This window comes from Elaeis guineensis, chromosome 13 (assembly GCF_000442705.2).
Source record: "Elaeis guineensis isolate ETL-2024a chromosome 13, EG11, whole genome shotgun sequence".
Classification (NCBI taxonomy): Eukaryota; Viridiplantae; Streptophyta; class Magnoliopsida; order Arecales; family Arecaceae; genus Elaeis; species Elaeis guineensis.
The window spans coordinates 15,082,913-15,155,001 of NC_026005.2; the positions used below are offsets into that span (position 1 = coordinate 15,082,913).

Genomic DNA, 72,089 nt, shown 5'->3' on the forward strand with positions numbered 1-72,089 from the left:
TTGCGAAAGATAATGGAGCAGACACGTGGCCATCATCATGGCCCGCCACATAGGGCCTGTTGCAGGTAGTGGAGCGGCGTCCGTTACTACTAGTTGTCAGCGAGTAGTGGGATCGTGCAGCACCTGCCGCAGGGAGCGGAGCAGCATCATAGCTGTTGACACAGCCTGTCAGAAGGTAGTGGGATCGTGCAGCACCTGTCGCAGGGGGAGGTGGAGCCGCGTGGAATCCGCTACAAGAAGTGGAACAGGATCATGGCAGTTATTGTTATCTGCCAAAGGACATGGATTTGTTGATCATGGCTCGACAGTAGTCGGAGTTCGGCCTTTGTAGGAGTCCGGGAGGGGTCCCCCTTTCGGACGAGGTCGTGGGTGGAGTCCGGCTCCAGCAGCTGATACTGAGGTCGGAGACTGAGGACGGAGCTTGGCTCCCATAGGGATCCGGATGTAGCCACCCTGCTGTCGATGGCAGAGCCCGGCTCCCGTAGGAGTCCGGGCAGAGCCGTTCTGCTGTTGATGGAGGAGCCCGGCTTCCGTAGGGGTCCGGGCGGAGCCGTTCTGCTGTTGAAGGAGGAGCCCGGCTCCCGTAGGAGTCCGGGCGGAGCCGTTCTGCTGTCGAAGGAGGAGCCCGGCTCCCGTAGGAGTCCGGGCGGAGCCGTTCTGCTGTCGAAGGAGGAGCCCGGCTCCCGTAGGAGTCCGGGCGGAGCCGTTCTGCTGTCGATTTCGGCTGCGGGTAATTTATACCCAACAGATTGCATAATAATCACTTGAGATTTGTACAACAAATGAATGAGAGAATTCAGAGTGATTTGAGATTTATGCGAGATACGATTTAATGATTAATATCACGAAAGAAGGTCAATTATTCTTAACCCCAATCCATTAACGAAATACATATATCGAACCTTTTAGATTTAGATGCTCTCCGATGATACTTTATTTTTCATAATGAGCCAATATTATTTCATGACTCCATGGACAAATTATCAGTGAGAATCATTCTGCTATGTGGACATTAGGCTATTCAATAAAAAACTACCACATCATCCATTTTGATTAAAAAATTCAATAAAAATTATCATTTAGTTAGCTAATCATGATTAATAGTTAACTTTTTCATTTAAAATTTTCTGCCAAACTTGAATAGCAATTTTTTTTTCTAATAATGAACAAGATGATAATTATTTATTAAATAAATAAAATAATAATTATTTATTAAATGATCCAAAATCCATATGATAGAATGGTTTTGACCAATAATTTCTCTCCTCAATGCCCGTTATTTTGGAGCAACTACTTTCTTTGTTTTTACGTCACGGTGTAACTTGGGCCGGGTTAACCTGAGTTCCAAACCCAACGCGCGGATTTGGCCCCAAATCTCTCTCTCCTCCTCACGGCCACCAGGACTGCAGCCACCGTCTTCCGCCGTCCCAGCCTTTTCCTTCTCTTCTTTCTTGGTGGCGCTTCGATCTCCTTCTTTATCTCCAGATCCTCTCCCTTTACCGTTTGATCGATCTCCATCGCCTCCTCCTCCGGTTGGGGAGGGATTTATCGGCGTCGGCGATGGGATCGGCCGGCTCCCGGTGATGTGATGTCTCTTTCTTGGATCATTCTTGGTCAGTTAGATTCGATCGAATCCATGGTAATCTCTCTGCCTTCCTTTCTTTACTGGTTCACGACTGTTGGATGATCAACGGTTCTGGGGATCCAGTGAGGCTTGTTGAACTTTTTCCCAACCCTTCTATTAGTTCATTGTTTTTCCTGCATTGCCAGTGATTCTTCATATAGATTTTAGTCTTATAGTGGAAAAATGTTGGAGTGGGATCGAGTTCGTTGGGGTTTTGCTTCTACTTTGACGTCAATTTGGGATATTTGGGAAATATGTGCATTTTTTAATGTCGATCCGTTCCCACATGGCGCAGTCGACGTCAAAGAAGGTAATTACGAGAGATGAATGGGAAAGAAAGCTCAAAGATGTGAAGATTAGGAAGGAGGACATGAATAAGCTGGTAATGAACTTTCTTGTAACGGAAGGTTATGTTGAGGCTGCAGAGAAATTCCGAATTGAATCTGGGACTGAACGTATCCTTTGCTTGTTTGGATTTGTTCTGGGTCCTGTTGATGCATTCCTCTTTAGTGTTGAATCTTGATGTAATATTGTTATATTTAATGTGGTTCCTTATCGATGATTAGCGGACATAGATCTTGCAACGATGACCGATCGCATGGCTGTTAAGAAAGCTGTGCAGTCTGGCAATGTGAAGGATGCGATCGAGAAAGTCAATGATTTGAACCCTATGGTATGTTTCCTTTCTTGCTGACAATATCCAATATAATATTTGTGCTCCGTCACTGGATGAGGAATGGGCTTGTTGTGCTTCTTTCACCCTTGACGCAACCAGTTGCTTTTACATCAGTAAGGGAAACACGACAGCTCAAGGCTGCTAGTGCACTTCTTCATGCACAATATTTTTTTGCCTCACATTGTTCTTACCATATTTAAGCATGTGATTGTTGTGGAATATACTGATGTGTTAGATTAGCATAATTCTTGTAGGCATTTTAAATTCCTTTAAGAGTAATCACTGCAAAGTGTATAGCTTTCTGAGCCAATGAAGGATGTAATTGTGAACATGTTGCACATATGTCAACATAAAAATCGTGTCTTATGTTGAGCTAAATTTAGTTGTTCCAATCTAATCCAAGGATTCAAAATGGCTAAGAGAAGGGATTATTTATCTTTTAGAGATATTTTGTTAAAAGTTGGTCTTCCTTCTTTTTTTTTGGGTTTTTATTTTAATGTTACATGTGTTATAAGACAAAGTTGCATGAGTTATTAGTTGGTCCCTAGCTTTACATGGGAAACTTTCTTATAAAGAGAGACTAGTCATTTTAAATCATGCCTAGGCTTGATAATGCCCTAGCCAATAGTTAGAATTAGGTGTGACTCTGGTCCATTTTGAGTAGGAGTTCTTTTGGGTTAGATTGTAATTTGGATTCAGTTCTAGTGCTATTTAGCTTGGGTTTGATTTAGGCAACTCAGACTTTGACCTAAGCCAGATATCATTGTGAAAGTTCTTGGTTAGTGTCAAGGTTTTAAATCCCATGGGATGAAGGTGTCTCGATATCTCCATGGAACGGGATACCCCATTGCCGTCCCTGTCATGTATCCCGATAGATATCCTCCACCATTCTCCCTTATTTTTTGTCTTGTTTTCTTTCTTTCCTTCTTTTCTTTGTTTTTCTTCTACGTTCCTTTCTTTTCCTTTTTTCTTTCTTTCTATCATTCCTTCTTTTCTTTCTTTCCTTCTTCTTCTTCTTTCTCTTTCCTTTCTTCCTTCTTACTTTCTTTCTTTTTCTTCTCTCTTCCATTCTTTCTTTCATTTTTCTTCTTCTTCTTTTCTTTCACTTTTTTCTTTTTTCATCTTCTTTTCTTTCTTTCCTCTTTTTTCTTCTTTCTGTGCATAGATGGGTTTCGGTATTCCGATCCTGTCCCGATCCTGTTTTCTCACAAGAACGGGATGGCATAGTTGGAATGCCCCCCATCTTGTCGGGACATAAAATTTTGGTTAGTGTGCCTGAGGCCCAACTTGTTCATAGGTTTCCATGACACTCGGTGTTAGTTTGAAGCCTAATCACTGGTGCTTGTAGGTTGATCACTTGTAATACTTGTCCCTAGGTTCAATTGCTTGTTTTCTTATAGAACATAAAAAGGCATAAGATTGAGAAAACCCCACATATGAGAGTATCCCAAACATAAGCAGCACCAATTGCTAGTGCACAAAAATACATGTAATCCATGTTATTTATCATGATCTATACATTTTATAGATTAGAATTCAATAGGTTTTGATGCTTAGATTGTAGCAAAACATCATCTTTTTTCCCCCTTTTTGTTGGCAGAGATTGTATCATATTACAAAAGCCATCAACTTTTGGGTCCACTTGATCCATAGATTAGGGACTTCAAAATATATTATTTTTGGTTTCTAGGTAATTTTATGTGGTTTAAATAATGATAAACAGTGTGAGTATCTAATTTGAATAACCCATCATTTATTTTAGAATCATTACATGTTTTATTGAAAATGTACGTTTACTGTGTAGTCCACCTTATTTACATATACAAATATATACATTTACAGATGCACAAATGCATGTGCATCTACATCCACATGTGCATGCAAGCATGCATTGGCAATATACTTAGGAGGCTTAGAGGCTTTTGTATCTGGAAAAGAATGTGGTCAGTGCCTTTCTAGCCAGGTTTACTAGAAATGAAACTGTTCACTATGACTTTTAGAATGAGCATGTTCCTTCTTTTAGTCCTAATGGCTTCTTATAGTCCTATTATACCAAGAGCCCTTGGACTTTCTACTTGGAATGAGTACTAGCTTCTGCAACAGCGTTCTTTCTTTCTTTTCTTTTTCTGATTTTTCTTCCCGAAGAAGGGTGAATGGTAGGAAACCAAATTGGCAATAAGTCTCCACTTATCAAAATACGTACTTCCATATCCACTTTTTGTAGCTTTATTGTTACCCGTACTTTAATGAGTAACACACTCATCAGATTCAAATTTTGTTCTTTCTATAAATGAGGAAAGCTACATAATTGCAAGTTACATTGGTCACATCTAGGTTTCGATGACCATCTTGAATCCGGCTGCTTGGGGCATACGGAACTGTAGTGGTCCCGAACCATGATGGTTCGCCTCATTGAAACGGTTTAAGATGTGTTCGAGGGTTTCCGCTTTTGTAGTCTTGTTCGCTCTCGTTTCTTCATCTTTGGCATCCCCTCACACTCTTCTCACTCTCACCAACTAGCATTGACACAAATTGCTCTTAGGTAAGCCTCCTTTTCTCCCTCCCTCTCTTTTCCTCCTCCCTCTTCCTTGGTGCGATCTAGCAAGGGATCGTCGACACTGCCATCTGCCACATCTTCTTGGCATTCCTTGTTCTGCCAAAGCCCACATCTCCGCACTCCTGATCTGAAGGCTTCTTCTCACCGGCATCCTGAGCCCTCCCTCTCCCTCTACTTGTTTCGGTACACTCTAGCACTGCACGATATGAGCATGTATCTTACCATGCTGGTTGGCTAGTACTAGTTTGGCAAACCTTGGTCACATCAATCCTCTATTACAGGCTGTCTTATGCATCTATTATGTCTTGTAGGATTAAGAAATGAAAGTGCATACTGCAGAATTTCTCCTACCCATGGCCCTTAAGATGCTTTTGTGTAACATTATAGATGTTGTAATCCTAGTCCTAGACAAGCATCATTGATTCAATAAGTTTGTTAAGGACACTGTTGTTAAATTATATGTTAACTTTTTCCTCAGGGTTGGCTTTTGACTCATTTTGTTGCTTGGTTTCCATATTATTTAGTAATCCTTAAGCTTTATTGGTTGCCGTGGTCTGAGCCACAAGCTATAACAAGTATATATTGAAGGGAACTATGCATTGATGCTCAGATTCATAAATGAACCTAAATCTCCTTTGGATGCAAGGTATTTGCAGAAGCATGACCAGTGCAGGCCTAGCATTCTTTTGGGGTTGATGAAAACAGGGATTGGCCGCTTGGTGATTTTTAAGGATTGGATAGGGCTCTTGATACAGTCATGGAGCAGTTTATTGGAGAAATAATAACAGTTAAAAAAAAAAAAAGAAAAGCATGACAATCAATATTTTTTATGCTACAAATGTCAGTTCTACAGGTTATACTGTTATTCGGTGCTACAATCTCATGGTGGGATGACCCATGTGTTACTGGATATCAAGAGTGCAGCGACAAAGCAGGACAAGTTACTGGAGGCTTCAGCTTAATAAAAATGTAAAACATTAGGTTAATAAAAGGGGATAACTAGAGGTATGACCATAGGAAATTCAACACCCCTAGGGTTCTTGCTCCAAATATAATAATAAAAAGTTAGTCCTTTGGGCACAAAATCAAATATATTTCTTAAACTCTTTATTTGTAATGTTTAGTCTAGGAAACAGGCAAAGCAGCAAAATTTTATAGGAGTTGACATGGAAGGCCCAGGGTTCCTAAACATTATTTCATAAGACAAGTTGTCAGTAATCTCCTAGTTTGTATTACTTTTTGCATTATTGCACATTGCTGCTTTGACCTGAACTATGTTGGAGTCAAAAACTTGTCCTCTGTACTTTGTCAAGAATGTCAATGTCATTCCTATTCTTAATTCTGCAATTTCATATGATGACCTGCCCTATAGTTAAAAAAAAAAAAAAAAGATGCATAAAGCTACCAACTTTTCTTATGTTTGATTGAAAAATCAGTCTGCTTGCATTTGTATACTTTGCTGCTCGATGAGAAATGGATCAAATTCTACTGGATCAACTAACCTGTGGGACTTGCGATCAGTTTAATGATTTTATCCAGTTTGCTAGTTGACTTTACATGCATTTCAATCTGAATATATGGATGATGTGGATTTTTCTTGTCTTGGGCTTTCTTTAGAAATTTGATAGCCTTCAAATATATAATGCTATCAGCAGTATGAAAGCGACAAAAATTGTGTGTACCCGGGGAATTTCACCGTACCCCAGACTTGATGTAATTTTGCAGATTCTGGATACAAATCCCCGGCTATATTTCCATCTACAACAACAGAGATTGATTGAGTTGATTCGCAGTGGAAAAGTAGAAGAGGCTTTGGAGTTCGCTCAGGAGGAGCTTGCACCCAGAGGCGAAGAAAATGTAATTCTCTTTTCAAAATTTTTCTATGCAGGTTTATTATGATCCACAGCATTCTGAAGTTGATTGGCCTCATATAGGAGGATGCTTTTATTATCTTGTTTTCTTGTCTCACTCTATTTCAGAAACATTATATGGGAATTCTTATTCTTTGTCAACTAGTTGCATGGTCTTTTCCCTATGCATGATTGTAGTGGAAAATCATATAATGGTGTGGACTACATAAAATACCAGGATGGAGGGAAATTGAAGCTACAGACATGTTGTCAAGATAAAAATATATTTATTCCATATTTATCAAATAGAAATTTGGTCTGTGCAGCAAAGTTTTTTGGAGGAATTGGAGAGGACGGTAGCTCTTTTGGCATTCGAAGATGTAAAGAACTGCCCTTACGGAGAGCTTTTAGACGTGTCACAACGTTTGAAAACTGCAAGTGAGGTGAATGCTGCCATACTTACAAGCCAAAGTCATGAAAAAGGTTGGTGACATTTTCTATCATCTCCAGTTTCCCTAAATTGTTAGAGGAACCGAAGTGTTGGGGTGGGGTTAGCATGGTATAATATTAACAAGTTGTATATTTCCTATGATAGACATCATTAAATTAAAGGGGAAACCTATCATAGAACACTCCTTGAAGCTGTATGCAATTGAAGAACATGAGTTGCACATATTTGAACTGAAGCACCTTTACGAAATCTTGTCACAATTCTCTCATACCAGCCTCTCCATAACCATGCATTGTATTCGAGGTGCCTTTTCTTTTATAATGTGTGTCGGAATCAGCAATTACAGTTTTTTATGGCAGAATAGTATCAACAATGTGAACAAGTAATATATCCTTGAAAACCGTATGAAAGCCTGTCCACCACAGTATATATGCATTTAGCAAGACATGCTTGAATTGGATTGTTCCCGGATCTGGATTATTATCAATTGTTTTGCTATTTGGCAGACCCAAAGCTTCCAAGGTTGCTGAAAATGTTGGTATGGGCTCAAAACCAGTTGGATGAGAAGGCTGCTTATCCACGAATCAACGACTTATCCACAGCCATGATTGAAGACCCAGCGATATGAGTATATAGAAATTCCTTTGTTTGTAACTAGATTAGTTTCTCCAGTACCGTGTATCATGTATCAAAATAATGCTTGGAGGCTCGAGCATCGTGTGAATAGCTTCATACAGGCCATGTTTGTTGCTTTCTAGAATTTAGCTTCTTGATGCTACACAGTGCAGTGTTTGAGAAATCGTTGTACGCACATATTATGAGCTAGTTTCCTATCATACCTAGAATGGATTTAGTCTTGGCATCCAAATTATGTGTTTTATGATGATTTTGCATATTGTGGTGCCTATCTGACACCAATAGAAAGGAAACATGTCTTGTACGTCGGATCATTTTAGTTGATGATGATACCCAGTGCGGCGCCCGGGAAGGGCACAGAGAATCATTCTGGTGGTTGCAGTATTTGGTTGTATTTGGAAGAATCTGTTCATCAGTCAGGTGGCCCGCGATTCATCCGAGCCAATATCACACCCCCCCTTTCTTATTTGTTTAAATTAGAGAGCTGTCTGAGAGGTGATGAAAATGTCTTGAAAGTCCATTATCTACATGGGTTGGACATGGAAAAGATGAAAGACAACTTCATGATTGGGGTGGTGATATTACCTCCCTTCTATGCAAAAAAGGGAAAAAAAAAGAAAAAACACTCCATGATTGAGGTTCATGCGAAGGTCAGTTTTCTTGGGGCTGATAAATAAGGCCACGATAGCTCATGGAGGATTCACGTTCGAGAGTACAAGTGATACAGCCATTACGGGGGGGTGAGAACAATACGTCAGCATCCAGATATGTACAGGTGGGAAACATAAGAAATTATGGGAGTACGAGTGATACAGCCATTACGGCGGGGGGTGGGGGTGGGGGTGAGAACAATACGTCAGCATCCAGATATGCACAGGTGGGAAACATAAGAAATTATGGGCAGACCATGGACAAAACCATATACTTTCCTCAACAGACCAAAGACTCATTTGATTCTCCTGAAATGTAGAAAAAAAACTCCTCTTATTCGGTTAGAATTTTCAAAGAAGATATTTAAAAAAAAAATTTCTCACGAAAATACAATTCTCATATTTCATAGAAAAAAAAATCCATAAGAGAAGTAGGTGTTTGAAATTCCCATGAGATGAAAATCACTCCTTTTTTTTCAAAAATACTATTTTAATGCTGTTCTTTTTATATTATACTAATATAAATATAAATACAAACATTATATTAATATTTTATTAATATAAAATATAATAAATTATTATTATTAGTATTAATATTTATATTAATATAGTATTTATAATATATCAATACGACATTAATATATATTAGTATTATATTAATATAATAAATTTTTTTATGATCTAATATTATATTATAATATATTAATATAAATATTATATTAATATATATATAAAGTTTGAAAGTAAAAAAATATGATCTTATATCTATTAAAGATATAATAGATATTTCATATAGCTTTTTCAGAGAAGTTGATGTTCAACTAGACAAAATACTTTGTAATAAAATATTTTTTCATGATCAATCAAATATGTCAAAATTATTTTTTAAAACATCATAGTCTCAGAAATCAACTTTTTAGAAAAAACATTCTATGAAAAAAAAAATTTCCTCATAAACCAAACAAGTCTCAAGTTGTATGGCATGCCCATATCTAACCATATACAATGAGATAACATGAAAGCAATGTATCAATGTGATGAAGAGAGAACTTCTCAGCAGCACTTTCCCTAAAACAACAATAATGTCAAAAACTACCACTCACGCAATCATCACGTTAACAACTTAAATGAAAACTAGAGACTTACAGCTCCACTAATTGTCATTAGGCAAGGCATAATCAAGAATAGGAGTTCTTTCTAAGATTAGAAGATCAAATGGTTGATCTCTTTGAATCAAAATAAAGTTAGTGGCAAGCTGCTCATATTGGCGACTAGGAAGGTGCATTTGAACTTTATAATTACCAAAGGCTTTAAATGTTACTGCTCTTTTCAATTTGTGATTCATCCATCATTAGTTCAGATGTTGAAACAATTATGAACTCCCAGAGAATCTATATATTCTGCTTGAGCCCGCAAACAAAAGACCATTAAACTGACAGGTCAATCATATCTGTCACACTCTCCAAAGCAGACCCTCTGCTCCCAAACAGATGTATGCATATGACCTGTTAACCATACATGTACAGTTGTTTTGCAGAATCTGCTTCCTGCTTTTGAGTGGCGCCAGGGCTAGAATGAGAGGAGTCACTCATGGAACTTGCTTTCTTTTTCAGACGCCTTTGTCTGTATCTCCACACAACTTGAATCTGGATTGCAGCCTTATTCCTCCAGTAGGGTGATTCATATCTGTTACCAAATGGGCAAAATACATCACCCTCAAGATTTCAAAGAACTACACAATCATTATTAGCACTAGTTATAGTATTCTGATGACAGCCTACAGCACATCTTACCTAATGAAGAAAAGGACATGAAGAAAATGAATGAAAACTGTACTATGATGCTGGCATTGCACAAAAACATGATTAATAACATTTTGCCAAAGTTGAATGTGAAAAAGAGTCCACTGATAGACTCATGCAAGTCTATTATTAAGTAGAAATGTATGGCATGTGGCGCAATGTAAAAAAATACGAGCAGCAATCCTCTCCTTCTCTCACTCTCAAAAAAGAGAAAAGAAAAAGAGAGAAGAAAAAGAAATCAGGCAGCAAGATGGAAATCTTGGAAGTTTGATTCAATAGTCTATAGGAAGACAATATTAAACCAATCATGAGAGAACTGAACTTGTAACATGCTCCACCTGCAGCTCCATCCCGAGCTGCAATATGGGCATAGAATTGGCAGTGTGATGTCACTGGAAAACTCTTGGCCACCAGGAGCTACACTATGCATAAGCTGTCGAAACAAGCTTAAGTTGGCCATGATGGAAATTAAAATCTATTCATCATGGGATAACGTTAGCAATAGCATGAGCACAACAATAAATTTGTGAAGGCCGACAAGAACCTAGATAATGACTTGAAACTGAGACAATGCTTCCATGTAGTGAGAAACATATACATAAAATAAATTTGCAAAGACAAACTGAAAAGTTGAACATGACCTAAAATGTTTGACCTTCTCATGTAAACTCTTTCCACACTACCTTGATGCAAGCATATATCAGAGTTAGATCAACATAAGGAAAGAATTCCATTGTCTCAAGGACAATGCTAATGAAATCTGTTGTCTTTTTTCTGAAATAAACTTGATCAAAAAATGAGACATTAAGGATGGATGGTAACGGACATCTTTGATCTCAAACTACAAATAGATATCTTATTGGATACTTTCCTCGTAAACGAAGATGATGATGAAAAGAAATGAATCATATCACTGTTCTCAAAAATGAATATGAAATAGGAAATGAAATCTATTGCATATCCTCCAAAAGCAATTCGAACAAAAGATGAAACTCCTAAGGATCAAAGTTCGCCATCTCGGTACCGGACCCCGTACCGGTAAAATCCTAGTATAGTGTCAAAATGCAGTTAGGTATGGTACAATAGTATTGGTAAGGGGTGGCATGGCATACCAATATAGTATCGTACGCTCCATGCTGCCTCATGCAGGGCGGTATAATAAACCATGCTAGGGATGGATGGTAATAGGCATCTTTAATGTTGAACAATTGAGAGGATGTATATATAGAGGTTCCTGTAAAAACTTCTTTTCTAAAAGAAGGAAGATGATGACAAAATAGCAATGCTTTTATCAACAATGGACGTATGATGTATCTTTTTCTGAAAAACAATGAAATAGTGAATCTTTTAATGCATGTATTTCAATTGTATTGAAAAAGTATCTCATAAGTTGATTGTTAAAGACAATTTTGAAGTACATTGCATCTTTGCCAAGGATATGAAGGCCCTTAAAGAAAAATATCATCAAGGAAAACAATACATTATCAAATATCAACACAAGATGATGAAAATTATCACCAGCGAAATAGATACAAAAGTGACAAAGGATACTAATATACTCTCTCAAGTAGAAGGAAATAGATCCAAAAGAGATGGTTACTACTATGTTATTACTGAAAGACAAATGGCAGAAGGATTGCTCATGGTGTTCAGCCATTCTTTGGATCACAACTAAAAGAAAAGCTTCACAAGGCCTTCAAAGGAACTGTCAACTTAAGATCATGTTTTCTTTGGCTTTGGCAGATTGATTGATCAGTATCATCAAAATATGTCCATAAATGGACAAGATGTGCAGGCCAAAAAAAATATCTAGAACAGGATATCTAGGAATTGGTTAGGGACAGCACTATCTTCCAGAACAATGCAAGCGTGCCCATTAAATTCATGCATCCACTTCTTCCCATGTCAAGCAAGCTGTTTACTCATTCATGAGCAGCCAGCAAATATGACAGGGAAAACAGCCAGGTGGATTACACCTGCTGCTTGTGCCCCATCCATAAAACAGTATTCCCACAGGGGGATCATGTCATTAGCTTTTGACCGGAACTAGTTCAATGGAGTCCTTAAGAAGAGGCATATCAAATCAAGAAAACTTAAAAGTTATTTCAATTCAAACACTGAATTTTGAACTGAAATAAGTGCCACAACCATAATAACAACAATTGTCTTCCAACTACCAGGTGTCTTCTTTATGATCCTTAGTTGCAAATCATTTACATTGAGGGCTATATCTAGTGTTATTGAAAGTCTTTCTAAATCATTTTTCACAACTTCCATCCATATGGATTAGAATCTTCCCCACCACTTTCATCCTTTGCCACAATCTGGGATGGTCTGTTTAACTGCAATGTCAAAAATTGATAGACCATATAGTAATTATGTTTTGGATCCCAACATTTAGTATGTTATAAAGCAGCAGTATCGCATTATTCCATTTCTTCTATAATTCATTCCTGTTATTATTAGAATTCCGCAAATCCCACTGCTATTTACTTTTTCAGATTCTCAGCATACTAGAGACACAAACCTGCATGCGCGTGTGCGCACGCACAGAGAGAGAGAGAGAGAGAATACATAATCAAAAATTGGACAAAAAAGGAATTGGTTATGAATGCCAACATGCACACATAATTTGCGCTGTTAAGAATTAAAGATGATATTATAACAGGTTTTATCTACCTTATTGCTCGTTGAACATGAGGATGCCGCAGGAGTCGTGGAAACATGGTAGCAACTTCTTCAAGATCAGCAGTACGGAGTGCAAAGGTTTCAACATTTGTCAAACATTTAACTGTCCTGGTAGAAAATAAATGCTGTCCAGGGAACCTAATTTTACCCCCATCTGCAAAATAAAACAATTGCAAACAGACTTATGACGAATTATAATTTTATGGCTGGTTTGATAACCAAAAAGCTGTTTCAGAAGTTAAGAACCTAATTATCTTTGCAAACTGGCCAAACACTCATTTGCAGCCACATTATGCAATCAGATTTTCCTAAGATGGAGAATATTATACAAATTAAGATCATTGCTAGGTTTATTAAAATCATACCATTTTTATCATCGAGATTATTAAGACTTGCTAATCATCACTTCATCAATGAAAATGGGAAACAAATTTGCTAAATAACTAACAGTTCATGATACAAATAGTGATTGAAAAGCAAGAAATATCAGTTTTTATTTATTTATTTATTTATTTATTTTTATAACTTTTGGTTCTGTAGAAATTGAGCTATCAGTCACTAACATAATGTTAATCATCTACCCCTGTCCAACTGTTTAGGAACTGTTTTAGAATCCTCATCATGCTATTAATCACTATAATTGTGAAATTTAAAATAACAACAGTAATCAGAGGCACAAATTGAAGAGAATATCATGTTTAGAATATTTGAATTCAAACTTTGTTATAAGTAAAGAAATTTCCAAATATATTTTAGCAAAAGAAGTGGCTGTGTGGAATGAAATGTGCAATGCTGTTTAAATCAATGGAGACCACAATTCTAAGTTACCTTTATACACCGAAGAGTGTTCAAGATACCATGTGAGGAGCTCCTCACCACAAACATCTCCTTCTGACAAGGGAGCGATATTTCCATCTACTCCAATGCTCTCGACTTTGCCCCGCACTATGACAACCATTTTTTCAACAGGACCTCCTTGATATAGAATATCGCTTCCTTGTATGTAAAACTTTTGCCTTAATCTTTTATATATAGCATCTAAGATCGGTTCATCCATTAGGGTGAAAATCCAAACCTGCCAATCATTAACTTTTAGATTACTAACAGACAGACTGAGTGATATTACAATGGCATGCATTGCTTCTCATAACTTGCTTGCTGGGTTGCACAGTATTGCGCATTGTCTATATCTTTGCTCCAAATTGTGCTATATCCATTCATGCGCAGTATTAGTTTTTCTGGGCAATCCCACAAGCCTTGCATGCATGTCAGATATTGGAAGAGGGAATTAAGATGATAAACCCGTGATTGAAAATACAAAATATAGCCCATATGTTCTGTATTCAACTTGAGAACAACATTTGACGTTGGTGATAGCTGGCAAAAAGTCCTTTACATTTTCTAATTACTTTGCCTACTATATATTATAATGCAGTCACCTTGGTCAGACCTTGAGATTTGTAGAGGCCATGAGGTTAGCATGAGTACCATTTGTTTACACATAATATGTAATGCAGCCTCCAAAAGTATACACCCTTTTTCAGTAAAAGTGCCCTTGATTCTCTCTGAGAACATTCTTGGAAAAATTGGACTAATTGAGTGCCATTAAGAATTTAATTGAGATATACTGGTGCAACTAAAGCTTAGGATAAATCCAACTTTAACTGACATGATTCATCATAGATATCACATATTTCTATCTTGCCATAAAATTAAACAAACTAAAAGAATCCCTAATGATAAGTCGTCTGTCACTAACAGAAGTATTCACTATTTGTAGAGTTGAAAAATACTTGATATGATTCAAAATTGAAAAACATTATGGTAAAGTTTGACAAAATCATAATAGATATTCTAGAACATAAACCATTCTACCTGACCCTATTTTCATTTTAATGGTTAAAGAGAACGGATTAATGACTATATTAAATAACATACAATCTACAGCATGATTCTACTAGCGCACAGGATCAAATTGCCCTTAAAATTCAAATTGCTTTTCTTTCAAATAATAATTGATTGAGTATTTATGATCTCTTGGTAATTAAATTTGGCCTGAACCCTTAATGAATCATGAATAAGTGAAAAATAGGTACTGCAACCCATAGTACTTTCATTATGTAAAAACATAGATGATGTTTCAATGGTCTGTTAAAAGGAAAAATTGGATTAAAAAACTAAAAGAAAAGAGAATTTTTCAACATTATATTTCTGCTTCAACTACTATAACAGGCATGCAACCTCATGTTTAAAAACTCACCTTTCTGAGAAATTTAAAGAAATGGCGGCGTATGTCTCTCTGTATATCTTCTGGTAGATTCTCAAGTAGTTGTTCTTCATTTATGCCTCGTGTAGCAGCCCAACTAAATCTTTCTGCTTGTCTCACTTGCCTAATATTTCAAAATTCAAAAGGTATTGATGAGAAAACTAGCAATATGATTTGTACAACAAATGGAGGAAAGAAAACTACCATGATGGGTAAGTTGGGTTTAAACCACAATACAGGTGACAATGGGCGCTATGTCAACCATATACCATATGATCATAAAATAGAAAAAAAAAATCCAAAACGTTTACAATATAAAAAATAAAATATGAAACTGAAAGTACACAGTGAAACTGCAAACGCATACTCATTTTTTGAGTATTTTGTCCTTTTCATATGCATTTCTCATAAGAATTTAAAGTGATTATGACAGTGACCCAATAGCTTGACATGTTTATAATTTCCAAAATCTAGAATATTAGGATTTGTTTGAGGGACAAATGATATGACGGCTTGGTATTATTGGAACCCTAGGAGCTCAAGCACAAGAAAAAGAAAATATTAGGATAGAGTAGAAGAAAGTAGGGAAGGTAGAAATAAAATGGAATCCACTACTAAATCAACTATACATAAATATACAAAGTCTTCATTCTAAGGATTCGAGTTTTGATGAGACATCCCATGGGACATTTGAAAAGAGGTATCATCCCATATGTCGGGATAGGATTGTCTTGCCATCATCCCAACATCCTGATCGAGGCATCTCGGGATATCCTCTGTCCCAAGTGTTGAGATGGGGCAGCACGGCAGCGTGTCCCGTTCCATAAAAAAATTGGGATAGTGAAAACCTTGCTTCATTAATTGCTTTCTCTTGCCAAAAGAATGCTTAGACAATGCATAATTCTTCACATCCTTTCAGTAAGACAAGAAAACTTTCTAAAAGAATAAGTACTTCCATAAACCTGAAGAGATATATGCATGCAGTATAGTTAACAAAGCCTTGAAATCTAAAAAGCCAAATTCCATGTTCATGAACAAATATTTAAAGCTTAACAACTAGCTATTAACTATCTAATACATATAGTTTGACTTAAAACAAGAATATGGTTACTCCAACATGGGCTGAGGCAAAATGGTTGGTTGATTGCTCCTTTTTGTCACTTGGGAGAATTAGCTATTCTTTATAGTCTAGATGCAACTTAGTAAGGACAGCAATTATCAGCGTTGAGATTACTTTTGAAAGGCAAATTCCCCTAAAACATGAAGGTGATAGACAATGGAAAATTATTAGGATTAAATTATATATAATTTCCTATGCTTGTATTTTTAAAGAGCATAGTTAAAATACTAAATTACCACTAATCAATTAAAAATAGAATACTGAAAGCAGAATAAGCAAATTGAAATTCACTAACCTTTTTTTAGTCATATAATGTCATCCTTTGAAAAATAACCAAACCAAAGCCATACTGATCCAAGTTGGGAAACCCCTAACTTTTGGCTACATAACCCAAGTCCCTCGTATGTCAAACTATGTGACCAAAGGCTTCGAAGGACCAAAATAATGGGGCAAAAACAACCAAGGCTAAGAATATGTCAAGGATGCATTAGAAAATGTGCTAGAATAAAATCAAAGATCACTTCTTCAAGATTTGTGAAAGGGAAAGCAAGTAGCTAAAGCACCACCCTTAAAGAGCCTCAATTGATGCCCAAGCACAACCACATAGCATGACTTGACTCTAGGTGCCTGAAGAGCTCAAAATTTTGCAATATTAGCATAAATGTAAGTACTGGCAAATTCAAATATTCACCAAGTAAAATTTGAGAACGAAACTACGTCCATCCTATCTATTATCAAATAAACTTTCTAATGCATCTTGAACCGCATCAATCAAAGGTCAAGCAAGGAAGTTATGGCCAATTGAGTGGATTCCTTTTTTTTTTCTTTTTTTTTTTTTTTTGCTTGTTGAGAAATAAGGAGGGAAACACAAGAATTTAATTGCCTAGCACATCCACAAGTGCACCACTTGGGACTCGAACCGGGAACCTTTGCCTTAAAGCTAGGGGTGCTACCATCAAGCCACTAATTGAGGGGATGATGAAGCACCAAATGTTTAATTATTGGAAGTGGAAAACAATGGTCAAACAGCTTTAGCATTCCTACATTTATTTCCTAGCACCAAACTTGATTTATTACCCAACACATATTTGGTGCCATTAAGAATGAGAGAACAGAAAAGGAAGCAAGGGCATAGGGGGAGAGGGGCATCCAACGAAAGGGAAAGAAGGCAACTACTCAAGCCAGCAAGAAAGCAAAGGAAAGGCAAATAAAGATTATTTTCATTCAGATTCAGAGACCAGTGAGCTCTTAGATGACCGATTGTCTAGATCATCCGACGATACCAGCACGATGGCAGTTTAAGCAATGATGCATCTAGTAGCCAAAGAGGTAGCAGTGGACATGGCACCATAGTTTATGGCTAACAATTCTAGGGTGGTCTTCGATTCACACAGTAATAGAGTAGTATCAGCAGGGGACCCGGTATCAAGACGACATACCTTGGATTCATTAGTTAGTTCTCAATACATTTATGCCACACAAGATAGGGATCACAATGCATGACTTGGCGGTACCGTGAAGATACGATTGCTTATAAAAGATAGGTCCCTGGAGATCGTTTGGGACATGATGTTACTATTGTAGATGATATCGCGGGTGGAATAAGGTCCTTGGACATATCCGGATCCGAGTCATATGCTGGATTCTATTCCATACAGCCAGACTACAACCTACACGGACATCCTTCCTTTGAGGTGTCGTGTTCAAGTAGGCACTAACCTCTACGAACTCAAGTAGCTTAAGGGATGGATTTCATTACAGCAATCTTCCGATGGCCAACCTAGTATCAAAAAAAGGATCAGTATGAAGATGGCTATCCAATGCATGAGTATTATAGGGTGAAGAAATATGTAGCAGTCCTCATAGAATCTTAGAGTGCTGTCCCAGGCTCGGAGTACGATCGCAATCCCAACATCTATAAGGGACATCAACACCCCACAAAAAATTTTAGATGCTAGTATGTATTTTGCACTTTAATTATATTAAATCAACTTCATTAGCTATATTTTATGTATATCACCCTTTTCCCAATCTGTATCTTGTTGGAATAATACATAACATACAGCAAAAAATTACATGCTACCTATATTGGTATCTTGTCGATAATATACAGGTTGGTGCAATATATTGCCATATTGAGACACCATATACAAGGCCAATTGAAGTGATACTAAAACCCATGATGGTCAGGTACCAGGTGGGTATGGGACCTTACCATATTAACACACAATATGTAGCAACATATAGTTCAGCTAAACAAGGTCACTAGCACCTTTTGGAGGAGAGCTCCTCTTTTTGCTCTTATGTGAGCTTGACCACTATGAGCATGATGGTGGCAAATGGTCGTAAGGTTTTCTACAAGGTTGGAGGATTGAACAACAATGAAGGTTAGGAGAGAAGGGCAAATATTGTTAGTGTTGTGCTGGTCATGATAGTAAGGCTGAAGACAAGTTGGGTGTCAATGACGATGCGACACAAAGGAGATTAGTGAGGTTAAGGAGGTCGAGAGGAAGTAGATGTCTAGCAATGATGAGATGGATGTAGAGGATGCAGTCATCGATAAGAGGGGTGGCGATATCAATGCAGTGGGCATTGAAGTGAAGGAGGTGGCAAAGAGGGGGATAGAGTTTCAAGAAGAAGAGTCAGTATTGGGATAGGGATGTCTAATGGCATCAACCTTTCCTTTTACAAAGAGGGATGATACAATTTGGTAAATTAGGCCAAAAAAGCCACTCAAAATCAAGCACAATTAGTTGACTCCACTCGGTTCGTCTAATTCTAACTAGATTTGATCACAGGCTAGGTGGCCGGCCCAGTCCAAAAATTAATAGGATTGGGCATAAAAAATAGGCCTATAGGATGGGCCTGGGCAAAAAAGTAGGCCCCATCTAAAAATTAGACTACGCTTAGAAAAATAAAAAAAATGACCTGGCCTAGCCCAAAATTATATATACACACATATAATCTTTATTTATTAATTATATTAACTAATTATATATTATAATAAAATAATTATATATTATATTTCACTTAGCCTATAATAGTGGGGGGAAGAGGAAATCAGGCATGGTGGGTGGGCTTGGGATTGCCTCTTCAAGATTGGGCAGAGCCTAGACAAAAATGCAAGCCTAATATTCAAATGGAGCTGGGTCTAGGCATAAGCATCAGGCATAGCTTCTACTGTAGAGCCCAGTCTAGTCCGATGTTTGATTAACCCTAATTCTAACTAGCAAGGCTTTAAATTCTGTGAGATAGAGCTGCCCATTTTTTCCATGGAATAAGACGTGCCGCCATCCCGCTGCATCCTGACATTTAGGATAGGGGATGTTCCAAGACATGCCGATTCGATCTGGGATGTTGGTGGAATGGTCTTGTCCTAACACACATAGGATAGTACCCCATCTCAATGTCCCATGGGATATCTACTGGGACTTGAATCCTTGTTAAGTGGTTCAAACCTGGTGCCAATTTGAGACATCGAACCATCCCGATTTCTAGCCGGTTCAATTACTACACCCCAACAACGGTTCGACAATCCTCGTGTATACCTTTTGGTATCACCATACTAAATAAGATATGTTCTATGTGTTGGGATCGGTCCTTATCAATACAATATATAATATATTGATATAGACCAGTATGTACCAGTATTTGAATCCTTCACAAGATACTTTAACCCATAGAATGATGAGACTAGATGGGCGACCAATATGGTGATATAGCAATGAATCAAAATTGATAGATGTAAAGGAGTGAAGAGGATAGGATGGGAAAAAGGAACTACAAGAAAGTTGAGGTAGAGAAAGGAGAGAAAAGGCAATAGGTATATAGGAGGGGATTATAGTCCATATCGATATTTAGTTCAGCCTAAAGCACTAGCATCCCACACTTAAACATGCATATTGGTAATGACACTTGGAAAAGAAATTCTTAGATACTGAAACAATTTGATGCTCAGATACAAATCCACAACTGACTCCGTGTAACATAGTTTATGGTATGAGCCTATGAAGGTTATGCAATTGACTTACGATAAAGCAAGGTTTGTTGTACTAGTGTTATCACTCCATACCAGTGCATATTGCTTTGTAGCGGGTGTACCATACCATACCGCTACCAATCGATGGCACGAGGGGCTTAGAGTGTGTCGATATACCGAGCCTACTCATATTGACACTGCACCAACATGATATTGCTATGGGCATCGAAACCGATATTGCAAACCTTGCTATAAATATTTACGTTAACCTTGATCGATAAGCATCACATTATTTATGGTGGCTAATTCTGAAATAAATTTACATTGAAGGTCCAAGTGTTGTCCATCCTCTATGAGAAGGTGAAGGTGAACTAAAGAATTCCCATCTATTTGTCATTAAAGTGTAGAGAATAAATAACCAAAGAGCTATTAAACAATAAAAAACATTATAATGCACAATGGAGCACGGTCAAGAGCCAAAACACAATTATGGCACTAGAAAAATATTATTTGAACTTAGAAGAACGTTCACAAACTATTTAGCTCAAAAACAGACATGTTTCATGTTGCTTTATCCTTGTGAGCTTATGAATGTACTGAGCATGAACTATGGTGTAAAACGTCATTAATGAATTTTGATAATGAAGATCTGTCAAAACCATTTTCTGACATTATGGACACTATAGTTCATTTTCCAAATAAATCATTCCCATGTTTATGAGTACAATATAGGCATTAGTTCAGTCCTAAGACTAATCTCCAAGACAAAGAAAATTTTCACTACAAAGGAGTTACTTCTAAACCATCCAACCAATCTATAGTTAGATAAAATATGAAAATATAAATTATATATCTAGATTATGCAAACAAATTTATGTATTTCAATATATGAAGATACAAGAAAAAAATTTCGAACCATCTGCAACAGCAGAACTAAGACCTAGCACTCCTCAAACCTAACAAGGGTTGACATCTACCTCCTTAGATAATCCTAGGCTCTAACTCTAAAAAGCCTAAAACTTCTATGCCATGATTGACAAATACTAGCCATTGGTGCTGACATGCACATTCTGCTATACAGTTTGTTCCCACATCTTTTTACTTTTCTTTACATAACTGTATGCTTCTCCATATTCATCTCCATAGATTGATGTAAATGTAGATGACATGTTTGCAGGCTTGCAGGCTAACACAATCAGGCTAAGGAGAGTTTGAATGATGAACTGTAAAGTAAGTTAGGCAACACACTTGAAAAGAATGGAGTTCATAAAAACAATCATGCCATCAAGGACTTGACCTAGATTCTTGTGTTAGCCAAGCATTAATAATAAAAGCTATATTTGATGTTTTAAGTAAAGGATAGAAATACTTGAAACAAAAAGGACAATGACAGAGATCTTATAAGAAACCATTTTTGTTCCAAAATATAAATAGCTCATGAAAGTTGATCTTTAGTGGTAAAAATCAAGAAATATTAATCAAAAGTGCTTGATAAAAATGCACTAAAGAGCAACGTGCACTTTATGCTTCTGGGAGGTACATTAATCTATATCATTTGTATCCCTCTATTCCCCTACAAGTTAAAGGATGAGGTTAAAATTTATCAGATACTTATGTGGTCCACAAGAATTCTTGTTTTTCTTACCATATAATTAGTGCAAGGTTATTAAGTACATGAGTTTTTGTGTTTGCTTTACTATTAATTATGTAATGTCTTGCAACAACTTATTTTTACTTCCATGAATGTATGAGAATATTAAATCTTAGCACTTTTATCAGATGAATTCTACCACAATGGATCAAGCTGCTAGAATTAGTAATCTAATTTTTAAGAAAGAGTCAACAACACAGCAAGCATCAGAGAGAAGTATGAATTGCATAGAGAAACACAGAAAAAAAAAACAAGAAGTATTTAGAAACTGGCTGCTAGTGTAAAATAGATCATAATGCACTGCATGATCAATCTTGACATACATAAAACCAAGCCAAAAGAAAATTAAATAATATACAAGGTAAGAAATTAAAAAGAAAAAAAGACTGCAAAAGGATACATCAAGAATATGATATTAGATAACTAAGATCCAAATCAAGCATTCAAAGGTCTGTTAGTCCACCAAACCTCTGCAGTTCTTCTGGCAAGTGTCGACGGCTCAGCCATTGTTCAAAATCACGTTGTCTTATTTGCATTTCGAATCTCCTAAAAGTGAGATACATAAATACCATTACATGGTAGGCTCAAGGTATAATAAACATGGTTATGTGGAATAGCATACAGCTATTTCCGAATGAATAAAAAAACACAACTGGACTTCTCAGTATTACCTGCATAAACAATCAATTCATGGCACCTTTCAAGAACATCAGTGGATTAGCTACTGTATATTAATCCCATGAAAAAATGGAGGCATTGGGTAAAAATAGATAACCTTAGTATTTACAATATACATTGAGAAACAACTTTTAAGTCTTCAGAGGATCATGCACCCTGACTAGGCCATCCAACTTCGTACCATTGGATCATCTAACCCACAAGATTTATCCATGCATTTGGATCAGATTCATGTCATTGTCTCAACAACAAAAATATAGCTCTATATAAATATACGTGCGGACGTATGTTTTCTGTTTCTGTGATTCCATACATATATATACACAATTGATCATATTAAGGAATTGATGTTACAAATTAATACATTCACAGCAACTACTAGCTCAAATACCTTTTTACAGTGTTGTGTAACAACCATATGGCCTGTTCTGGACTCAAGTGTACATGTGATTATGTTATGGATTTTGGCAATGTCCGTATTGAGGCACTTCTTGAGAGCAAAACAGCTCAAGTTCAGAATCATACTCAAATATGGAGATAACCCAGCAGTTTAATCAAAATCTAACCTATAATTTGGTAAGTCAAACATCATATCACATAAAAATCACAACAGAATTTGTTTTTACTATAGAAATGGATCTGTAGCAGCAACAAGATTAATTCAGAGGGCAACATTAGATCTGGTCCCATCTGTCTCTGTACTTATCAAAAACAAGGGATAGAAATATGCCAACAAATTAATATCTTGATCAAGAAAATTTCCTCAAGGCAATCCTATGGACATTGGTAACCTTCATATATTTGGAATCCTTGTTTTATGAGCATATTTGAATGCATAAATATATCATCAGCACAGAACTACCCAGTACCAACACACATGTGATGGGAAATTGCAAATGTTGCCCCCTCTATTCTCCTGGTATTGAATTCCATCTAATTAGAGAATCAGAGAAAAGAAAAAAAAAGAGAATATGAAAGATAGAACAAAGAATGCAGTAAAAGGATAGCGTGTCCCCATAAAAGATACGATTTTAGATACTTCATATAGATAGTTTAAATCTTCATTGGTCCATATAATGTTGTGCTTCGAGGCCTCGAAAAACTGTAATGTGATTCTCAGTGGTAGTTTAGTGGCTAAATAATAGAGAAATGATGGCAAAAAAAAAAAAAAGAAAAGAAGTTAGAAATGCAATGGAATGTGGAGAGGCCAAGGTCCACAATCTCGATAGTGGGTATTGTATTGGTACCTTATTGGTACGTTATGGTATGGTACTCCCCAGTACTGAAATAGCTCTCTGACTATTTTTCTAAATTTCTCTCGGTACACTTTTGTATGCCTCAATACAAGTCGATATATCTCGATATGGGGTGACACACCTTGGTTGGTATGGGGCTTGTACCAACTTGATGTTGAGTTCCATACTGGTTCCCTCCTAGGATGGCATGCCCTACCGGCAGTATGGGCTGGAATAGCAGACCATGGGAGAGAGTTGTGCGGCATAGCTCTAATGATGATTAAGGGATCAGAACTGAGGGGACTAGTGTACCCCTATTTTGAAGATGGCCACTTATAGCATCAATGATCATTATACAAATATAAGTAGGAAAATAGCCATGTGACGCATGTAACCCAGGCCTAAATGACAGACAAGCCAACAACACTTTTACATCTGAAGCATACAGATTTCTTAAATAAAAGTTTCAAAAAGTACAGCATGTCATTTGCCTCTTCATTTTCTAAAAATGGTTTCTAAAGCTATAATAATGCCTGAGAATGCAATAATATTTTCATGGATCATAAAAGAGCATAAGCAATAACCAAAGGTAAATAATGGAAAAATATTTAACATTTTAAATGTCCACCCAGACAAAAGCATGCATTTGACCAAAGCAATGATTTCGTACCCATCAAAGGCAGTCAACAGTTTTTTTGTCAAGAACTAACATGAAAAAGAATCTGGCATAATTTGTGAGCAGTATGTAATTTGCATACCTCCTTCCAAGAGCCGAGAGGAAGTTCTGCATATTTCCAAGTAGCCAAGCAAAAAGCAACAGTCCCAATCCAATAAGAAAAGTAGCGAACAGATTCTCCCACACATTATAACTTGGAATTTGGTTACCAACTAGTGTAGCCATTTGCTAAGACAGAAAAACAAATTAACATTTAAAACATCAAAATACAGTTCATGTTATGTTAGCATACAACATTACAACTATAATATTTTCATTTTTAAAAAACTTCAGCACATATTGTATAAGATGATTGGGGTCCTTAAATTGACATGTCTACCATATCTTTTGGGAAACATAATGTTAAGAAACAAGAAACAAGAAAAATACAAAAATGCATTTGGAGGCCCAAACAGGCTAGGCATGCCAAACATGTCAAAGTGCATGGTTGATATCCTTTATCAGTAGGAGGGCGATATGGTGGATACCAAAGTTTGTCGTGCTGTACCGAACCGAGTGGTATGGATATCATACCGATTCGGTACCAGCATGCCATATAGGGGGTGTACTGGCACATGGTATGCCGAACCAACTCCATATTAACATAATAATAGGTGGGCACTGGTATGGGGCCCAGCACCGAGATGGCATTTCTTGGATTATATCGGTATAAGTTTGATATGATATTTTAGACCTTGATACAAAAGGCAACAAAATCATTTCCGTATCTTTCAAGCTTGAATATCTCAAAATAATACAAAAATAATTCATAAAAGTTTTACATTTATATATAATAGTAACTGCTTGGAGTCAAAATCACACACAACATACATTGTAGTATGAAAGACCACACTACATCAAAATTCGCTTTGTGATCCAAATCTCACGCAAAACAAAATGATATCAGTTTTAGGACCAAAAGCAAAAACATTTAAAGGGAAGTTGAAAGGATAACATACCAAGAAACCCCAACACATCGCATAAATAAGTCGTGTGATGATACTAGGTTGCGTAGTTAAGAGAACAGCTTGATTATAAATTCCATATGCGTAACCACCATCTGTAGTCAAGCAGCCTCCAGATGCTGAATCATTTAACCACTGTTGCCAGGCTGATATTGAATTATTGTTTCCATGTCCACATTCAATGAATGATTCACAACGCAAGATATAAGAATCAGAGCAGGCAGCATGTAGACAATCATTAACCCTCTGAAACAGAAAAATGTAAAGTTAAAGATATGCAGAGTCATGGACAGGTTAATGTTGCATTATACTTTTCCTATAAGGATTGGGATCGGGATTAAAATATATGCATGGTGCAGGTTAGACCAGCAGCAAATAAGGCTTCTAATTCAGGGATGAGACATAGGTAATTTTAAAACTAGTGATCATAGTATGATGTCCATAGAGTAGTTGACAGGGATATTTGAATCTGATCCTCCTCCAAACACAGTATAGAAGTCCCTTGTGAACAGCAGAAAGCATGAAGCAGACATAATAAAGATTCTACTTCGGCTAAACTTGACCCTACACAATCTCCATTATGGAAGTGGATTATATCAAGCAAGCATGTCTGTCAGAAAGGTTTTTAGTTTTTACCAACCTGTAGCCCAAACATGTACCAGATTGTGCCCACAACATGCCCAGACAACAAATACATAAACATATTCATAACAAAACTTGTCCATGCTGACTCAAATACGAAGCCACCTGTTGACCAACCAGCTAGCAATTGGAAAAATTTAATCATTCTTGGTATATACTGAATTATAACTGTTAAGCATAAGACATCTCTTGCATAGACCGCTTCTGTTGGTCCCACAGCTTCTGGTATGACGAACAATAACATGATCTTCATCAGAAACAGGAGAGAAGATTTTTGGTAAGTACGAAGGACAAAAAGAACTATAGCTAGAAAATATGCTTTGTATCCTAGTTTTTTACAGCATGAGTATGCTACTGAAAGAAAACTGTATGTCCATAAGTACTGTTTCATAGAATTAACACGGCAGCAGCAGTTTAATGATTTGGAGCAAAAACAACATCAACCAGCTGCATTTTTTAAATACATATCAAGGATTTACAAGCTGACCACAAGCCAATGAAACTATTTGTTTTAGGTTTTATTCTCAGAAGCGATATGGTATAAGTAGTTTTTTATGTTTCAAGCACAAATAGCATCTACTAGCTCTTTGATTAAAATCAGTGGTTCAAGATTTCAAGTGTTGCAGCCTTGCAGGCACTGGCACATTGTATTCCAGCTAGTAGCTAGCATAGCATGTGCTATGTAGTGTCTCATGCCATGCTGGATGTGTCAACCATGGTCCAACCAGCATTCATCTGCCATGTAGATGGGGGAAGGGGGCAGTTTAAAGATAGCAACTTAACATGCAACAAAGGCCTAATAATAATCCTTATTAAATACCAAAAACATATATATATATATTCATATGACATTTTTCGAGAAAAAGGAACATGTGAGGTACAATTGGAGGAACAAGTGTTCCTTGTGTTCATGAAAAAGAGGAATTTTGTGACACAAGCTGGAACCAAAGTCAAGGCTCCTAAGAAATGTGACAACCATGGAGTCTCCATGTGCAAAAAAGCGGCCTATTTCCAGTAAGTTCATTCTTTCCTAGGCCTAAAGCAGTTAGGATAGTCGATAGACAAGTCCAGCTTGTCTAAGAAGCTCGGAAGGATGCGGATCCTTACCAGATGGATGGTCTTGTAAAGCAATGTAGAGGGAAACACAGGATCATAACCTTCCACCTTAATTTTCTAAACAAGAAAAAGGCCAGATGGAGTGGGTTGGGGGACCAAAGCATTCCACTAGTAATGGGTATTCTAGGATTTTTTTTTCTTCCCTAAATCTTCAGAGGAGGATGCAACCCTCCATCCCCCAAGAAAACCTCCATGTAGCTTCATTCCTGCAGGTCAATATGTGCTAGCAGGCTTGGCACCTAGTATTGGTACAGTGTTGAGTGGCAATGGTAGCCCAGTATAGTACATGCCAACACATGGATTGGCACAGGCTGACACTCAAATCCTTGATACAAATACAAAATATACTATACCAAATTACCAATGCATGGTAATGCCAATGCATGGAATGGCAGAGTACAAGCTGACACCAAAATCCTTGATAAAGATATGTATAATAGATCCTACAAAATGAAAAAAATAAGCAACTTTACACTCAAGTTTATTATGCATAACAGACAAAAGAATGAGTTCATTTACATCAAAACCTTGAGTTTCTCTAGTCATAAAATATTTTCTTATTATTAAGGTAATGGCAGAAACTGTAGTCTGACTTTTGATGACAGGGATGTTATTTCATGTCTTAACACACCTAATTCACCCATTCATGTAATGCAAGAGAAATAGGATTCCACATGTAAGAAAAATAAATCATAAAACTAAATAACTCTAAACTCATTCTCGGTTAAGCAGAGTTTATTCTAAGTTCACACTAGACTACATGTAAAATTGATAAGAAGAGAGAGAAAAGAGGTTAGGGGTGGGGTGAAGAAAATACCAAAAGAAAGGAGGTGTGATTGATGGAGCCAATACTCCAATATTCATTAATCCTCTTTGACCTAATTGTTAAATTAAACTCAATGTAAATCCGGATTCCTAAAAATTACCTTTGAAAGTCCATAAAAATTGAAAGACTTAGGATCCATAGGTTGAATCATGCATTTTCCACTTCTGAAAGACTCTTCAGGTCGTATGTGCAATCACGGCAGAAAGCACACAAACAAATCCATCATTCAAATGCTTAGATGCAAGAATAAAATGAAAACAAATAGAGAGTTATCTTTTCTAGGAACTTTTCTTTTTTTTAATGTCTAACACTCTCGGAGAAGAAATCATATAATATGAGGGAGGGAGACGGAGAAACTACCCGATAGTTTTTCTCTCCTCTAACTAATCCCTCTAATATTTGAATTTTGATCTTGATCGGGCTAGCCCATCATGAATGGCCCAACTAGATCAAAAATACAACATCTCTCACTCGCACATGATGGGCTTAATAAGATCCGAAAAAAAATCAGCAAAAGAACAACTCTCAATTTTCATTCAAATTCAATGCCATTCATACTCAGCAAATGAACCGTGTGACCCGCGAGTACACCTGCACTTGGGAGCTCAATACTATGTGCCTATTAGAGAAAAAAACATAGTGGCTACTACCCCAAAAAAAAATGATTGTTCGAATAATTGTGTCTCGCCGTGCCTCAGACACATTTTGTTACATCAGTCAAAGCATATCCAATCCCTCTAAGAGCATGCTTAACTTTGTTTTCCTCACTATATATCCATAATTATGTTTAAGCTATATAAAGGCGACATAATTGGTCGATTGGTGAATACATGTGATAAATGTAATCATCAATGGTCTTCCTTTCACACTTATGCATCTTAGTTTTGGACCAACTGCTTTTCTAGACTTGTCCCATTAGGCTAAATTATTTTCTCACCATTGGAAACATTCTAAAGTAGCAAACATTGGCCCGTCACTTTGAAACATAGTTGAAAATCACATAGGACACTAATTCAAGCTACCATTGAATGTTATGTCTCAAAAAGGAACTCACATAGTGAGGATGCAGGGATTATTATATTTGATCACTCACTTCCCATATGGGTCGAAGCAAGCACATGTAGTACGAATTACATGCTATGGTGGTTTCTCTAAAAGAGCGTACGTTTATCTACTAATTATTACCACCATACAGATCTTGATCCAATTGCAACTTTATATTACACATTCACATGCAACTAGTCCGAGTTCTTTATTAGCTCACTATCTACAGCGTCTAATCGAGCACTCATATTTGGCTTTCACCCAGACTGACATGATTATGGGACTATCATATTTGGTCCGTGAACTGCATATTCATATATTAAATGTAGACCTCATCTTGACTCAGGTCAAGACGACACTTTTGATCCATAAAGTACTTTTGTATATTTTGACTTATTCTTTCAATGTCGAATAAGTATACTAGTAATGTCGCATTGACAGCATCCAATATCATAGTGTCTCATCTCATCTCGCTCTTCCAGCGCTTGAGATGGTCGCTTGTGTGAGAAAACCGACCTATGCTTGGTGACGTACATATAATGTATGTGTGTCTATGCTAGTTTTATAAGAAATATGTTCTATTCAATAATAAAACTAATATGGAACAAATAAATATCAATTCATTGATAATAAATATTGTACATTAAAGTCATAGTGATCCTTAAGAATGCAATTTCCTACTAAACTCTATACAATCCTAGAGATTCAACATGAGATAAGAATACATCTCTAGAAATAGGTTTAGTAAAAGGGTCTGCAATCATCAAATGCATAGAAATATATTTTAGGACCACTTCCTTTTATGCTACTATGTCTCTAATAAAATTATGTTTAGTATCAATGTGATTCATTCTGCCATGGTACTTAGGATCCTTCACATATGCAATGGCAGCTTGGCTATTACAAAGAACTGTTACAGATTCTGCAGCACTGGCTACAACACCTAGGCTTTGTAAAAATCTTCTAAGCCAAATTGCCTCCTGCACTGTGGCTAAACAAGCAATAAACTCAGCCTCCATTGTAGACAAGGTTGTACATGTTTGTTTCTTGCTGCTCCAATAGATAGCACCATTATTAAGCAAGAACACATATCCTAAAGTCGATTTGCGCTCATTCAGATCTCCTACCCAATCAGCATCTGAATAACCACTTAAGCACAAATTATTTCCCTGATAGCATGAGTAATCTGAAGTGCCTTTGAGATATCTTAGGATTCTTTTAACCGCCTTCCAATGCAACCTTTCAAGATTAGCTTGATAGCGGCTCACCAATCCAACAGCATAGCAAATATCGGGCCGTGTACACATCATAGCATACATCAAATAGCCAATAGCACTGGAGTAAGAAACATTAGCCATTTCTATTTTTTCTTCTGGAGTCTTAGGGCATATTTTAAGATTTAGGCCTTCGCTTCTTGTTATAGGAATGTCTATGGGGTTGCAGTCTTGCATGTTAAATCACTCTAGAATCTTTTTAATATAAGGTTCCTGCATCAATGCAAGAAGCTTTTTCATGCGATTCCTATAGATTTTAACACCAAGCACATAAGCTACTTTCCCCATATCATTCATTTCAAAATTTAAAAACACCCATTCTTTTATAGCGACAACAAACTCCTTATTATTCCCAACTAACAAAATATCATCCACATATAATGATAGAATCACAAATTTATCTTCAAAACATTTAACATATACACAATGGTCTTCATCGATCATCGTAAACTCATAAGAAGTTATAGCTCGATGAAATCTTAAATACCATTGTCTACATGACTGTTTTAGAATATTAATTAATCATTGAAGCTTACATACTTTATGCTCTTGACCTTTTGTAACAAAACGTACAGGTTGCTCCATATAGATTTTTTTATCTAGTTCTCCATTGAGAAATACTGTCTTAACATCCATCTGATGTAATTTCAAATCTATATGTGCGACGATGGCAAGGATAAAATGAATAGAGGCAAACCTAACGACTGTAAAAAAAAATTTCCTCGCAGTTTATACCCTCTTATTGGGTATAACATTTTGCCATGAGGCGAGCCTTGTATCCTTCAATAGATCCATCCGCCTTCTGCTTAATCTTGAGAACTTATTTGTTCCCGATTGCCTTGCGGTTCGATGGAAGATCAATTAAGTCCCAAACATGGTTTACTTTCATAGACTCCACCTCTTCGTCCATTGCCTTCTTCCACTCTTCCTTTGTAGGGCACAAGAGAGCCTCTTTAATTATTTTAAGCTCAACATCGTCACGTGAAGCTATCATAAAAGCTACTCCTTCGATGTCAAACGATGACGAGGGATAATTTTACGAGTGCTTTTACGTAAATGTGATGTGCCGCTCCCACTAGGTCTAGGAGGTTTAGGTAATTCCTCATTCGCTTCAACTTGTTGTAAAGGTGCACCACCAATATCAAGATCTTCCAACTCGAAAAATTAGAAATCCTTATCTATCTCACCCTTACTAGAAAATCATTCTCTAAGAATGTGATATCTTGTGATTCAATTTCGGTCCAACTTTCATCTACCAGCTCACTAATGAACACATACCCTTTGGAGTGTTCTGAGTATCTTATAAAGATATATTTCTTTCCTTTCGGATCCAATTTACCATATTTGTGAGAGAGATTGTAAACATAGGCAACAGACCCCCAAGATTGTAAATTACTTAGGTCAAGTTTCCTACCTGTCCATAATTCATAAGATGTGGAAGGGACCAATTTAGAGGGTACACGATTAAGGATACAGGCAGCACTTAGAAGAGCATCTCCCCAATATGAAATAGAAAGATTTGTTTGCGCCATAATCGACCTAACCATCTCTAGAAGTGTTCTATTCCTTCTTTCTGCAATACCATTTTGTTGCAGAATTTCAGAAATAGTCAATTGTCGATGTATCCCTTTCTCATCACAAAGCATCCTAAACTACTCAGATAGATATTCACGCCCACGATCAGTTCTTAATATTTTAACTATTTTATCTAATTGATTCCCAATCAAACTTAAATATCGTCTAAAGCAATCTAATGTTTCTGACTTATGGGAGATCAAGTAAATATGACCAAAGCACATAAAGTCATCTATAAACATGATGAAATATTAGGCCCATGCCTTGCCCTCACATTTATTGGACCATAAATGAAGGAAATCCAGGTGATCAGCATGCTGAATTTTCATCTCATAAAAATAAGGCAACGGAAGCATAAATTAAAACAATTTTAATTTATGGCATGCAAAGGATCTAATCCTAATATCACCTAAGGATCTAGTTTAGACATGTATGAAAAGTATTCAGATCTGAAAAATAGAAATAAAAAAGAAGGGAAGATCGATTACCTTAATCGCTTTTTCATCTTCCTGTCGGATCAGATCCTACGGATGCCCGAGATTTCTGATGTAGCCGCGCAATCGCCTGACCTCTACTGGTATCCACATGGAGTCAATCTGATCAGAGCGTCGAGGCCACCGGAGTGCTAGCACCTTGCAGGCCTCACTCCTTTTGCTTGGATCTAGATCCTGTTCTTCAACACCTTGAAGAACAGAACTGCAATGCGATCTCATCGCACTGATCTAATCGAATCAGATCTAGACTACCAAGAAGAGAAGAAAACATCTTTTTCTTCTCTTCCTCTCTCTCTGATTTCTCTCTCTCAGATCTCATCTAGAGGGAGAAAGAGTGTGGAGATGTGGAGGGAAGGGAGATAGACAAGGCTGCAGCGCGATCTCATCGCGCTGAACCGATTTGATCTTTGCAAGATCATCAAGAAGAGGAAGAAGACACTTCTCTTCTTCTCTCCTTCTAATCTCCCTCTCTCTCTCTATCTTAGATCAGGTCTAAGAATCAGATGGGTCATGGAGAAGAAAAGAAGGGGTGGCGTTGAGATGGTTCTTGCGGCAAGAAAGAATACCACTTATCACCAAACTAGCGCACACCTATTCTCTTCCCATTATTTTGTTGCACAAAACTGATTCCCCACACCCAAAACCTGATGAAATCTCATTCCTTTTTAGATTAGGACATCCTTATTTGAATCAAATTCAAATAGGAAAGAAATCTGAATAAGATTGAGTCCTAGAGAGGAGGGGCGCCAACTATTGGCGCCCCTACACCCTTCATGCACGCAAGGCAGAAATCAGCATGATTTCTCACGCCCCCACTCCCTATTTCTACATGAAAGATGAGAGAGAAGCCCGGTAAAAAGGTCCTAAGGCATCTGGTTTGATTGGATTTCAAATTGGGTTCGATTCGAATCCAATTCGAGTCCAATTCGAATCCAATTTGAAAAGACTGTCAATCCTGATCTAATCATGATTGTAATTCAAGTCTAACTTGGATAATTAAACCCAATAAACCTTAAGTCAAGTCTAATCAAATTAAATCTGATTTAAATTAATTAGAACTTGATTCATAATTTAATCAGCCCAATTAAATTGCAATACTTGCAATTAAGTCCCTTATGCTAACAATTAGCAGTTTCCAAATTTGTAACTCTTACAAATCGATCCGAGCCATTAATCTAATTGATAATTTGATCATGCTCCAAGCTATTGATCAGGACGAGCTCCTTTTGTGTGTGACCTCTCAGATTCTATTCTGTCTAGTAGTGAGATATACCGTGATCTCTATCACCATATCATTGAAACTCCTTTCGATGGGCTGGAACAATTCCAACTCACCCCATCAAAGATCGTTGATCCGAAAACGATCCTAGTGAGTTCTCACAATCTACTAGTAATGTCTAGCAGCATATAATGACAACCCAGCAGAATAGAAAGATGAACCCCTAAGTGTAGTTATCGTGTGATCAAGTTTCTCCATCGAGAGTCCCGACATGATGTAGGTTATAGAACCTCGTTAAACCCTAAGCATCCGTCATATGCCAAACTTAATTAGCTCGAGTCCAATTACGAATCTCATAGAAACTTCTTTCTATGATCACGCTGCGGTGGCCACAGACTTATAGACTCAGTCTCTTAAATTGCATAGGACTACTCCTTAACTACTAAGACCGATAGATCCCCTATAAGTGCACTCCTACTCCTATAGTGAACCTACTGTAGCGAACGTCCGCTACAAGGATCTATATGGCTAGAGACCATATTTATGTGTAGTCAAACTACAGCAATCCCACTATGAGCAGCCAAGATACCGTAGGTCAAAAAATTACTCACACAACTACAGCATCGAGAAGTCACCGACAAGTGAGTAGGTATCCATGTGACTTCTCATTTTTTATCACGCTCAGTACTGTTGTTCTCTAACAATCACCTGCACTCTCGCTCCAGTATCCCCACACTGTAGACTCAAGATCCATATATCCAAAAGGAAGCAATCAGTGCACCAATCTACTCAGATCAATCATCGTCCCCGTGATGATCATCAAATGAGAGCTTTTAGGAATTAATATATAATGACATGTCTTAAATTCTCAACTCTTGAGAATATGTGTCATTGACCATTAACTCCATAGATGATTCTAGAACACTACTTTAGAATGGATATAATTATCTATTAATTTTAATTTCAATAAATCAAGTACAAACTTATGTCCTGAAAAATTATAATGTGTCAACCAACAATTGACTTTTCAGATCACACATCTAACAATAAATATCATAATGGATTATTTGCAATGGAATTTCTGCTCTGGTTCCTTTAACAAATAATTTTTTGATTGTCTTTCCTGCTAGGCAATGCTCATAAGTGGGCAATTCTATTTTAGCGAGTGAGCCTAATAAAACTTCTCAAGCTAATCTATTCATTCTCTCTTGTCCGATATGCCCTAATCTAGCATGCCATATATTTACATCATCAATCACATTGCTTGAAGAAGCAATCAATGAAAAACACCTATCATCATAATTAATACAAGCACTGTAATTAACATTCAGCACCATAAAACCATCTAATAAATATCCAGAGCCATAATAAGTTGTTCCTAAATACACATAAACACAAATACCATAAAAATTCATACTCTATCCTAAGCCAAGAAGGACAACAATAGAAACCAAGTTCCGTCGAATATTTGGTGCATATAAGTTATCATATAGGAGCAAGGTACAACCATCATTTAGCATCAACTTGCAAATGCCAATACCTCTCACTCCAACTTTGGAATTATCCGCTACATATATCCACCTAGTGCCTGGACTGATTCGACGATACTCCACAAAAGCTCTTCTATCTCTAGCTATATGATCTGTGGCTCTTGAGTCTACAACCACATAGGACGAGATTCAGTAAGCAAACAACAGCTAGAAACATAAGCACAATTTAACATAATGGAGTAAGGGCATACCTTATTCGGTTCAGCGCACTTACGAGCGAAGTGACCCTATTTACAGTTATAGCAGCACATTTTGGCCTTGTCCTTCTTTTTACTACCGTGCTTACCTCTCTTGCGCTGGTTAACCTTACCAAGTTTGAATACTTGCCCCTTTTTCTTATCCATTTTGAAAAATTTTCAATCCTTTTTACGCTTGAAGCCAGGAGCCTTGCATGAGCTAGATTCAGCTACATAAGCGAATCTAGAAGATTTAGCTGCCTCAAGACGCTCATCTTCCAGCTCCAAATGATGCGCTATATTATCAAAATTCTTTACATTATCATTATGTGTCATAGTTTATCATATGCTCCCAGCTCTTAGGTAAGGATCTAATTGCAGCCTAAACCTGTTGTTCATCTGTGAGGGTATGGCCAGCTGCCTTCAATTCTCTTATCATATTTGACATTTTCCTAAGATGCTGCCTCATAGTATTACTTGAAAGCTTCTTATAGAAGTCAAACTTGATAGTGAGTCTCCTCAGCTTAGTAGCTGAAGTAGCCCCAAACTTCTCTTTCAAAGCAAGCCACATTTTCTGAGTTGTATCGTATTCCTCGAAAGCACACATGAGATCATTTTGCATACTGCTTAGCAACATGATGCGAGCAATGCTGTTCTTCCTTTTCAGGCTAAGTAAGCCTCCTGATCTCTCTTTTGTTGAGCTAAAGTATCTTGCTCAGGCTCAGCTATGGTATGGTTGAGTGTCTCTAAAACCTCTTGTTCCTCAAGGATGCACGGAACTTCTCAGTGCCAAATATTATAATTATCACTATTCAACTTATCACCCTTATTTAACTCAGCCACAATATTCTTTGATGCAAATGCCATATTGAATACTACTACATAGAGACAAGTACACAATAAATACTAGCACAAAATATCCAACATGACATATGCACACATATATATTATGATTAAGCAAAAAATGAACTGAATCAATGATAACCTAACATAAGATACAGAATCGAAAGTTTGCTATGCTCCCAATCATCTTATATGTTCAAATATCTAGTTATCATTGACTTAGAACTATTTGCTCAAAAAATTTTAAGTTCTAGGTGAGAACTTTCTTCAAGTTCTACCAACCTTAGAACTCCCACTCAACAATATATTTAAACATGTTAGAATAGCAATGAATAAACAAATCAACAAAAATACATAGCATGCCATTAATGAACAATAAATTAAGATCATACAATGTCAAATACATAAGAGATTATCTACTTGGGCAGGAATCTGAATAAACAAGTTTAATATACATATTTTACAATCAAACAAGGCATAATACTAGTTAAGCCTTCTTTCCAAAATATAATTCCTGCTAAGTCTTTTATGCTCTTGGTATGACAAAGCATTCCCTATGTCGAAAACAAACTGATCTAGGATAATCCTCTGTCCTACTCTGCCTAGCCATGGATCCCTAGGATCCTTATTGTGTTTGCAATAGCCTAAGTGTCTTGCACCGTGAAGGTTTGGAAATTGAGATAATACTGCAGTTTGCCTAATTCTAGATAATATACGACGCTCCTCAGCTAACTCAAGCTCACAAGCCATTTTATAGAAAGATTTAATTTCACTCTTCTTGCATTTTTCTCACAGAGTGAGAGCTACTGTTTTCCATTCTTCTAGTAGGGAGTTGAGCAGAGTAACAATTTGTTCTTGAACAGGGATACTGATCCCATCACACCTAAGAGATCTGATTAAATGATCCAAAATTCCTATGTTCATTTGTATAGTGTATTTAGAATCCATCTTATAATTTTTGAATTCTTCCTAAAGGGTTTGCGATTCATCACCCATTTTGCACTATATGCATAAAAGAGAAATATAGTGAAAAAGAATAATACATGATGAATATTATATTAGCATCAATATAAATCACATGCAGCAATATTATTTATTTTATTATTATTAAAATAAAAAAATTTGGGCTGCGTACACCATGCGCATGTGCAGCACCCAGGCGCGAGTGCACCCCATTGCGCACGATTGGAGCATCCAGCCTACTGCCCCATGAGTGCAGTCTGCATTGGACTAGGTGTGCCTTCTCTTTTATATTTTAATTTTGGGAGACATGGACCATTAGACTCCATGCTCCCACTCGTAAGATTGCGGAAAAAACGAAAACATAATGTGCCGCAGAGCAAGCCCTTCTACTTGGGAGACGTGCTTAACCATCCCATCCAAAATAAGGCAGTATCTCATTTAAACAAAATGACAATATCAGTTTTCAAGGGAAAAGACACGGTCATGTTTGTTTTTTTCAAAAAAAGACTTGCGTGTGGGACAAAGGCCTGCTGCAATACAATTCTCCTTTCTTTAATAATTTTTGAACAATAGAGGTTTTTTAGAGAGAAAACTCTTCATAAATAACATCAAAAATTACATATGATATATCATTGGAAAGCTCATCTTGATAGCTTTCAACAGATAGTAATATTCAAATAAAGTAACGATCGTATGAGAGGATATATCTGAAACTCAAAATCTATAAACTCCAAATTCAACCTTTAAGGGCTCTGATACCAATGTTAAATTAAACTCAATGTAAATACGGATTCCAAAAAATTACCTTTGAAAGTCCATAAAAATTGAAAAACTTAGGATCCATAGGTTGAATCACGTGTTTCCCACTTCTGAAAGACTCTTCAGGTCATATGTGCAATCACGGTAGAAAGCGCACAAACAAATCCACCATTCAAATCCTTTGATGCAAGAATGAGATGAAAACAAATAGAGAGTTATCTTTTCCAGAAACTTTTTTTTTTAATGTCTAATACTCTTGGAGAAGAAATCATATAATATAAGGGAGGGAGATGGAGAAACTATCCAGTAATTTTTCTCTCCTATAATTAATCCCTCTAATATTTGAATTTAGATCTTGGTCGAGCTAGCCCATCAAGGGCGGTCCAACTAGATCAAAAACCCAACACCAATTAAATGCACTATTGGTGAAATTAAATTAAAGTTTTGCCCTAAATAAGTTAAACCAATAATTTATATGCACAAAAGATGAATAAAAGATGATGATAACAACAGTTGAAGAGAAACAAGTAACTTGTAAAGAGTGAGATCTTACCTGAGGAAGTGGTAATGCGACACACAGGTCAAGTATAAAATTATGTTGAAGATAATGAAGAGCTATTTTCTTTGGTTGATCAACTAAATCCCCAGCACCCACCACTCTAGATTCAGGAGCCACATATGCCACCCTGAACTGCAGCAAATGAAATGATTATATTGATAATAAAAGTTCAATATAACTTATGATTATGCAGGTCAGATAAAGAAAAATGATTTTATTTCACACAGCCAATTGTGAGATTTATGAAGAGTGAATGATTCATATATACATAAAATAATAAAAACAGGCACAAGCTTTACTAAGCAAACTCTAAACCTCCGAGGGCTTGGAGGCTTCAAAACTCATATCCTAACACAAGAACTAGTAGCTGGCTGCTTTTTTTCAGTACTTCTTTGTAATCAGGGAACCTTGTCCATCAGAATAGCAAATAGGACTCAAACTCCCTCTATGTAATAATAAACAATTTTGTGAAAAAGAAGCACAATCATTGATCATAAGCAGATTTCCAAATTTGGTACTCATAATTTGACCACAAGATTGTACAATCAGTCAAATGTTAAAAAGATAACAGCTTTTAGAAGGAAAGGCATTAAACATGTCAAATAGTCATATATTTGCTAGTCCATGAGATTTTGTATTTTCACGATTGCATATGCAAAGCATGCACATGGATATGGAATACAAATGCAACATTATATGGATATGCCAATACAAGAAGTCTTTAAAAAGTAGGATACAATGTGGCTAGGATATGTCAAGAAGTACATGTATTTTATACAAAAATACAGGCATAACTATATAGATACACATAGATGTACATATGTATGCATGTAAAAAAGAACCTAAAAAGGATGGTATGCCATTAAAAATTCATAATAACATAGATACTTTATACAATAGCATCAAATTTACAAGCTCAACTTTTACAAGTTCATCATTTAGTCATCCTTCTCCATATACCCAGCCTACACTTCAAGTTTTATCATTAACATCATAGCCTCCAACATTGATATTCACCATTAAAGGCTAATATTTTTTTTAAAAAAAAAGCACGCTTCTCCTTAGTTTTAGAGGTATCAAGGTAGCATTTCAAGTGCATATGGGAAGTATCCAGAGTATTATCTTTTAATTTTGAACAATAGGATACAATACAATTATATGGCACATATCAGGGAAGCATCTAATGAGTATTGATATCTAACATATATCTAATATGAACAGGACATGTGATTTGAAGTATCTTTGCTTCCTTAGATTGTATGTATTGGCATTTTAAAACTCTGTTAAGGCCAAAGCAACTTGCAATATGCCAGTCAAAACATGGTAACACTATTGATCATATGGTTGGTTCGGTTTCTTGATAAAAATTCTTAGTGGTTGCATCTTTATTGTACCATTTCTACAGAAAATAGGCTAGCGTAGGCTAGTATTTTTTTTTTTTTTTGGCCTTCCTCACTCATCCAAGTTCCAAATATCGAAATTGCTCAACTAAAAGAAAGGATAATTATGAAAAGAAAAATGCTAGTGAACTGAGACCAATATTATGACAGGATAGTTGTCTTCAAAAGCAGAAAATAATTTCACCCAAGTAACTGACCTGAAGAAGCATGTGTATGAAGTAGATGAAATCAATCACACTCCTCACAATTGCAAATGATGTTGCCAAGGACCAGTCCATGATTATACACTTGTTGTGCTGCTCTTGAAAGGAAAAAAATGGAAAGGAATGCTATCATGTACCACAAATGGACCAATTCATGCATGAACATATCAGATGAAAGTCATAAAGGTCAATCATGCAAGTGATACTTTAGATAATTTAGTCCTAAGCATTAACAAATTGTTAAACAATCTGTCATGTAAGCATGAAATTTAAAACATTAAAAAGGTAAACTAGAAAAATAAGGAATAGTCAATACAGAATATACCTCTTGTCAATATTTTTACAAGCAATATTGAAACGCAAATAGAAAAATTAAACCTTGTACAAGGGTCTCCTTAACTATATTTTTTTCAACCTATAAAAAACTATATTTTATTTTAGACTGAACAAAATTACAATTAAAAAAGTAAAAGTCATATTTTTAATCATATTATGCTACTTTCAAAGGAAAAGAAGAAAAGGAGGTGTAACAATCTTATATTAACATCAAGAGGTATATTATTTGCAAGAACAAGAATGCTCCATCGATATATGGTTCTTTCATGCATTTCTATGCCCCCTTGCCCATTCATTCCCATGCTGGTCCATTTTCATCCATAATATTGATCAAAGTTGTGGGTCTGAGGAGGATGCATGACAGTAAGAAAAGCTTTAGCATATATCAGGATATTTGTTCTGAGTTTGTGGTAAACTGACTTCAGGTAGTATTAGAAATGAACACACGTAAGAGTACAAGGAGTTGCACCAAAAATAGAAAAGGTCCTAAGAAATCCTTTCAGATGGTTGGGCAATTTGCAGCATACACAGACAGATTTAGCGAGGTGGGATCGCAAATATGGATCAGAAAGGAGAACCAGAAGACTAAGAAGATAATTGGATGAAAGTAGTCATGCTATCTGTTAAAAAAAAAAAAAGAGTGAAAGAACTTGGCATGAAATAAGAAAATAATGGCAAAATAATCCATAAATGCATCAGTTGACAACGTATATTTTAGTTGATAACTGAGAGGAGCTCTTGCTTCCATAGTTGTTCTTTCTCTGTTGCATTAACTCAGCTTCTAAGTTCACCTGCTTCTGTGTAGATTCAGACAGTTCTGGAAACTAGATCAAATTTAGTTAACATTTGATCTGCACCACTAGTTGTCGTTGTAATTCTGATACCATGAACAATATGAAGAATGTAATGTATAAACCATCTCTTATATAATTTATGTATTTCCAGAAGGTATGAAGAAGTTAAAAGACAATGTACTTAACTCAGTAACTAAAGAGATGAGAAAGGAGTCCAAATGACCGAACAGGTGAAGAACAACAATTGCTTTTAATGACTCTTGTTGTTTCAACATTTTATACAGTATCATGCCTATGTTATGATATGATGATAAATTGATAATAAGCACTTGTATATATTTCATGTTGTACTGAGGCAAGCTGTAGATGTGCCACAACAAAAAGTTATTACATTTCAAGCTTTTAAATTTCTGCTAGCTATGGAATAAAACATAAAATATACTATAATGAATGGTACTTATTCTCTCCTTCATAATTTTGTTGGCTCATCATAATATACATATACAAAGGATGTTGTCTCAAATCATTGATGCATATAAGTAAACCTGATTAACCCAAATGATTTTAGTGACCTAGAAGAAATATGCTAACGTACAACCTTTTTCTGCTTAGAAAAGAATGAAAAATGAGAACTGAAGCTCAACAATTACAAGAATAATTTAATGCATAAGCATAGCATAAAATCACATAATTAAGCAAAAAACAAAAAGAAAGAAAGAAATCATTTGATAGAACCAGGATGTACTCCCTAGATGTAGAAAAAAGCAAATGCATACCATTTGTATTGAGGGAAGCAAGAAAAATACTGGATCAAAGACAACCATCCCCAGGCAACAAATAAAAATAAATCGGTTCCATTGTTGGACAACCCTGGTATGTGGATTCATGATTGGGAAATATGAATTAAAACAAGAAGTAAATTTCCTTGACCCTCCAGCATCCCCATACAGAATTTCATGAAGCTGCACAAGAAAAGCAACAAAGAGAAAGTAAACACAAATTTAGCTAATAATACATGAAAGCTTAAATAATTGATGCTATATAAAGTCATCCATATTGATGATGAATCCTTTACAGACATTTATCTTTTAAATTTTAACTAGAAAAGATCTAAGCAGAGCAGTATGATCCCCCAAAAAAAGGTAAGGAGTGATGCAAAAGAACTAGTTAAACTAAGACAAAAATGTGCTTCAAAGTATCAGCATAAATTTCTTTGATCAGTGCTTGGTTGGAAAATGAGATAATAGATGATTTGGTGAGTTCATTACCCTTCCCTCCTTAATTTTAATTGGAAAAATTTTGAGAAAGTAGACTCCCAACTTTGGCATATTTACGTAACTAACATGAAGTGAGCATCATCGTCATCATCATCACCCAATGATCTTCACATTGAAAAATAGGGTCCATAGAGTACAAAATTACAAATGTTGGTCAAGAGGGCTGCATGGAAGGATTAAGCAGATACATACAACCAGCTACCTACCTAATCTCTACTCTCTACGAATTAATATTAAATTCCGAGCAGGAAACTTTAGGCAAGAGAGATGCATGCCATGAAACCTAGAAGACCACATGTTGGGTGGCATAGCTAACTTTCTAGTTGCAATTAGAGCTCGTGTAATCAAGGAGGGAGTACTACAAGATTTTTGTAATAGAGAATTGTTTTCCTATCATATGAATAAATTACAGGTCAAAGAGCAATTGAAATGAAATACCCAGAGAGTTGTAATGGCACATGGATCATAAGGGTTAAGCTCTTCCAAGTTTCATCCAGAAGACTTTAACCATGCATCCTAAGCTTCAGATTTCTGATATTTTACAGGGACTTGAGTTGAAAGATGAAATAATATAAAGTTTTTGACCAATGACCATCCGCAAGTCATATAGAGCCAATCTCCTCCAATCATTCCTATTTCAATTTGGTGGGGAAAATCTAAACCAGAGTGAAGGTCAAATTTGGCTTGAGGAATTTAGGATACCTATTCTGTCATCGTCTTATTTGGATTGTTTAAACTTTTGGTTCACCGAAACATTTCAGGTTTTGAAAGAGGTGAAAGCCAAGAGATATAAAAACTCCTGTTCTGGGTTGTTTTGTTCCTTCCCATTGCTTTTCCTTCATTTTAGTTGTTCTCGTTTCACCATCACATAAAACAACCAGTAAGTGAAATCTCATGTCAGAATTGCAGCAAACAATTTAAAAAGACTTGATCAGCTTCAGTTCAAAGGACACTGTTCTCTTTTTCTTTTTATCCTTCAGTAACTTATAAACAAAGATAGCTTCAAATGATTATCTCTATAACAACACAGCCAAGTTGCAAAAATTTCTGTCATCTTTGCTTATATACACTGCATGCCTGTATAATGCCATTTTCATGTAACAGTAGTAGCATCCTGGTTCAACAACAATCAAGTTTTCTATTTAAACCAGCAAACACTCATATCTTCACTTTTACATGAAAATCAATCTTTAGTTTGTAGTAATTGTTTAACATAACTCCCAGTCATTTCCTTGATCCTAGTAGCCTATGATATCTATTCAAAATCTAATTATAAATTTTAAACACATGTTACTAATAATGGTTGCATAGGTTTCCATGCAAAAGAGGAGAGTGTCTGAGGGAAAGAAATGCACCTTGCTGTCAAGATGAATTGAACCTTGGAGACGATCCCGTTTCACTATATAAGCTGCTGAACAATTGATGCAATCAGGATTGCTGCATAATGCCAAGCTCCCAGATTTCAGCAAATGCTCATTTCTTCCTTCATGATCACCATCTGACCAGTTCTTCTGAGCCATTTCTTCAGGCATGACTGCAAGTAAGTTATGTTGTTTGCCAAACTTGGACCCAGAAATCTTATCAGGTTTCTGCTTGCTGTATAAAGGGCTGCTCAAAGGTACAAATTGCGTTGTCCTCTTGCTACGCAGATGACCAGTAGGAGAGACAAAGTGATCTTCATTTTCATAGGATGATCTTGGTGGCTTAGACATTGATGCACTCCCAGCCATTGAACTTCGATATTCACCTTCTATGTTTGATGGCATGGGAACTTGAAATTTGACCCAAACCAGATGCTTCTCAAGAGCTGGCCTTGATAAGAGGACATTTTGAAATGCATGTGAGCAAAATGACAATGACAACAACAACAAAGATGAAAAAAAAGAAACAAAAATTAACTTGAATTACTCATCAGTTTGATCAAAAATGTTCCTCAATACTCAAGAGTATTGATGAAAATAAGAAATTATTAGCAAATAAGAAATGAATATGTACACAATTATTTTCCATCTAAAAGAAAATTCATAATCTATTTGATGTACAAAACTATTAAATATTAAAATTTTCATGAGATAAAATATGAGCGAATTCAATGGAAAGGACCCTAAGCAGGTACTTCTTGTCAGTAATAATAATAAAAGTTTGAGACTATGATAAAACTGAATAATTTTTTTGCAAGAACTAATATTTTTTTCAAAAACAAATTTTAGAACCATGTAACAATTGTAAAGCTCATTAAAACAAAAGGATGTAAAGAAATAAACTATGACTGGATTCCCAAATCATGTAAGCCAGTGCTTAAATGATTGGGTTTGGATGGAAGTTACAAGCACAAATTAAAGAAAATTTAAGCATTAACTAAAGAAACCTGCCCTGATTAAGAGCATGCTTCCAACAGAAATGAATTAAGAAACTCTTTGGGCAAGGCAGGTTGGTCATTAACCCACAGTTGAAATATGATAACTAAAACTTTTGAATGTTATTAATTCAAATAGATGGTCAATAGAAGGGTTAGCTCATTCACAATAAAAAATGACATAGCACATTGTACTTCATGTTGCATGCAAAATGGCATGGTTCATTATCTTACATTATATGCTAAAAAGCTTCAGGCTTCACTATACATTTCAAAGATGCTTGCAGATTTATCAGTTTTCACGAGATGATTACTGAGATAATAACATGAATGACTAGAGTCATTGCATCCAAATACACAATAATAGCACAGAGTTAAAGCAGCAAAAATATAGATCAAAGAACAAAAGGACCTTAAAAATGGTGAGTATCTGCTGCCCCATCCACCTTTTAAATCACAAAAAAACAGGAGCCTTCTTATTCATTTACAAATTCATATCATATACCAAACTTCGGAATTTTGAACCAAAAAATAAAACTAGCTCAGGATTTATCACACATATATGTGGTTTCACTATATTAAACCACCCAGAAAAGGGAAATTTCTAAGCTGTCACAGGTGATGCAACCCCATCTTTAGAAATGGATTGAGTTATTGCAATCAATAGCAGACGCAAAGCTACCGAAGAATAATTTTTCTTTTAAGATTTCCGACTAAAAATGGCAATCCTGAAAACGATGATAAATATGGACCACAGAGAATAAATTTCAATATCTTAGACAGGCGCAGAATTCCTTAAAAAACAAAAAGACTAAAAAACCCACAGTTTGCAAGAAAAAACAATGTTGCATTTCATAGAAGAAAAAAATGAAGGAAAGAATCGCAACAAATATTAAAAATTCCACAAGAAAACATTTTTAAAGAAGCAGCCAAGAAACTCCAAGAAAATTAAAGATTTTTACCCTTGAAAAAAAATAAATTAAAGATTTCAGGCCAAAAATAGATATAGAATTCCAGAAAAACGAAAAAGAAAACACAAAATTTACGTTAAAATGATGTCACAGAAGAAAAGCCAAGATTCCAGACAAGAATCTCATGTTAAAACTCCAAAAAAAAAAAAGGGAAAAGAACAGAAAAGATCCTACAGCTACCGAGAAAACGATGTTAAAGAATAAGACAAGAAACAAAAATAGTAACAAAAAATAGACGAGAACGAGAACGAGAACCAGCGCTCGAGAATGTTCGCATGAAAACAGAGCTGGAATTCTTCATACACCAAAAATTTTCCAAGAAAACGTTCTCTAAACTTCAAAGAACACGCTGCCAAGGACAAAATAGTAAAGAAATCGGTGAAAAGGAGAACCTTGTCACTCGTGAGCCGTCATCTTCACATTAGAGAGCGAGAAGGAGAGAAAGAGAGTGTTGACTCCAATTCAATGTTCCGAGAGAGACTTCATATATATCCCAAAAAAGAAAAAAAAAAGTTAAGAATAGTATGGATGACGAATGGACTTGAGAAAGCTATTAAAACTCTCTTCTTATGGAGTGGAAGGATCGGGAGTGGGGGTCCCATGTGGAGTTATTTTTCCGAGAAGGGAAAATTTGTTTTTGTTCCAAAGATTTTTTTTGTCTAAAAATCAGCAAGAACCTCAATATTTCAAATGTTATGCAGTAAACATAATGAGGAACAATAAATTCACTTAAGATTTATTCTGTGTGAGATTTTGAATTTTTTTAAGAAAAATAAATGTATTAATTACTGAATCTTTTCTTCAATCACTGTATCTTCTATTTAGATTTTTTTTTTCCCTTGTTTTGGTCTGATATGGAGTCTACTGTAGTTAAGTAAGTTTGCATTTTTTAATGATTTACATAAATTTTTCATACAAGATTTTGACATCACTTCAGCATTTCCTGAATCTTTTCTTTGGTCAATATATCGATGTATGTATCTTTTACTTGGCTTTTTTTTTTTCCCCTTTTTTTACTGCTGTAGCAGTTATTGCATGAGATAATTGGATTTGTCACCCATGCCAAACGGGAAAGTAGTAACTGCAAATCTGCATGCCTTTTCACATTGTCTTAAGAGGAATGCTAGAAGGCTCCCATCATGTGCACACAAATAATTCCCGTGGCAAGAGACCGATACAATTTGGAGGATTTGTTGCCAAACACAAAGTAGGTTGGTTTGATTGAGGAGTTGCCAGATCAATACTTATCAGCCCGGTGAACTATTCCTGTGGACATAACAAGCGCCCTGAAGTATTTTCCTGGTTCTGGAAAGGTGACATACGGGTGGGATGTATGTCCCAAACAAGTAGTGTCTGCATTCATCTTCTCATTTTTTAGTAGGGTTTGAGTCTTATTAGTATTAATTTAGACAGATAAGCATATTTCTATCATTGTCATTTGTAGCTCCTTTATAATTGTCAGTTATGGCTCCTGCATCCAATGCATCCAAATATGAGTAATATAACTAGAATATAAAGCACCAGATTTACGGTTCACAAGCCTTCAACCAATCCAAACTTATTTTATATCCAAGCTGTGAAATTCATCTATGGTCCGATTGTAGGGGATACAATGCACACGATGATCTTTCTTCTCAAGGAAGAAGATCTGCCCAAGAATGGCACATCAAGATAGAAGGAAGAAGACTATAACAATAGAGAATAGAACTAAAAATTTTATTCAAACCGAGATGCCTCCTATAATGGCTAGGCATTCTTATTTATAGTTGTATGACACCTTGAATCTAGCCATCAATGTCTGTGCATTTGTCTCTTGTTGAAAAGGCTAAAACTTTTATAAACAAGAAAAAGGAAAAGAGTATGCTCCTTAATATGATAGGATTTGATTTGGTGCAAATATGCTAGAATTTGGTATCAAGTCCTTCTAAATTTGTCTAATACTACTCATACCAGCCTTATTGAATTAGATCTCTAGGATTATTTTCTCATTTGTAGCAGTTTCCTAAAATTCACTTAAGTCCAAATCCAATATCCAATTCCCTTGCTCTTTTGGTTAGCCTTTTTTTTCGGTGAAGTATCCTTTGGTCAGCCTTTGGTATGCATTAGTACGGCCATATGTCAGCCAAGTCTATAATATATGCATCATCCCCCCAGATTGGAGGGAACTCTCTCTCAAGTTGAAATCCTTGTAGTTCTCTGACAAAAACAAGGGAGTAGGAGCACAATCGAGCTAAGTCAAGTCAAATAGTTGAAAGCTTGATCTCGACTCGATTCAAAATACTCGAATCCAAAATTTGATCCAAGATTAATCGAGTCTTAATATCTCAAGTTCGAGTTCGACTCGATGAAAAGTAAATAAAATTTGAGATCGACTCGATTTGACTCGAATGTCGATCGAGCCATATTTGAACTTAAATTCGAGCTCACAATCGAACCTTAGCCTACTAATAATATATATTATAAATAAAATAATATTATTAAAATTTTATATAAATTCAAGTAAGTTTGTAAGCTTTTGAGTTAAATATTTTGCTACTCAAGCTCGACTCAAAAAACTATTTGGACTATTCAAGCTCAATAATAATCAAGTCGAATTGAGCTAGCTTACGAGCAACTCGATTTATTTGCACCTGTACAAGGGAGGAGCTTCCTCAACTCAGCTTCCAATATCCAAGAATCTTCAATGGTTGCTTGTCCTTTCAATTATCTAAAGTGTAATTCTTGGATGATCTTCTCTCTCATAAAATAATTTGGGATATAAAATTGAGTTCCAAAGAAGAGAAAATCATTGGTAAAGAGAAGTTAGGATTACCTCCATGCTCGAAGAAAGATCAGATAGCTCCAAAATACGCTACTCAGTTCATTGTGTTAGACTTGAGCCTGCTCAAAGTTGAATTGTTGGAGGAACATAGCCCATCTTCTATATCAGTGATTATGGTGGTGATTGCCAATAAGGAAAGACAATGCCTCATAGTCGGAATAAAGCAAAAAGTTACATTGTTGGCGATATGGCTTCCAATGTTGCAAGGCTTGTAGAATAGCAAGAAATTCTATATTGCTAGTAGAGTAGCTGAGGTTGCTTCGCTGAAATTGGCTATTGGTCAACCTTCTTGAGAGAGAATAGTGCCAATGCCACTCATGCATCACGCTCTACCTCAAACATGGTCAATGTCAAGTAGCACTAAGATAGATGTTTGCTCATTAACTCCAATATATTGTAGCTCTTCTCAATGTTGAGCAACCAAATGAACTTTCCTTTCTTCATCTACTTGGTGATAAGGGCAATGGTGGAGGAGAACTTCTTGATGAAGCGTAGATAAAATGATGCATGATCATGGAGGCTCCAACTATCGTGGATGTTTTGGAAACTTGGCCATTCTCTGATGGCTCTTACCTTCTCTTGACGAACTTGGATGTCATCTTTGGATATGATATTTCGTAGGAAGATCAATTTAGGTACCATCCATGAACAATTCTTGGACCACATGTATATCTTCTTTTAGTGTAAAGTTCCAAGTATCTATCTCAAGTGCTTGATCTACTTGCAAGAATTGCGACTGTACACAAGTATATTATCAATATGTACAACTAAAAATTTTTTAATAAAGGATTTAAGTATCTAGTTCATAACTCATATGAAGTATGCTCGAGGCATTAGAGTGAGTGAATGGCATGACAAACCACTTGTAAAGCCTATCCTACATCTTAAACATGGTTTTCCACTTCTTGCCTAGCAATTTCGAATGCTTATATTGTAATAACCTGGCCCCAAATCCTTTCTCCTACACAAATCCTAGGGCATGAAAAAAGAAGGAAAAAAAATATATTGGAACTCCATTTGAATCCGAAAAGAAGTCGGAGTTTTAGGATAACTAAACCTTAGAGCTCTCTATAAACAGCCCTCCCATTCCTTATATAGCTCTCCACCAACAAACATCAAGCCTTTTCTCCCTCTTTTCTCCGGTTGAAGTCGCAGCCTCCCGCGCTTACACCCATTGGAAATTTAGGTTGAAGATACTGTCGGAGCTCAAGGTAAGCACTGATCCCACCTCTTCTCCTTCTTCCCATGCCTTTGCACATGGCCGTCAGCCGTCTGATTCACCGAAAAATCCACCAAAGGTAATACCTATTTTTTCTCTATTTTTGGCCAAATTTTCTTTCCTTTTCCGGCCACCACCGCTATCATCCTTAGTCTCCAGGTCATGACACATGACCTCTCTAATGCCTCCTCGAAGGTCTTGACCATCGGTGATCAGTCAATAATTAAAAAAAATAAAAAAAAGGGTGGTCTCCTGTTTATCCAAGTTTTGTTTATTAATTTTGTTGGCCGGCAGCCACTGCCACCGACCGTCCACTACTTCATCGCCACCGACCACCTACAACGCCACCAATCGTCGGAGCACTTGCCACCACCCACTCCTTTGCTCCCCTGTTTGGCCAAGAAAAGAAAAAAGAAAAGAAAAGAAAAGAGAAAAAAGGAAAAAGAGAAAGAAGGGTTCTCTCTTTTGTATCTCTCTAAAGGTTCTCTCTCTATTCCCTCTTTCTCTCTCTATCTAATCCATAGATCCCAGTATGAATCTAAGATGATCTTTTCAAAGAGATCCAGAATTACTTCGATATCCATACAGTAGGTCGGATCCTAGTCCGGTTCTTGTCAAAAATTCATAGCATCTGATCACTATGAACCCCTATTAAATCATCCTGACATGACCCTTGATAATCTTAATCAGAGATTCTTCTTTTAAGGAATATGAAGATACTCTCTTCACTTTCTCTCTACTTTCTCTCTCTTTATCTACTTTCTCTCTCTAAGAAGACCTAGAGACTCTAATATCGATCCATACCTTCCTCTTCTAGGGACCCATGTTGATCCAATAAAAAGACTCCGAACTGCTTTGGTACCCCCGATGGTATATTGGATTGATCATCTAATTAATGATCTTTTTTTTATCATTTAATTTTATTAAATTAATTAAAAAATTAATTATGATTTAATATTTTAAATAAGATTAGCTGATTCTTCTAATGAAGTCTAAAGATTTAGGATGAACAAGGTACATAGATCTTATACTCCTTATTTATTTTCAAATTATCATATTTTTCTTACATATGATCTGTTGCCGATGAAATCATATTTTTCATAAAATAAAGATCAGTATACATGATACGAAAAGTATATTTTATTATGATAAATAATTTTATGAATATATTTTATGAAAATAGCATATTTATGAAATATAAATTTTATTATTTTTACATCTACATATGTATATATTCTAAAAATATATATAAATATTTTAAAGACTCTCAGATTGTTATAATAGTATTACTGAAGTGGGGTTCATCAATAAACGGCTCTATACCAATGGATATAAAGTTGGTAATAAATACGAATTATGATATCTTATCGATTACGATAATAATCCTATCATAGATATAAAGTGATCATAGTATGAATATTTATGAGTAATATTTTGAAACGTGATATGAACAAATGACAAGAACGATTTATGAATCATCATGTTTATGAAATGTTTATGATTTATGCATGCATAATTATTTTTATGACTTATTTTATTATATGCCCTATGAAATATTTTATTTTATAATATTTGTTGCTTTCTGAATGTTGCATTATTATAAAAAAATTTATACTTGATCCGATAAGAAAGCATAGATTTTACTTACTGAGCTAGTATAGCTCATACTACTTTATTTTTCTTTTTCTTTTGTAAAAGAATAAGATTAGGAATAATGGAGGACTCAAGCTTGGGGATATACATAGTAAGTTTGAAAATTTTGTTGCTGCAAGTTAGTTTATTTGATGATCATGGATTTATAGTTAACTATTTATGAATTTTGAGATATGAATTTACTATTTGATTTTGAATTTAAATATTCTAAACCAATCTTGATTTATTTATTTGATAAATGATGAAATTGAACATCTTATTATATTTTATATATGATGGATTTTAGCTAATTTTGATCGATAGGCTTCATATTATCGAGGACGATATTCCTCAATAGCATAGCCATGTTATGTTCCGGATTTGAGATGTGACATATCTATTCTCTCAATTGTTGGATCTCCATGTCTCTTAGATTGATCTCCAATAGTGGGACATTGTAGATGCTTTGACAAAGCAAGTCTTTAATGTCGATGAACATCGAGGCAAACTAGGCTATGATACCAAAATAGTACACAGGTGATTTTTTTCCTAAAGAAATAAGATCCCACCCAATGATGAAGTAGTAAGATAAGAGGAAAAAAACAATGAAAAACCCTGATAGAACAATGAAGAATAGAACTAAAAATTTCATTCAATTCAATATGCATTGTTGGAATAGCTAGGTACCCTTATTTATGGTTGTAGGACCCTTTGAATCTATTCACAAATGCTCGCATTTATTTCTTATTGAAAAGGTCAAAGAAGTTTAAAAATAAAAAAAATCTCCATAATATATTAAATTTTTTTTTGATAAGGCAGTTCATTCAAACAAGTCTTATATGAATACAATAAAAAAAAAAATCAAAAAACAGAATATCCCAAGTCACCCTAGAATAACCCCCTATAGTCCAGAGTGTTTCTTCAGTGTGCTCAGCTACAAATGATGCCACCCAATCGGCCGTCGAGTTTGCCTCACAGAAGATATGTTTGATGGTCAACACAGTATACCCTCCGAGTAACCTCGTAACATCATACAGAAGGGGGTGGGTGACTCTACTATGAATACATCTCTGTAGCCATGTTACCACTGTGGCTGAATCACCCTCCACAACAAGCTGGGTCGCCCCCAAACTTCACCTAACAAAGATGATCCCCGCCCCAGGCCCAAAGCTCCACCTCTGGGACTGAGGGTTATAAGAGACGGTGCCCCCTCGCCACCACAAATGTAGAACCAAGCCCCCATATGATAAAACCAGCTCCATCATACTTGCCTTTGACACTCCCATTGAAGTTGACTTTTAGGTGCAATGGAGGAGGGGGCTCCCAAGAGATGGGTCACTACACGATTAGAGTGGAAGCTCCAAATCTCTGAAAGTCTGGCTATCACATCAATGATCTCCACTGCCATAACCAAAGCTCTCTTAAAAATAATCTTCATCGAAGACCACCTGGAATAAAAAATCAGGCTGTTTCTAGCTAGCCAAATGTGAAGAGCCAAGTAGGCCACATGAATCCCTACCACTCTAGTCTGATCATCTCTGATACTATGCTGCAGGAGCTCCAAAAAGATCTGAGTAGGGTCATTTGCCTGAGTAGCCTGCCAGTTCAACCTAGCCAAGGACCAGATTGTTGTCATCCTTGGACACTTGAAGAGAGCATGCTTCATGGTCGCCTCCCCAACCTTACAACAAAAGCACTCCAACTGGATATCCATGCCTTGACCTCGAAGGAGGGATCTAGTAAGGAGCCAGTGCCAGGCTACCTTTCAGAGAAATAAGCTCACCCTTAGGTGCACTCCCATCCTCCAGATCCATCCAAGATCTTTGCATCTACTAGGCTCGCTCTAGTAAATTTGGTAGAGATAGTTGTCACAACCCTCAGAGGTACAGGAATGACCCCATATCCTGATGTCCGAACTCCTAAAGATGGGAGTCCTGAGGGACAAAATCCACTCTCTCTACTGCCCACCAAGTAGCCGAGACACTATCGTTGGATCCCACCCCTCACCATCAGAGTAGCAAAGATCCCACTCTTATACTATCCATCACCTCTACACTGACGAACATCAGCCACTGCTTGAGCAATAGATCTCCAATCTAAAGATCTTGAATGATCCCCATAGTACACCCATCTCTCAACAACCATCTCATCTGGGGGAAGACGTCAAGCGTACGAGTGCAAATCTCTCACCATAAGAAGGAGGCGCCATGCCTCGATAGCCCTTACTTCTATCAGACAGTAGATCGTACTTGGCCAGAATGATGAAATTCCATAAAGAATCCAGACTGAGAAGAAGCTGAGCCGTATATCTCGCAACTAGGGCCTCCCTCCTCATAGCTAAGGAAGGGATGCTTAAGCCACCCTCCCATCGGAGTTGGCAGACCACATCCTTGGTAAGCAAGTGAACCCCTCCCCCTCCTCCCGGGTGGGAACCACAAAAGAATCTATGAAAGTGTTGCTCCAATCTTGCCACCATGGCTCTAGGAAGAACTGTGTGTGAAAGCATGTAAACAGGGATGGAACTCAAAATGGACCTCACTAGGGTGACTTGCCTCATTATAGATAGTGCACGGGCCTATCATCCCTCCAGCTGCTCCTTGATCTTCTGCTCCACATCTACACACTCCACATTCTGCTGCCTATAGCTGGTGATAGGGATGCCCAGATACAATAAGATCCCATTGTACTCATCAATCCCAAGAATATCCCTGATCACAAGCCGTACTGGGGTGGTGTCCTTGGACTAAACACCACCACCAATTTAAGGAGGTTGACTCTTTGGCCCGATGCTGTAAAGTACTCCTCCAAAATTCTTAACCTATTTCGATATATAGTACTTTTAAATTGATACTAATATATGTTCCAGATAATTTCATAACCTATAATAGCCTTTTAGAACTAATTGAGGCTCAAATCTGATGTAGCTCTTTTCTTAGGTCTTTGACATACATTAGTTCAAGTATGCACCATCCAAGTCCATCATGTGTCTTTCAAGATTAAGTATCGTCGTTAGAGTATTTATTTATTATTAAGCATGCCTTAAATATGCACTTCTTATGTCAAGATTGAATATTACCCTAACTTAAAGAAATACTTGATGGGATAGTGAAGTAATATTAAAATTCAACTAATAAACTTAGTAAAATTTATTTTTTATTTACTTAGAACAAGGATGGAATGGAGTTCGACTAAAATTGGAATAAAGGCGAGATAAGTTCATATTCATATCCAACATCTAGTGACCACCAATTCAACTAGTTGGTACTCTCAATTAGTGTGAAAGTTTGAAATACAAATTTCTTAATGAGAAAATATTATAGTTATATTTGAAGCAAATTTTCTGTCACGTTACATTCCAATAGACAGCTTTCATTGCCCATAGGCTAGATGCAATATATTGTACCGTTTCTGAAACTTAAAGCAATCGATGGTTCAACTTTAATACTCCTTTATTCTATCAAATGGATACAATTATGATTTGCCATACTATCCCATATCATCTGGTATAGGACATATCGTATCAATATTCGTATCATACCGAATCACATACAGACACTATAATAGAATGCTACTGGTATGAAGTCTGGTACCGAGACATGAATCTTCATTAATAACATAATATGAAAGCTGCCAGCATTTCTATTGGACTGGAGCTACTCGGCTAGGTGCATATTTCTTCCACCTCAACTAGATCACAACATACTCACAATAAGGCTTTCGTCGATGATTAAAGTCTAGAACTGCAACTTTAGAAGCCTAGAGCTATACCAGAAAGAAGGATATGGGTTCTTGAGAACAAGAAGGCATTCTAATTTGCTGCAGGTTTTTTGGAGGGAACGATGGGCACAAAGTGCCTAAGAAATTTACTCGGGAAAGAGAAAGAATGAATAAGAAGAGAAACGCTGAAAACATGAAATAAGACTGAGAGAAGCAACTCTCTTTGCAAAGCTCAATAAATAGTTACCTCTCAAGTGAAATTCTTTGTACACCGCCCATAGCGTAGAAAATCCAACGTAGAGTGCACTGCCTCATCCAATTAGGCCATGTAGTCGTCGCTTTCCAACACACATTTAATGCTGTAATTTTATTTTTTCATTTAAAATTTTGAATAATAAAAATATCTCTTCCTTTCTGAAAAAATTATGACATCCTGTACCGATATTATGACATCCTGTACTGATATTATGACATCCTGTATAGGATGCTATAATTTTTTCATATGATGTCATAAAGAGAAAAGAATATTTTCATCATTAAAAAATTTATGAAATTTTTAAGTGATGAAAATATTTCTATCAAAATTACAGCATTCTATAAAAAAATTATGACGTCCTGTGCAGAAAGTTATAATTTCAATGTAGGAAGTCATAATTTTTTCAGAAGGAAAGAAATATTTTCGTTATTCAAAATTTCAAATAAAAAAATAAAACTACAGATATTAAATGTGCGTTGGAAAGTGATGGCTACGTGATCTAATCGGACAAGACGGTGCACTCTACATCTGATTTTCTACACTGCTGGCAATGTACAAAGAATTTCTCTATCCCCCAGGTATGCTAGCCACTTTGATCAACTTAAAAAGCCTTCTAACTGCCCCTAAATCTGGATAGAAACATGAAGCAACTATGCTTTGAGAGTCCTCATAATCTTCCTTTCAACTTTGTGGATTGCAGGAATATGCCTCGAAAACTCCATTATTTTGTTCCCAACTAGCTTTTTCTAAGGCTTCTTTTTTTTTTTTAGTCTTAAATATCCCCGAAGACTTCCGCATTCTTAGGCTTGCCTTTGGGTTTTAAGAACTCGTCTGGTTTGAGAAAAAAATTTTTCTTCTCGATAAGTAACTTCTTAAGAAGTAACATTTCTAAGAAATTATTTCTGAGGAATAAAATTTTAGTATATTTGATTAATGATGGAAAAATAATTTATTATAGAGTGGCTTATATTTGATTGAGTATTTATTTTTTAAAAAAAATTATATAAAATATCTGTTATACCTTTAATAGATATAAGGTCATATATTTTTACTTCTAAACTTTATATAAATAATAATACTATATGCATATTCATATTAATATATTATTAATATACTATAATATAACATTAGATCATAATAATTTATTATATTAATACATACTAATATATATTAATAATATATTATTATAATATTAATATTTTAATATAATAAATTTATTAATATATAAATATAATATTATATTAGTATAAATATAAAATAATATTAAAATATTATAAAATATTATAATATTAATATTAATATTAATATTATATTGATATTTATTATTTCATCCTAACCATCGATTAATATTTTATAAAATATTAGTCGTAAATTTTAAAAAAATATTTTTGAAAAAAAAAAGCTATCAATTCCTATCCCATGAGAAGTCCCAAAACTCATCTTTCCTATGGATTTCCACTTCTCTAAAATATAGAAATTATCTTTTTATGTAAAAAAAAAATTTATTCTCTTTTCTCTTAAAATTCTAACCAAATAAAAGAACTTTCTCTACTTTTCAGAAATCGCTCCTTCTTTCCTTCACTTCCCATGAACTAAACGAGTCCAAAAGGATGCCAAAAATGCTTCCAGATGCTAGTGATGGCTTTGCGCCCTAAGAATAGATGATCTACAGTTTCTTCATCTCCTCCACATAGCATGCAGCCAGAGTTGATTCCCAGTTCCTTCGATTCTCGATGGCTAGAAGCTTGTTGCTAACAAGCAGCCAGGTATAAAGACTTTCACCTTCTCAGGGCTGTAGCACTTCCAAGTAGCATTCTTGAAGACGGGAAAAACCACTATCAAGAAAGAAATTATCAAAAGCATTCGCAAAGAACGATAATTAACCAGCTGTTTAAAAAAAAAAAAAAAGACTGCTTGCAGATTGGGTTAAATAGTGCTGAAGAGATGTTCATATCCCTAAGAAAGAAGTGTTCTGAAAAGTTTGTTTTTGTTATCATCCAAAAAAGAGAAGTTCGTTTTTGTTTTCTCAGAAAAGGAAAAACAAATGTTGAAGCATCTGTATAGATCACATAGCGTTTTCTTTTCTTTCCAATCGTCTCTTGTATTATACACTTATTAATTTACTATTAGATTTTGGTTTGCACAAGCTTTGCATATCCTGCTCAAACATTTCCTCCGAAAAATTCCCCCTCGACAATATTTTCTAGTCTTTGTGTTGACATCCATTTTTTTTTTGAATAAATTATGTTTTAAGATCCTAAATTGTGTTATATTTTTTCAATGATCCTTGACTACAAAATCGTAGTTTTTGGTCTCTGATTTTTTTGAATCATCCTAATATTGTCTTTCGATCATTTTTCGATGATTTTTTTTACCAATTTAGTTGTTTCTTGTTATTTTTTGAATAGTCGACACTAGCTGCTTACATGGCAAAATTGTAGGGTTTTGAGGCATTGTTTTTTTTTTTTTATTTGGGTTTGTTCTCCACGGTGGCGATGGACGATGACGACCAGTGCTCCGGCATCAACCGCTTCATCGCCATCTTCGCCGTCCCCCTCCTCTCCTTCCACTTCATCTCCACCAACAACCCCTACGCCATGAACTTCCGCTTCATCGCTGCCGACACCCTCCAGAAGCTCATCGTCCTCGCCGCCCTCGCCGCCTGGGCCCGCCTCTCCTCCCGCAGCTCCCTCGACTGGGCCATCACCGTCTTCTCCCTCGCCACCCTCTCCAACACCCTCGTCATGGGCATCCCCCTCCTCATCGCCATGTATAGCGCCTTCTCCGACTCCTTGATGGTCCAGATCGTTCTCAAGTGTATCAGCTGGTACACCCTCCTCTTTCTCTTCGAGTTTCACGCCGCCCGCCTCCTCATCGCCGACTAGTTCCCCGAGACCGCTGCCTCCATCGTCTTTTTCCGCGTCGACTCCGACATCATCTCCCACGACGGTGGCTGCAACCTCCTCCAGACCGACACTGAGGTCGGCGGCGACGGCAAGATCCACTTCTTCACCAAAGCCCAAGAACTGGAGGCAGCCCCACCGCCCCCTATCCCAGATTCTCTGCAAGAAAAGAAGGTAAGTGCACCATCCACCCATTTCCAAGTTCGCCGCCTTCTTCAAGAAAGCCCGTTCCCTCACCGGCGCCAGCTCTGCTGCCACCATCCCCTCCTCCCCCGCCGTCGCCGCGCCCCACCCCCTCCCAAGGCGTTCTCCACCTCCGCCATGGACGACTCCAATGCCGCCGCCTCCACGACCCTCCGCACCCACCTCTGCATCATCGGCAGTGGCCCCGCCGCCCACACGACGGCGATCTATGCCGCGCAAGCCGAGCTCAAGCCCATCATGTTCGAGGGCTGGATGGCCAACGACATCGCCGCCGGCGGCCAGCTCACCACCACCACCGACGTCGAGAACTTCCTCGAATTTCCAGAGGGCATCCTTGGCTTCGAGCTCATGGACCACTGCCGCGCCTAGTCGCTCCGCTTCGGCACCCACATGCTCTCCGAGACCGTCACCGCCGTCGACCTCGCCGTACTCCCTTTCGTGTCCTCTCCTCCTCTACCACCGTCGTGGCGGACACCCTGATCGTCTCCACAGGCGCCGTCGCTTGCCGCCTCCACTTCCTCGGGGCCGACTACTTCTGGAACCGTGGCATCTCCGCCTGTGCCGTCTGCGATGACGTCGCAACTCCCTCGCCGACAGCACCCACCACAAGTTCTCCCCTCCCGCCTCCTCCTCCGCAAACCAGCCTCCCGCCACGAGCGGCAGAGCCAGCGATGGTGAGAACCTTTGTCCCCTCAATCCATCCTCAAGTGCACCTTCGTCCTCCACCACCGTAGGGGAGGCCTCTCCCCCACCACCCCGCTCACGGCCTCCATGGAGGACGAGCTCCTCCGCCGCAGCAGCTGGCCGCACAAAGGGCAGGACGCGCGAAGAGGTAGACGACGACGAAGGAAACGGCACCATCCCTTTGGAAGGAAATCGAATTGTCGCAGGATGCCACATCATCAGTTTTTTTAAACTATTTTATTTCTAATTCATATGCATCGATAGTATCAAATAAAATTTTTAGTAAGAAAAAATTGTCGAAAATGGAACTAAAGGTAACATTAAAACGATTCAGAAATTTTAGAGATCAAATATTACGATTTTATAATTTAAAAATTATTTAAAAAAATATAATATAACTTAAAAATTAAAAATATAATTTATTATTATTTTTTTCTTTTTCTTAAGTTCCTGGAAGGCTGTTTGGACGCTGAAGTAATAAAAACCGTCGCTTGTTTTTTCTCTGGATACATTAAAATGTATTTTGCTTGTCCTTCTCTGTAGTGAATTACTTATAAATTATAATAGCCTTAGAGGACCCTCGTCACATAATTTATATTCATATGTAGCATCTTGAAAACAGCAGCTATTTGGCCTTCCCACTCCATCCAATAGAAAATAATATTTACTCATCTGCATCTCGGTTCGTTAAATAATATTATAAACAAATACATAATGAAAGAACAAGATCATACAGTTACAGGCTTACAGCTGCTAATAAAGGCCATTATAATTAAGCCATTACTGTATTCTACATTTTCAAAGGCGAGAGCGGAAAACATAGACTGTTTTGGCGTCTTTTGACTTGTAGGTGTTTTTTTTTTAATCTTTTTTGGAAAGAGTTTGTAAGGCAAAACCTACTTGCATAGCAATCTGGTATTAGGAGATGTCTGCAATATTATCAGCTTGGTTTCTCTTCCAGCCCTTCAAGATATGCTATTAACAAGTTATTCCTTTTCTCAGTACATGTCCCTTAGAGCTTCAAATTTTCACTTCCTTGGAACATCCTAATGTACATCATCCACAGCAAATAGTTTCTGTTTACCGAAGAATATTTTATTTTGTTCAGTAAAAGTAGGCTGCGGCACAGCCAAGCACTATTACATTCTGTCACAAGTCATATGTTCAAATCGCATGGAGAGTTCTTCAAAATGGTGAAGGCATCCCAGACAGGGACATAACTAGCAAGCTCAGAGAGCCAAGGGGGCTGAACTTTGTGCCTACGAGCCACGAAACAAAAGTTAGTTCTTCAACTGAATCTTTAGATCAAAGATGATAATCTCCAACTGATATGAAACACATACTGAAGAATTTGTTTCTCTATGCTTTTTTAACCTAAAACTACAAGCTACCTTTAATCAAATTCTGAGTACCGAATAAAGATTTTCCATGAATGTGACCACACTGTACACCCATGATTGTTGCATTATGATTATAAAATGGATTCCTGGAATGAAAATGCATCTTCTGGTACCAATATTTGTTAGCTCCAATGGTTATCATACAAGATATGACATCATCACATGATAGTTCTTCCATGTCAATGAGAGATAAATTGATGAGAGGATTGACCAGTGGCACTTCAAAAAGTTTGCACCACCAGTTTTTCCTCCCTGGCCAATTAGCTTGGATCCGTCTTATAGGCTTGCAAGCGGGTCTCCCCCAGTGCATAGCTGATATTTATTTGCTACTTTTACTTCAGATATCACACCACATCATCTCTTCCTACCTGAGACACTACCGGATGTCCTCTACAGCCTTCTCACTATCCCTGTACTTCATGAATGCAAGAAAAATAAAGTCTCAAAAAGGAAATCAACGACTCCATGCAGCATCCTCCTCGTGCTACTGACAAGCGAATATCTCATATCTTCAATTTGAGAGAGCAATGCCAATATTTCTGGAAAATATGTTAAACAATGATCATTTTCCAGAGTATATTTTGCATACATGTACAAGTGCTTACAGAAAGCATAATGAATGCTTACCAATAAGTATCCTGAACTGAATATGACTCACATTTGTTCTAATTTTGGAGAGTGCATATGTAACTCTTGAACCTAAATCAATAACAATGTGTTAAAAACGCACCTTAGTTTGCAAGTTTGTAGTCCCAAAGATGCTATAAAACCCTACCAGAGTTGATGCTGGACTGTGATCCTAGGCCATATACAGCATACCTAGCATATGCAAGAAGACGCACGCGTCGTGGTGCACCCAGCTTGCTGCTTATGGACCTCAACAATCCACTGAAATGAAATTGTGTGAGAATGAATATGATATACAACATCTATATGCAGCTGAATGAATGATTTCCTACTCTGTTCGTAATATGGTTAGAAAGTCATCTGGCAATGATTCCAGGAACGATGAAATATCTTCCATCCTCAGAGAGCGCAGTTCTTGTTTCAGACGTTTCTTCTCTTCATTTGACATTTGTGTTCCAAGAGCTGATTTGCTGATAAGCAATGCGAAAAGCATAGTGTTCCATGAATTCTTGACAAGAAAAATCCTTACAGGAACTTAAAGAGCAAGGAAGAAAAAATGGTCATAACTTGAACAAGTTTAATGGCTGTAATTATGCATACCAGCATTATAGCACCAGATTACATAGAGCTTAATACGTTTAACATGTTGGTTCCAGAAACAAGGAAAAATGAATTCGATGGATTTAATAAGAATTCATTTTGCATTGTGAATTGTTATAAGTCATCCCATTATGTGGTACTTCTGTTCAGAGTGGATATGGGATGATTTTGCCTTTGAAAAAGATTACTTTGTCCAGGACAGGTTTCCTGGCAAAATGATCAGGCTCCATTTCAATTAGTCTTAAGTATCTAATTGCTATGCAAGGAAATATTGCAGTATGCACCATCCAACTGATCTGTAGCCCTCAACAGCATGCCCTCAACAGCATGGAATTATGGCCATGTCTGAACAGAGGGTTATTGCAAATGAAACAAAAGAAGCAAAGTTTTGCTGTTGATATGTAAGTTCTATATTCTTAAATTTATTTCTTCCATGTAAGAACACCAATCTTTTTGACATATGTTTCAGAATAGTTTCCAAAGTCCCTAGTATGTTGCATGTATTTTAGTATTTCGCATGTTTGTGCTTTTCACAGAAGAGACCCTATGATGCAGTACAACACTTGTGCACTAAGTTTTTCTGTCTCATGACCAAACATGAAGAGCCCAAAACTTCCATTCCGAACTAGGCAAAAGAAAAATGCCTGGAAGATTTTCTAACAGATACTAGAACAGGATTACATTAGGAAAAAAAGTCAGAACTAGAGATCAAAGTAAAACTTGGATTGCTCTGTAAAGATATGAGAACAGGACGTAAAAAGGAGATGTTAATTTACACGAAAAATAACTTTCTGAAACTGAAAATGCAAATAAAGCTGATGGCAGTTGGAAGACATTTGTAAAATCCTTGCTTCTCAGGTGATCTTGATTTTATAATGATATGCAAAAAGGGCAGAAACATTAAGTGCAGATTGATAATAAAAGCTGTCCAGAGTGTCCGAAAGTGAATAAACACAATGGTCTTGCAAGAATGCCCCAGTGAAATCAAGAAAAAGCTATATAATCATTCAGGTAAGTACTTACAACATCAAACCTTGAAGATAAAGAATGACCAAAAGAATAATGAATGTATATAGAAAGTTAGTAAAATCACCTATCTATGGTTCTCCCAGTGAAGATAACAGGGAAGTATTTTGAGTATTTGCCAACACCAAACCGTTCACCTAGATGTTGTATTTTCTGTGAATCCAATAAAATTAGAGCCTTCCACAGCTGACAATAATCCAATCTGAATCTTTCATCCAGCTCTATATAGATTCCATGATCCAAAAGAACTGCATATTTGGAAGGCAGGGAAATTATTTGTTGAAATGCATAGAGAAGTAAAAAACTTAACAAATAACAGAACCATTAATGTTTTCCAATTTCCAGGGAAGATAAAGATATAAGGCATACCTAATGAGAATCCATGACGACCTTCTGGAGAAACCAATATATTTCCAGGGTGGGGATCTCCATGTAGAAAACCATGGACAAATATCATTTCAGCAAATACCTCCATCAATGCTTTGGCAACCTGTAATATCAATGATACATATGTTTATTGATATTTATGCAGTGTTAATCTTATTAATGGGCCCAACAAGATGGAGTTGAGAAAATCTCTGAATAGCAATGGAGCAGACTACAAAATAAATAGGCATTCATCTAATATTAAAAGAAATAGAAAAGAACAAAAGACTGACAGACTAGCTAAAACATGGCTTTTATTTTCTCAAATGAATACAAAATACATTAGCAAGAATTCTAGGTTAAAAACTTCTGGGCTCAAAAGCTGACAAATGCAACTGATATGTCAGAACATTTTTTAAGATTATTGCTTAGGAAGAGGAGTGATATTCCATTTTGTTAAGAAATATCTTAAATTTGTTTTAATTATATTTTTTGTTAAGGATTTCCCAAGAATCAGAAGATACGTTCATGTTGTATATGCATTATAATTATTTGACACGAAAATAAGAGACCCATTGGTAAAAGAACCATGATAGGGGTTAACTTTGACAGAAGAAAATTTTATTATTGGAGATAAGTACTAAGTTGCTGTTTAGCAAAATAAGGTGATAAAAACTTAGGCCTTGAAAAGACAATACACTTTGAGTAAGAATATAAAAGCAAGTCTAAGAATATAACAATATAAACTGATAGCTTGAGATGGAGACATGTAAAGAATATAAAAGCATCACATATTTTTAAAGTTGAAAACAAACCTTCTTTGGATTTATACCGGAGTCCTTCAGAAAGTCCAAGTCATCGACCTACATATTTAGGCAGCCCTTGTCAAAAGCATAATGTAATCAACAAGAAACTCATATATGTAAAACAAAATAAGGCAGGATGCAGAATGAATTTAACCGATAATATTGAATAATATTGCTCGACTGTAACAGCCAGCAAAATAATACAACAAAAGAAAACAACTAATCAATAAATTGGAACTAGTTTAACAGGATGAACCATCATAAAATTAATGAACCAACCACTTCATACAGCAGCATATGCATGACCAGCAGAAGGAAAGCAAAAAAGCGGCGATAACTAGAAAAAGAGTTCAGCCATAAAATTATACAAGAATTTATTATCTAGTTAAGCCATAAAATTGTACATTAATTTATTATCTACTAAGCAGGCTACCTTCTTATACAGATTCTTCTTTTCTTTTATCAAATGTATTGTTCTTAAATTATACAAGAATTTATTATCTACTAAGTAAACTACCTTTCTGTACAAAATCTTCTTTTTATTAAACATAAAGTGTTCTTCTTAAATTGCACAAGAATTATTATCTACTAAGTAGACTACCTTGGTGTACAAAGTATTCTTTTCTTTTATTAAACATAAAATATCTTCTTTTAAAGATTGAAATGATCAGAAATAAAAATTCACTCTCTTAACTCTTAAGTAATGCGTAACATAGTAGAACAAGTTATCGTCAGATGGTGAAATGAACCAAGAAATATTGGCCCAGATGATGAACTTTATAACCATACTAATAGTGTGCAACTTCGTGTCAAAGGCTCAAATTAATGCCATTTTCTTGGGAGGAACCATACAAACTAATTGTGAAGGCTTGCATCTAGTCAGGATGCAAAGAGAGCTATTATCAAGCAGATTGCAGCGGCACAGCTGCTAAAGGATTTCCTTTAATCGGTCTTTTTTGAACATATGGAGGAGACATGATTTCAGGAGTTTTACAATGTTATGCTATGAGATGATATTTTTGTGCTGTTGGACTGAGATAAGAGTTTGACTTTCACTTTACTTCAAGTTGAAGGACCCCCAACTTGAAGTAGATAAATCATAATAGTGTGAAGGCCAGCCCCCTGTCCTCTTAGGACTTTCTAACTGAAACACCTAGAATTGCATCAAAGAGACAAAATGAATTATTTGTATTAAGAGTGAAACAACAAGAACCCCTTGTAAACTGGGTCCCAAAATACATAGGCAATCAGTACCTTGTGTCCACTGCAAAATTGCATAGTCAAAACTTGGCGTGTCGTCAGATCCTGAAAAGAGTCTTTTGCAAGTCAAATTTTGCATGCATAAATGACAAACTTTAAATATATTCTATTGACTCCTTCTAAGCTCTAGACTTCAACAGTTCAACACAAAAATGAAGGGTCAACTTAAAATTAATTAACTCTAGACAAATTTCTTGTGAAGAAAAAGTTGACTGCTGCTGAAAGGCTGCATACCCAATATACATGAGGAATTTTGATGATGCTATTCTTTTTGAAATTTCTGGCTGTTCTCTCAGAATTGTTTGCCTCTTGAATGAAATCTGTGTAGGAAAAAAAAAAAGGCATGAAAGCTGATGGACTATTATTCTGCGAAGCCTCCTACTGACACTACCAATATTTCTAGTGCAGGCCAGTATGCAAGTTGGGGAATGCCACATAAAGTTGCTCTTCTTGTGCGTGCGTGCTCGCATATGCACATGCTCTCTCAAAATTTTTTGCCTCTTGAATGGAATCTGCATAGCCACAAAAGCATAAAAGCTGATGGCCTATTATTTTGCCAAGCCTCCTACCGACCATACTAGTATTCTGGTGCAGGCCAGTAGGCAAGTTGGGAAATGTTGCCTGGAGGGTTGTTTTTCCTTTTTCTTTTTTCAGTGCATATCTGCATGCACGCATAGGTGTGTACTTAAATATAAGGACAGAACGTTATTGAATAAAGTTGGAAGGCACATTATAGCTTTGGCAATAATTTGGCCTGCCTAAATGAGGAACTTGCAAAACTGTAGCCAAAACAGCAGGCCAGCCAACAGCCATCATGGAAATTTAGAAGAAACAAGATACAAAAAAATTTGAAAGAGCAACCTCCTAACTTCCATAAGATGATAATGCTAAAGGAAATTCACATTGTAATTGTAAAGCCATCTCAATGCACATTGTCCTTGTGCTCACCAAGTTCCAAAGACATAGCCCTCTCAAATTGTGAAACCATCCGCTCAAACCTGTAATCGGGAAAAATCTGTAGAAATAAAACAAGGTGTTTTAAAGCAAAAATAACTATCCAAAATACACAAATAAAATCTAGAATTATAACAATTTATAGAACATACATTTGCCTCAATTTTAATTTTCCTCTACTAACTAGTACACTTGTCCACTGCCATGTAACATAAAATTTCCTCCGTCATATATCATGTTAATTATGTATTCTTTTACATCATTTGAGAAGGCAGGCATGTCATCTCAAAGATTCTAGAGATAGTTGTCATGATTCCTAAGTTTAAACAAGCTACAGAGCATTGTTAACTTTGTTGCTTCGCATTCAGATGATGAGATGGGGGAGGCAGGGACCTGATCGTATCATCAATCTTAAACAATTAGTCTTCTTTGTATGAGTAAAAGGACATCCCAGTACACAAGGCTTCCATCACTGCAGCATCTGGGGAGGGTCAGATACACACAGCCTGACCCCGCATGCACAGAGGTTGTTCCCATATTCTGAAAACATGATATCCTGGTAACAATGGAACAACCTTACCACTGCACCAAGGTCTGCCCTCTAACAAGTCCTAGTCTAACATTGGAGTGGAGTCTGAGAGGAGGTGATTTCCCCAATGCACCATGCACTTCAATTCTTTGAGCCATACAAGGTTTGCAGAAGGGTATTTGATGTCACAACACCTCTTAACTTGAGTACGTTGCCAAATCTATGGTATGCATGCACATAGGATTTGTTGGTTTGGGAGCACGTAGGAGGTGTTTGTGGTGTCAAATTTAAGTATATATTATGTCACTTTAATAGTGACATATACCTTCCTTTTAAAATCATAAATTCAGACACTCTTTGTTCTAGGATTTAACAATAACATTAAAATTCAACTAACACTATTAGGTTACAGAACAACTAAAAAGATTATAAAGTTCAAGTCATTCTCACATTTCTGATTTTCGACCATCACCCCTTGTCTTTCCTTAATTTCAAATACTTTCTAGTCTCTCCTCCACACTCAACTCTGGTTTATGATGCACCTGCAATCTATAGCTTTGTAGTGGTATAACACCCTAACCAGCTCTGGTTGTTATAACTTACAACACCATCTGCTGGAACTTGAATACTTTCCTCAATGGCCATAACAATAATGAAAGGTCAGTATAAAGGCAGGCTATACAACATAAACTCCATAAATGAAAAAAGAAAGAAAGAAAGTATGGTGACAGTCCATTCTTTGTTGCATTAGATGAAATCCATAAGGTTGAGCGGTATTCAATCGCTGCAAAGAACACTTGTTATGTGTATAACAAGAAAAATTACTTAGACGTTTAAAAACCAAAATTTCTCATACCCAGGAGACAGACTTTGAGAGGACATCCATGGTGGTAATATCTATCTTCATCCGCTGCTCTAAGCCAGGGTATTGTACCTAGATGCCAATGAAATTTCACTACTAAAATTCATAAAATTAAAAAATGATATCACACCAATATCCAATGAAGAAAATAAAGAATGACCGATGACATTAGCTGACTGCATGTTCAAAGCTCACTATACAAAATTCTCCAACTGAAAAACTTTAATAACTAATAATTTGATTCCAGAAGACAAGTTATATATGGGGTAAGGCTTGCAAGAATAGAAACAAATATTATCAAGGTCAAATTGAGCCTTAAATATGTCAAACCATTTAAGCAACCTAATATTATATGATTTGGCATATATTATCTCAATTTTTGGTCTTCCTCAGAATTGAAGAAGAACATTATCTCCTTCCCCAATTGATCTTTGTCAAGAAAGGTAGAAGTTGATCAATTATCCTTTTAGTTCTGAGAATATGATCACTGAAGAGGTTTCAAAAAGCATCACTGCTCTTATAAACTCCTTTGGTCCAACAAAGAGAACAAGGTAACATTAGGTTTCTTATGTTTATGTTGTTTCTTCAGTTGTTGTTTTGTGATAGTTTATGAAGAGAAATGGTTGCTAAAAAATAATTACATACAATATTAGGAAGACCAACGCAATATACATGTGCTCTTATGGTTATGCATGATGCCAGAAAAGTTATTGTGCTTGGAGGATGTGTAAAAACGCTTTGCTACCATTTAAGAAGAATTTGTAGAGATAGCTGGATCCACCTTCATGGCTAGAGCATGTAACCTAGACATCATTTGTAAAAACCCAATTTATTTTATTTTTATGCACGAATCTTAAAGCAGAAGAGGCCAAAAAAAAAACTCACATGCTGGGCACGTGAGGCAGAAGAAGACTTCTGATGGAGTCAGTCTTCCTTCTTTGAATCCGATTAGGATCGGGACTCTAGAGCTCGCCGGAGCTTTAGATCCCCTCCATAAATCCCTCCCCTCATTCCCTCTATGTGAATCGCCTTCAGCCTCGATTGTTCGCCCAAAAAATTTGAGAAGATTAATGCAGATTTCAAGATTCTTTTAGTTGAGCTTGCTTCCGATTTTCTTCGTCGATCAGACTGGGATGCCTCACTGGACTTAGGTGAGGAACTAAGCCTTCTTTTTCCTCTTTTCCCTGATCCCATGGCCATTGACCCACCTTGATTTAAGCCAACAAGTCGCTAGATTTTCTTTGAAGCCGAGATCCCCTGTTTCGGCTTCCTCCCTCATTTTGTCCACCACCACTGGCCTGGTTGTTGTCGGCCGATGTTTGAGGCTGCATCATCGAGTTCCTCACCATCAGATGGTGTGGCGGTGGCCACCAGACCACGGGCTTGTGGCCAATTTTCGAGAAGAGAAAGAGGGGGAATCCCCTATTTTTGAAGAAGAGAAGAACCCCTTCTTCTCTTTGCTATCTCTTCTCTTCTCTCTCTTCCTTCTTTTATCTCTATCCCTAGCTTTCTCTCTCCTCTATTTTTCTTTCTCTCTCTACATGATGTGAGAGGATTGGATGAAAGGAGATTCACAAAGATTAGTATTAAACCCGAGGTGACTCCAATAGAGCATCCAAGACTAATATTGATCTCCACATTGATTTTCATAGAACACCCTTCAATTGACAATATGTATTTTGAATATGATAAATTCTTGCTTCTTGATCTGTTCAGTCAAGTCACCTGGACCTGATCCATCTAGATTGCCAGATATCATTATCTGGATAGTTGTGTCCTTCATCTTTCATAATTTTTCTACACGACCATGATTGCTTTATGGCTTCTTCTAATTATCAATTTCGATTATATATGATGCTGTCAATTGATGGAGGACATTGAGCAAGGCATTGACGCTCTAACCCTAAATCAAGGTAGATCTTAAATCCTTATTTCTTAATTAGTCATGTTCTATGTAAAATCGAAAAATTTGGGATTAAGAGCAATTCGAATATTAGACCTTTAAACTAGAAATTTAATAATAATTTATTTTTCTAATGTTAATGGCGGAACGAGGACGTATTGGAATTATATCATTGAGTGGACATGCTAGTTGTGGATTGGTAAACCCTATTCCAGAGTTTGTCGTCAATAGCAGTAGAAATTTCTAGACATTATTCACCTATTTATATAAAAATTTATTTTAGGCATCGATGGTTTGATTTATGTGGTTTTGATAGTTACATATATTTGTTAAGTATATACACGATTTTGTGTGGCATTATGTATGATATATCACTGATCTTGAATTGGATGGATTTTGAAAACCATGTGCATCGAGTTTGCTAAAAAATAAAATTTTGAATTAAAATACTTGACAAGCTTATAATTGAGTTGTATGACTATATGTGGGATTGTGGTGCTCTAAACTTGCCACTTTATTGATGCCTTATCAAGAGCTTGAAATATGATCGTAATGGTTTAGAGTTGAACACTTGTGGTCCTCTGGCTAACCACTTTATTGGTGCCTTGTCATGGACTTTAAACGTAGCCATAGTAGTTCAAGATTGAGCACTTATAATCTTTTGGACTAGCCATTTTATGAGACCCCGCCACAAGCTTGAGATGTGGTGTGATAGTTCAGAGTTGAGCACCTGTGTTCCTTTGGGCTAGCTACTTTCTTGGTGCTTGCCACAGGCTTGAAACATGGTCATGGTAGTTCTTAAGACTAGCCACTTTGTTATCCTTTGCATGGGTGGTTGTGGTAGTCCAAGGACCAGCCACTTTTGTTACTTTATCATGAGCTTGAAACATAATCCTAGTAGTTCAGAGCCGAGCACCTTAATATGATCAGATCCGATATATGTTGGTTTGAGATAATTATATAATGTGGCTTATTGCATAAAAAGATATATTTGCTTTATATGTTTTATGAATCATGGTATCTTTTGGCATGTGATTTATACGAGTAACAATCATTATTATTTTCTCATGTATTATTATTATATTGATGTTGGTGTGTGAAAATTCTTACTAGATCATAAAGCTCACTCCCCCTCTATTTCTCTTTTCTTCTCAGAGTTGCAGGATGCTTATGATTGGCTATGATTTGGATTCGTGAATAAACGGATGAATAGATAGAGCATCATTGATACCTAATCGGACGATTGAAGGAATTGAATTTGTAATTGAGCATATTTTGTCAATTATTGTGAAATTAGATTATTCTTATTTATGGATGTGAAATATTTGTTATGATTTGAGATCAATAGTGTGCAAGGGATCTTCAGGTTATAATGAATTTTAAAGCCTTATATGGTCTTTAGGATCTTGTCCTAAGGAGTGTGCACTCATCACATATCCAATTCGGGTGTCGGGTTTGAGGCATGACATCATTATGCAAAAAAATGGTGTTAAGCACAGAGAGGCATGAAAGTCTTCAGTGATGAAACACATAAATAACCAAAATTGCCACCCTAAACAACAAACCTCATTATAGACTATATCATACTAACAAGACAACTTATAAAACAAGCCCCTAGAAACAGGAAGAACAAAAAGGACTGGTCATGGAGTTGTTTGTTAAAGAATGGGTTGCCAAGAATGAGCATATAGTTTTTGAGTTGTGCACAAACTGATCAAAGGATGATAAATGTGTGAAAAGGGGAGTAGTGAAGGAAATTTTCTCAGCAATCTTATGCACCCAACCTCTATAAAATGAAACAAATAAATTTACAGTCCTAGAAAAGATATAAGAACATGAACTTCTATTGTAGTGGGTAAAAGGCAAACATTATGTCAACCATTGTTGATGAATAAGAAATAAGGACTGTAGAAGCTACATGTGAAAGATGAATAACCTGTCTTTGGTCAGTGATGATCTCATTAAAAAGAGGATGGAGAGGAAAAACTAACAAAAACAAATGTTATGTTAACTATTGTTGATCAATCCCCCCTACCTTGATAGCTACTTCTTTGTTATCCTTTAACACTCCATGATGTACTTGAGCAATTGATGCAGCAGCTATTGGTTGTTCATCAAATGCTAGAAATCTGAAACAAAACCAGGTGAGAAAATGCTAGATATAGAAGACTTTTGGTTTATTTGTAAAATCATGACAGAAAGATAGCATCCATTTACAAAAGTCATGTGATCACAAATTAACATAATCAAATTACAGGACAAGAACGAGAGTGGGCAAGAAGTATTCCTACAAAATGATAATGCATGCACCTAATAAGTATCGAAAAAATTACTAGTATGCTTTGCAAACCTTATTAGAACTTTCTAGCAATGTTATTAACATCTTACTGCAATGGGATA

At 36.5% G+C, this 72,089-nt stretch overlaps 3 protein-coding genes across 6 annotated transcripts in view; 1 reads left to right on the forward strand and 2 right to left on the reverse strand.

Annotated features, from left to right (window-relative positions):
• Positions 1-1,338: 1,338 nt before the first annotated feature.
• Positions 1,339-8,026, forward strand: LOC105056487 (protein GID8 homolog). Its single transcript, XM_010938705.2, has 6 exons — positions 1,339-1,639; positions 1,920-2,079; positions 2,191-2,297; positions 6,583-6,714; positions 7,034-7,190; positions 7,665-8,026. The coding sequence occupies exons 1-6, from the start codon at positions 1,589-1,591 to the stop codon at positions 7,784-7,786; spliced, it is 729 nt and encodes a 242-aa protein (XP_010937007.1). The 5' UTR covers positions 1,339-1,588; the 3' UTR covers positions 7,787-8,026.
• A 1,698-nt stretch (positions 8,027-9,724) lies between these two features.
• On the reverse strand, positions 9,725-46,446 carry LOC105056488 (probable cyclic nucleotide-gated ion channel 20, chloroplastic). Of its 2 annotated transcripts, XM_010938706.4 has the most exons (13): positions 46,313-46,446; positions 43,949-44,400; positions 42,093-42,278; positions 40,181-40,279; positions 38,578-38,715; positions 26,184-26,432; positions 25,538-25,789; positions 24,622-24,767; positions 22,419-22,496; positions 15,195-15,324; positions 13,763-14,009; positions 12,926-13,088; positions 9,725-10,130 (listed from the first exon to the last, which is right to left on the reverse strand). In XM_010938706.4, exons 2-13 carry the CDS (start codon positions 44,357-44,359, stop codon positions 9,953-9,955), a joined length of 2,277 nt encoding a protein of 758 aa, XP_010937008.1. In that variant the 5' UTR covers positions 44,360-44,400; positions 46,313-46,446; the 3' UTR covers positions 9,725-9,952. The 2 variants fall into 2 exon arrangements, with proteins under 2 accessions (XP_010937008.1, XP_019710007.1); XM_019854448.3 differs by lacking the exon at positions 26,184-26,432.
• A 13,847-nt stretch (positions 46,447-60,293) lies between these two features.
• LOC105056489 (uncharacterized) overlaps positions 60,294-72,089 on the reverse strand; it is a 13,743-nt gene continuing 1,947 nt past the window's right edge. Inside the window, exons 5-17 of one of the 3 annotated variants that reach the window (XM_010938707.4) lie at positions 71,725-71,818; positions 67,781-67,858; positions 66,390-66,456; positions 65,676-65,761; positions 65,436-65,486; positions 64,191-64,238; positions 63,379-63,499; positions 63,077-63,257; positions 61,716-61,853; positions 61,532-61,644; positions 61,384-61,455; positions 61,125-61,295; positions 60,294-60,615 (exon numbers count right to left, since the gene is read on the reverse strand). In XM_010938707.4, coding sequence (XP_010937009.1) covers positions 61,174-61,295; positions 61,384-61,455; positions 61,532-61,644; positions 61,716-61,853; positions 63,077-63,257; positions 63,379-63,499; positions 64,191-64,238; positions 65,436-65,486; positions 65,676-65,761; positions 66,390-66,456; positions 67,781-67,858; positions 71,725-71,818 — 1,171 coding nt within the window. In that variant the 3' untranslated portion in view covers positions 60,294-60,615; positions 61,125-61,173. Of the gene's footprint in view, positions 60,616-60,813; positions 61,296-61,383; positions 61,456-61,531; positions 61,645-61,715; positions 61,854-63,076; positions 63,258-63,378; positions 63,500-64,190; positions 64,239-65,435; positions 65,487-65,675; positions 65,762-66,389; positions 66,457-67,780; positions 67,859-71,724; positions 71,819-72,089 lie in introns of those variants that run through there. The other 2 variants (XM_029267967.2, XM_019854297.3) reach the window with 2 other exon arrangements.

Coding starts and splice junctions, on each gene's coding strand:
- LOC105056488 (XM_010938706.4), bottom strand. CDS start 44,359: ATGCCATCAAACATAGAAGGTGAATATCGAAGTTCAATGGCTGGGAGT. Junction 42,279..43,948: donor CAATTCATCTTGACAGCAAG/GTGCATTTCTTT, acceptor TTTCTTGTGCAG/CTTCATGAAATTCTGTATGG. Junction 15,325..22,418: donor TTGCCAGAAGAACTGCAGAG/GTTTGGTGGACT, acceptor TTGAAATATTAG/GCAAGTGAGACAAGCAGAAA.
- LOC105056487 (XM_010938705.2), top strand. CDS start 1,589: ATGTCTCTTTCTTGGATCATTCTTGGTCAGTTAGATTCGATCGAATCC. Junction 2,080..2,190: donor AATTGAATCTGGGACTGAAC/GTATCCTTTGCT, acceptor ATCGATGATTAG/CGGACATAGATCTTGCAACG. Junction 6,715..7,033: donor CACCCAGAGGCGAAGAAAAT/GTAATTCTCTTT, acceptor TGGTCTGTGCAG/CAAAGTTTTTTGGAGGAATT.